The 72,089-nt window shown below is 40.5% G+C and overlaps 1 long non-coding RNA gene across 2 annotated transcripts; it reads right to left on the bottom strand.

Moving 5' to 3' along the window:
- Window positions 1-23,429: 23,429 nt before the first annotated feature.
- On the bottom strand, window positions 23,430-54,780 carry LOC138740339 (uncharacterized). 2 transcript variants are annotated; one of them, XR_011342871.1, is made up of 6 exons: window positions 54,627-54,780; window positions 53,840-53,953; window positions 53,516-53,608; window positions 33,264-33,388; window positions 31,884-32,010; window positions 23,430-23,599 (listed from the first exon to the last, which is right to left on the bottom strand). It is a non-coding gene; the product is annotated as an uncharacterized lncRNA (long non-coding RNA). The 2 variants fall into 2 exon arrangements; XR_011342859.1 differs by lacking the exons at window positions 23,430-23,599; window positions 31,884-32,010; window positions 33,264-33,388 and having other exon boundaries at window positions 52,934-53,608.
- Between the last annotated feature and the right edge of the window lie 17,309 nt (window positions 54,781-72,089).

Below are 72,089 nucleotides of genomic sequence, written 5' to 3' on the forward strand. Positions count from 1 at the left end.
TTTAACTCCATCTGCCATTTTTCAGCCCATTTTTCCATCTGGTCCAGATCCCTCTGCAAGCTTTGTAAACCTTATTTGCTGTCCACATCACCTCCAATCTTAGTGTCATCTGCAAACTTGCTGATCCAATTACCCACAATATCATCCAGATCATTGGTATAGATGACAAACAACAATGGTCATAGTACCAATCCCTGAGACACATCACAAGTCATAGGCTTCCAATGTGAGAATCAATCTTCCACCACTACTCTCTGGCTTCTTCCGTCCAGACATTGACAAATCCAGTTCACTAAGTCACCATGAATACCCAGTGTCTGAACCTTCCTGACTAATCTCCCATGCAGGACCTTGTCTAAGACCGTACTAAAGTCCATGTAGACAACATTCACAGCATTTCCTTTGCCAACTTTCCTGGTAACCTCCTCAAAAAACTTTATAAGATTGGTTAAACATGACCTACCATGCACAAAGTCATGTTGATTATCCCTAATCAGTTCCTGGCTATCCAAATAATTGTATATCCAATCTCTTAGAGCACCTTCCAATAATTTACCTACTAATGATGTCAGGCTCACCGGCCTATAATTTCCTGGATTACGTTTTGACCCTGTTTTAAACAACGCAACAGTTTGAGCTACCTTCCAATCCTCTGGTCATACATCTGTGGCTAAGGACATTTTAAATATTTCTGCTAGAGCCCCTGCAATTTCTGCACTAGCCATCCTCAAGGTCCGAGGGAATATCTTGTCAGGCCCTAGGGATCTATCCACACTTATTTGCTTTAGGACAGCAAGAACTTCCTCCTCTTTAGTCTGTATAGGTTCCATGACTTCTCTACTTGTTTTCCTTACTTCCCACAGCTCTGTAGCCATTTCCTGAGTAAATACTGATGTAAAACTAACATTCAAGTTCTCCCCCATCTCTTTTGGCTCCATAGAAAGCCGATCACTCTGATCTTCAAGGGGACCAAATTTATCCCTTATTATCTCTTTGCTCTTGACCTACCTGTTAGAAACCATAAGGATTTTCCTTCAAATTGTCTGCCAAGCAACCTCATGTCTTCTTTTAGCTTTCCTGAATTCTTTCTTGAGGTTTTTCTTTCCTTTTTTATACTCCTCAATTACCTCATTTGCTCCATGTTTTCTATACTTGGTATATACCTCTTTATTGTTCCAAACCAGATGCCCAATATCCCTTGAAATTCTAGGTTCCGTGTACCTTCCAACCTTGCTTTTGATCCTGACAGGAACATACAAACACTTTATTCTCAAAATTTCACTTTTGAAGGTCCTCCACTTATCTCGCACATCCTTGCCAGAAAACAACCTATCCCAATCATTACATTCTAGATCCCTTCTCTGTTTTTCCCCTGAAATTACCCTTTCTCCATTGTGGAATCTCAATCCGAGGCCCAGGCCTATCCTTCTCCATAAAAATTTACTTGAAACTAATGGTATTATAATCACTGGACTCAAAATGTTAACCTCCACATACTCTGTCACCTGTCCTGATTTAGAAAACTTTACTGAACACGTGACAAACTTCAAACCATCCAGCCATTTTACAGTATGTGATTCTAAGTCAATATGTGGAAAGTTAAAATCTCTTACTATCACAACCTTCTGTTTCCTGCAGTTGTCTGCTATCTCTCTACAGATTAGCTCCTCCAATTCTTGTTGACTATTGAGCGGTCAATAATACAACCCTATGAGTGTGGTCATATATTTCCTGTTCATTAGCTCCACCCATATAGCCTCAATAGACAATCTCTTTTGTTTGTCCTGCCTGAGCACAGGTGTGATATTTTCCCTGACAAGCAATCCCACTCCTTCCCCTTTCATCACTTCCCCATTCTATTGTGTCTAAAGCAATGGAAGCCCAGAACATTGAGCTGCCCTCCTGCCCCTCCTGCAACCAAGTTTCACTGATGGCCATGATGTCATAATTCCACATGCCAATCCATGCTCTCAGCTCACCTGCCTGAAATAGATGCACCTGACAACATTTCCACCACATTCAATCCGTTGACTTCAAATAGTGCATGCAATTTTAACATCATTTTTCCCTCCTCCACTCCCCTATATGCTCTAGTACTCTGGTTCCCTCTCACCCTGCAAATCTAGCTTAAACCCACTGGAGCAATACTAGCAAACCTGCCCGCAAGGATATTAGCCCCCCCACCCCCTCCAGTTCAGATGCAAACCATCCCATCAGAACAGGTCCCACCTTCCCTGGAAGAGAACCCAATGATCCATAAACCTGAAGCTCTCCCTCCTACACCATGTCTTCAGCTACTTGTTAAGTTGCATTATCCTCTTATTTCTAACCTCACCAGCACATGTCACGGGTAGCAATCCTGAGATCACTACCCTAGACATCCTGTCCTTTAACCTAGCGCATGACTCCCTTAAATCTCCTTGCGGGACTTCCTCACCCTTCCCCCCATGTAGATCAAGACATCTTGCTGCTCACCCTCCCTCTTGTTGTGAACTTGATCTGAGATATCTTGAACCCTGGCACCAAGGAGGCAACATAGCATCTGGAATACTTGATCTCCTCCACAGAACCTCTTATCTATCCCCCTAACTATGGAATTCCCTATCACTACATCTGAAATTGCACACATTAGTGGTGTGGTGAATCTCCACTGAAAATACAATCCATTCATTCAGGAAAGGCTCAGTATTCTTAGAAAGGAAATGAACCTGGGTTACATTTTACATTTAGATGCACAGCATGGTAACAGGCCTTACCTGCCATCAACCCATGCCCGCAAAATATACCGATGAACCTACCTACAATTCCTGTGCATTTATGAAGGATGGGAGGAAACCGGAGCATCTGAAGGAAACCCATGCAGACATGGAGAGAATGTGCAAACTCACTACACAAAGCAGCTGATTCGAACCCAGGTCACTGGTGCTGTAGTAGCATTCATGCTTCCCACTAAGCTAACTGTGCTAGAGATTTTAAAATTTAAACTGATGCTGCAAATGGAGTTAAATGCCTAGGTTCAATTATGAAGAAAATGTGGGTATTTTAAGAAAACTTTCATGATGGCAAAAGGAGAACTTCTGAGAACACATTTATAAAATGTAAGCCAGTTTTTAGAATGTATATTTTATTCTCGACACCAGATAGAATTTGGAACTAAGCAGAATGATATGAATTAATTAAGATCTACAGCTGCATGGCATTTGCTTTTAATTACTTTGCTCTCTAATTGAGAAGCAGCAGGCGAACTTTCTCATTTTTACCCTTTTTTAAGGAAAAAAAAATGAAATTCTGAATGAAGAGCTGTTAAATCATTCAAGTTTATTAGAACAGAAAATATTCTAATTTCCATTCAAACCACAATTTACTTATGGTTGCTAGAATAATGTGCAAGTTATTCACACCACTTAAATTATAGGAAGGAAAGATAGACACAAGGGTAATGCAAAATCTACAAAAATGGAAAATAGGCTTAAGATACAGAGTTTCTGTGTATAGGGACAATGGATCACCAAGTATGTCCGTTGCAAAATGTTCACCCATGCAGTTAACCTGCCTGTGCAGGTTCCATCAAGGACAAAGTAATATATAACTGCAGTTGAATTACAGCAGACATTACTGGGGTAATTGTTATTCACTCCTTGCATTTCTGATAAACTGATAAAGTTGGAAGAAGCTTCTGTACTTTATTTCAAAGGTTCTGTTTTCTCCATTTGTTTTCTGAATAACAACATTAAAAGATGGCACAGGGACTTGCCAAAGTTCTGCTGGCAGAGAGAAGGGAAACCCGTATATTAAGATATTAACATTTCAGATATTTATGTTCTATTCATCTGATGCATTTCTTGTCTTTTTAAATTTATTTAAGCTTAATAATTGTAGTTTTATTTACAAATACTTGTTCATCTGCAACATGCAAGAAATTTGATGCTTATGTACATTAAATATGACAATATTATCATCTTATCATCAACTGTATGATTAAAATTTTGTTGTGATCTCATCCCCATCTGAGCTCTTGGTCAACATAGACCTATCAGTCTACATTGATTAGTCTCTTTTGACCAATATGGGATGAGGATGCAAAAAAACCCAGATTTTACTGGACAGAAAGAATTCACAGTACAGTCAAATCCCCATTATCTGGCATCTACAGGGATTGTGAGTGTCAGATATGAGAATTTTCTGGTTCATTGACTAACAAATATGTCTGAATTAAGAATACACAGTTTAAAAGACAAAATAGATAGTGCAAATGCAAAAAGATATTAAAAAAAGATTTTAGATTTATTGTCAAAGTACATACATAAAATGTCATCACATAAAACCCTAAGATACTTATTCTGCGGTGAAGCAGAATTATCACTTATTGGTAGTGCAAGAATAAACTGAACATAGCATATACATGTGAACAATTAAAAAATTGTAAATAGATAATGAATATAAACAATGCAATACAGAGAGAATTTAAAAAAAAATCACTGTAAGTCCTGAAATGAGTCCCTGATTGAGTGTGTTTTTGAGGAGTCTGATGGTGGAGGAGTAGCAGCTGTTTGTGAACTTGGCAGTGTGAGTCTTGTGGCACCTATACCTCTTTCCAGATGGCAGCAGTGAGAACAGAGCATGTGCTGGGAGGTGTGGATCCTTGATGATTGCTGCTGCTCTCTGTTGGCAACATTTCCTATAGATTTTCTCAATAGTGCAAAGGGTTTTGCCTGTGATGTCCTTGGCTGTGTCCACTACATTTTGCAAGGCTTTAAACTCATGGCTATTGCTGTCCCCATACAGAACATGATACAACCAGTCAACACCCTTTCCATCACACATCTGTAGAAATTTGCCAGGGTTTCTGGTGTCATACCAAACCTCGGCAAACTCCTGAGGAAGTAGAGATGCTCATGTGGTTGATTCATCATGTCTTTAGTGTTTTTGGTATAGGAAATATCCTCAAGATATTGATTCCCAAGAACTTAAATTTGCTCACCCTCTCCACCTTTGATTCCCCCAATGATCACTGGATTGTGCATCCTGGCTTTCCCTTCCTGAAGTCAATAATCAGCTCCTTAGTTTTGGTTACTTTGAGTTCAAGGTTGTTGTTGGTGCACCATACAACCAAGTTTTCAATCTCCCTCCTGTCTGCTAACTCATCACCTTTCTTTATACAACCCATGACAGTGGTATCATCTGCAAATTTGTAGATGGTGTTATTGTCATACCGAGCCACACAGTTGTAGGTGTAAAGTGAGTACACAAGGGGTTAAGAACATTGCCCTGTTGTGTTCCGGTACTGATGGAGATTGAGAAGTAGATGTTCTGGCCAATCTTCACTGATTGTGGTCTGGAGGTGAGGAAATTTATGATCCAACTACACAGTGGTGTGTTAACTCTCAGGTCTTGGAGTTTGCTCATCAGCTTTGAGGGGACTGATCAGTTTTGAGGGAATGATTTGGTTAAATGACGAACTGTAGTCAATAAAGAGCATTCTGATGAATAAATCTTTACTGTCCAGGTGTTCCAGGGCTCATTGTGGAGCCAGTGAGGTGCCATCCACTGTAAATCTGTTGCTACAAAAGGCAAATTGGAACATATCCATGTCACTGCTCAGACAAGAGCTGATATATTTCAACACCATCCTTTCAAAACACTTTATTATTGTTGATGTAAATGCTACTGGCTGATAATAATTAAGGAAGTTTGCTACACTCTTCTTGGGAACCAGTATGATCGATGCCTGTTTGAAACTAGTGGGTACCACACCGTGCTGGAGTGAGATATATTGAAGATATCCGTGAACACATTGGTAAGATGGTTAGCACAGATTTTTAATATTTGGCCAGGTATTCTGTCCGGGATGGATTTTTTCCTCAGATTCACTCTGCTAAAGACAGCGCACACTTCGTCCTCAGATAAAGACATGCTGGGATCATTAGAGGAATTGGGACAGAAGGGTTGGTTCTTCGGTCTTACTGTCATCAAATCAGGCATAGAAGGGATTGAATTACTCTAGGAGAGAAGCTTTGCCGGTTGCTACTTTACCACATTTGGCTTTGTGCCAGGTTATGGCATAATTGAAAACAAATCAGTATTTTGGGATTTAATTATGTTGAGTTCACTTTAATTAGGTAATTCCTGTAACTTACAAAATTTAAATTCCAACCCCAGTGGCTGGCGCTGTAACAGTTGTACACTAGCCGCTATGCTAATTGTGTTACCGTCATAATTAACCTGCTCTCCACCAAGTTTACATATAAAGCCTTACTAATACACCCAATACGAATAAAGGTAAAAACTCTTACTAGGCAGGGATAGGGGGACACTTTGGGAGAATCAAGCCAACGGCGAGTAGCATCGGCTGGCTCTTCATCCTGGGTGATATCATTTTATTCAAACAGATGCTCCAGGTGGGGCATAACGAGGGCGCTCCGCTGGCCAAATGTTTGCTCCCATCTTCACCAAGGGATGGAGTGTTGCTTTGGAGAACATTGCTTCTACAATTTTAAACTTTTATCTGAACTTTTATTTTAAAATTTATTTATTTATTCATTTCATCTTTTTTGCCAGTTTTTGGGTTTCTGGTTTTATGGAACTCCATATAGCAGGGATTCTACTGTGTTTGATATTATATTATTAACTTATTGTACTTTTATCACAACAGCCATGTTTCAGAGATAACTCAGACAATCAGAACTTAATACGCACCCATTCTATATTTACTGCATCCAGTGCTCCCTTTGTGGCCTTTTCTACATTGGAGAGACCAGTCGCAGATTGGGAGATCACTTGCTGAGCACCTCTACTCTGTCTGCCACAACAGAGACCTCCCACTAACTAACCACTTCAATTCTGAGTCACTCACATACTCACATGTCTGTGCATGGCCTGATGTATTATCCCACAAAGACCACCAACAAATTGGAGGAACAACACCCTGCTTTTTTTTCCCCTGTCTGGGCACTCTCCAGCCAGATGATATTAAAATCAACTTCTCTATTTTCTGCTAGCCTGGTTGCCTTTTCTTTCCCCTCCCCCTTTCCAGTTTTTAGCAGTTCTCCCCTGCCTTCCCCTTCCACCCACCTCGCCACCCCTCCTCATCCTGCCATCCCTCCTCCCCCTTATTACTGCTGTCTCCTCCCTCCCTTCTTCACCTACCATCTTCTGACTTTGCCACAAACCCCCACTTTTACTCCCCTTTTCTTTATGTTTGGTCACCTGCCGACATTCCTCTCAAACCTTAATGAAGGGCTCAAGCCCAAAATGATGGTTATATTTAAAACGTTTTTTTTACCAACATAAAGGACACTGTTTAACCAGCTGAGTTTCTCCAGCATTTTGTCTTTTCACTTGAACGACTATGTCTGGAGATTTTGGATATAAACCTAGTCTATATCACCTTCCTGCCACTTCCCTAAAATTCAATTCACATACACAAAAATTGGAGTACAGAAGAGGTGAAATCTTTGCATTTCTCATCTTAGATGTTGTTGCTGTTTTCACATCCTCCCACTGTTCAGTTTAGAAGAAACATTGAACCATCCGCCTTCTCAGTCAGAGATCAAATGTGACATTTGAAGAGGAGGGCACAGAGAAATTCTGACAGTGTCCTGCCCAATGTTCAACCAACAACTAAAGTACAAAGGGAATAATTCCTGTTTGTTTGAGCTCAATGTGATCAAATTAAATGTTGCCTTTACTATGATACAAAGGTGATTGATGTATCTTAATCGGCACAAAAGAAAATAAAGGCTAACGAGAGTATTTCTTCGAATGTGCTGAGCTCACCAGTAAATCAATATAAACCTTAAAGATCAACCAGAATGACATCTAATAAAGATCAAAATAGTGTTGCAAGATAATCCCCCCCAAAAACAAAACAATTGGAGCAGGAGTCATCCAGCCGACCTCTCAACCCTGCCGCATCATTCAATATGATGTGGGTGATCTATTTTTTTTCTGGATTTAGTTCCTCTTCAGTGCTTGATCTCAGTAATCCCTAATTCAGTAATCTTGCAAATATTTTTTTTCTTCTTTCTTTGGCTTAGCATCGTGGATGAAGATTAATGGAGGGGTAATGTCCACGTCAGCTGCAGGCTCGTTTGTGGCTGACAAGTCCGATGCGGGACAGGCAGACACGGTTGCAGCGGTTGCAAGGGAAAATTGGTTGGTTGGGGTTGGGTGTTGGGTTTTTCCTCCATTGTCTTTTCTCAGTGAGGTGGGCTCTGCAGTCTTCTTCAAAGGAGGTTGCTGCACGCCAAACTGTGAGGCGCCAAGATGCACGGTTTGAGGCGATATCAGCCCACTGGCGGTGGTCAATGTGGCAGGTGCCAAGAGATTTCTTTAGGCAGTCCTTGTACCTCTTCTTTGGTGCACCTCTGTCTCGGTGGCCAGTGGAGAACTCGCCATATAACACGATCTTAGGAAGGCGATGGTCCTCCATTCTGGAGACATAACCTACCCAGCGCAGTTGGATATTCAGCAGCGTGGATTTGATGCTGTCGGCCTCTGCCATCTCGAGTACTTCAATGTTGGTGATGAAGTCGCTCCAATGAATGTTGAGGATGGAGCGGAGACAATGCTGGTGGAAGCATTCTAGGAGTCGTAGGTGATGCCGGTAGAGGACCCATGATTCGGAGCCGAACAGGAGTGTGGGTATGACAATGGCTCTGTATACGCTAATCTTTGTGAGGTTTTTCAGTTGGTTGTTTTTCCAGACTCTTTTGTGTAGTCTTCCAAAGGCACTATTTGCCTTGGCGAGTCTGTTGTCTATCTCGTTGTCGATCCTTGCATCCGATTAAATGGTGCAGCCGAGATAGGTAAACTGGTTGACCGTTTTGAGTTTTGTGTGCCCGATGGAGATGTGGGGGAGCTGATAGTCATGGTGGGGAGCTGGCTGATGGAGGATCTCAGTTTTCTTCAGGCTGACTTCCAGGCCAAACGTTTTGGCAGTTTCCGCAAAACAGGACGTCAAGCGCTGAAAATCTGGCTCAGAATGGGCAACTAAAGTGGCATCATCTGCAAAGAGTAGTTCACGGACAAGTTGCTCTTGTGTCTTGGTGTGAGCTTGCAGGCGCCTCAGATTGAAGAGACTGCCATCCGTGCGGTACCGGATGTAAACAGCATCTTCATCGTTGAGGTCTTTCATGGCTTGTTTCAGCATCATGCTGAAGAAGATTGAAAAGAGGGTTGGTGCGAGAACGCAGCCTTGCTTCACGCCATTGTTAATGGAGAAGGGTTCAGAGAGCTCATTGCTGTATCTGACACGACCTTGTTGGTTTTCGTGCAGTTGGATAACCATGTTGAGGAACTTTGGGGGGCATCCGAGGCACTCTAGTATTTGCCAAAGCCCTTTCCTACTCACGGTGTCGAAGGCTTTGGTGAGGTCAACAAAGGTGATGTAGAGTCCTTTGTTTTGTTCTCTACACTTTTCTTGGAGCTGTCTGAGGGCAAAGACCATGTCAGTAGTTCCTCTGTTTGCGCGAAATCCGCACTGTGATTCTGGGGGAACATTTTCGGCGACACTAGGTATTATTCTATTTAGGAGAATCCTAGCAAAGATTTTGCTTGCAATGGAGAGCAGTGTGATTCCCCTGTAGTTTGCGCAGTCTGATTTCTCGCCTTTGTTTTGTACAGGGTGATGATGGGGTGGGGGGATTCCATCCATACCTGCTGCTTTGCCACTTTTCAGTTGTTCAATTGCCTTATATGTCAAAATATGTCAAAATATCTCAAAAGATGCTCACAAACTCAAGCTAGCATGCTGGGACATCAGAACCATGCCAGACAAGGCTGACAGCCACCGACCTGAACGTTGGTCTGCCCTCATCGCACATGAAGTTCCTCAGACTTGACATCGACATTGCCGCTCTCAGTGAAGTCCGCCTTGCAGATGTAGGCAGCCTCCAAGAACGTGGCGCGGGCTACACACTCTACTGGTCTAGCAAGCCTATGGATGAACGATACCTATCTGGTGCAGGCTTCATGGTCAAGAACTCCATTGCCTCCAAACTCGAAAACCTCCCAACAGGCCACTCGGATTGGATCATGTCCATGCGATTCCCCCTTCAAAACAAGCGTCTCATCACCCTCATCAGTGTCTATGCTCCAACCCTCCGGGCAGAACCAGCAGAAAAGGACAAGTTCTACACTGATCTGCGAAACCTCATTCAATGCACCCCTACAGCCGACAAGGTTGTCATCCTTGGCGACTTCAACGCTCGCGTCAGCAAAGACTCAGAAACCTGGCCAGGAATCCTGGGCAAGCATGGTGTCAGCAAGTGCAACGACAACGGGCGCCTCCTGTTGGAGCTCTGAGCAGAACAGCGGCTTGTCATTACAAACACCATTTTTCGGCAGAGGGACAGCCAGAAGACCCGGGAATATTTATTTACCTCCATCTTAAATATGTTTAATGTTCTGACCTTCATCACCCTCAGAGAATTCCAGAGAACCCATGCTCACTGAAAGAAATAATATCTATGCACCTCAATTTAAAATGATGACCCTTTATTCTTTTACTTTGACAAAAGGCTCAGACCTGAAATGTATATATTTGCTTCTGATGGGCGCTGTGGGACCAGCTGAGTTTCTCTGCCAAGAATGTGTTTTTTCTACAATCTCTGTGACTGCACCCTTTCTTCTTTCACCCTTTACTGTATAGCTATATTCCCTTGTTTGTGACTCTCCCACCAATGAAATGGTTGCAACACTGGCTTGGTTAAGCCTCTGTCGTGTGGATTGTGGAGGATCATGTGATATCTCCACCTGAAACCTGGAAGAGTGTGGATTGTAAGGGGTCATTAGGATTTTCTGTCTGGAACCTGGTGGGAATGTGGCTTATGGTATTTCTTCTGAGATACTAATGGGAAATTGTAGGAGAAAATACGGCCAACAGGGTGCCCAGAAAGACAGGGAGATGGAATCTTTCCAGCATCACTCTTGCACTCTACATGAGGCAGTGCAGACTGCCCACGTGCAAGTGACTAACCTAGGCAAAGAGGCAGCTTGCAAGCTGATTAAAATGCAACAACTGCAAATAGTTCTACGTAGTAAAATTCTGAGCCATTGTCCAGCGGTGGGGAAAGGGGCCAACATGTGGTCTCAGGATGGGAATGTGAAAATGGAAGATGATGACAATGAGGGAACTAATCCCTACTACATTCGTCCTCTCCCCTGTGTACCCAAGTCTTTGCATGCCCAACCAATGATCATTCGGTCCCAGACCCACCACAAATACTCCAGAATGGGGAGGTGACAGAAAATAGGGGGACCTCAAGTGGGCACATATGTGGTCACGGTGACATTACAGAAATGCAGAATCACTCTGCCAAGTAGCTGAATGTACTGGGGAACTGATACTGCCAGGGACAGGTGAACATCTGTTCCTACAGAAATGGGACGAGGGGGCCTCCAATGTAAGCACCCTTGGAAGTCTGACTGAAGAACAGACAATTAATATAGCCTTGCAGGTGCTGATAGCATTACCCTATGGCACACGTGTCAAACTCTGGCCTGCGAGCCAAATTTGGCCCGCGATATAATTATATTTGGCCCGCAAGATCATATTAAATATATATTAGAGTTGGCCCGCTGGCCGCCGCGCCAGTATAGCGCGTGCACACTGAAGGTGAAAATGAAGACGCCGGAGGTGTGGAGGGATCTCAGAGTCCCGAATCCTGGAGATCGGAGCGCCGCACTCAGCCCACCCGGCTCCTGGACACACAGACGCGGCTGGAGTTGGGGACCATCCTCGCTGGGTCTGCGCTTCAGCGGCGACGCCGGACCAAACGTCTCGTTGGCGATGCCTTCCCCCTCGCTCCGTGCGCGGCGGACCCTGCCTCCCGCTCCTTTTGTTGGAGATGAGCCCGGCGCCGTGAGATTGCAGTTTAATCCCTCTCCAACCATGGGAGGGGGTTGGGAGCAACGCGCTCTTCTCAGCCAATTCCTCCACCGCCCCAGACGCCAGAGTTTCAACGGGGGGTTCGGGTGCCTTCGTCAGGCAACCGACCTGTTGGTCCAAGACAAGGGGAGAGCGTACAAACTCCACACAGACAGCACCTGAACTCGGGTGAACGTGGAGCTGCGACCCCATATTCCACATCAGGACAGTGTGTAAGATTTGGAGCAGTGAGACGGAATCTTATTTTGTTCCTGTGATTTAAGTCTTTCTTGGGGTGGGTCCTTCTCTGACCACTTGCCTAACAATTAACCTAATCAGATGTGGAGTTACCACAATACAACAGTTCTCAACCTTTTTCTTTCCACTCATGTCCCTGTGCCATTGGTGCTCTGTGATTAGTAAGGGATTGCTTAAGGTGGTCTGTGGGTAGGAAGCAAAAGTTTGAAGACCACTGCTTTAATCATCCCTCATTGTCTCGTCATGTGCATGGTTTCAGATGCTAAAGGAAATGGGCCAATGACAATGACAATGACAATGAAAGAGTTTATCCAAAACTATTATTAAACATTTATTTTAATAAGAAAAAGTTTAACATTACATATGTTGAAAGAAGAGAAAACATGCAGATGTTATTGAAAATTTTCAATAAATATTTATTTCGGCCCTCGACTTAGTCCAAATTTTTAATTTTGGCCCTCTGTGAATTTGAGTTTGACACCCCTGCCCTATGGGAACAGGTAGTAACTGCAGTGCGGGCAAGTTTCCCTATCCTTCTGGATTGGGACCTACATGGGCAACCTCAGTGGCATACTAATAGCAAGGGAACATATTTTTCAGGGAATGGACACTAATCATTGGCTTCTACGGGGGGAACTGCGATTGCCACTTCTCTGAGAACATAAGGGTGACTTGTGCCTCAGTGGGCTATTTAGTCACCACTGCACACCCCATCCATAGAGGGGTTGTCTTGCCCTCATGGCACCAGTGACAGGGAAAACTGGCTGGGAAGCCATTAACCTTCTGGAGGGGCCAGAGTATGTGGAGTGGGGATCACCTGCTCAAGCTTGCAGGGCTGAAACAAAGTTTAGCAATGCCACCCTGCCGGTCACTCACAGAGATGTATGCATAGCCATAGCATGCACCAACATGGATTGCGCCCACATTCATGGGATCCGCATGTCCACAAGCATGCTCTCTGGAAACAGCATTGTTGGAGAAAGCCTCATAAGGGTGAAACTTCCAATGCACATCTCACTCTGACTCAGACCAGCTCCTCCCCCACCAAAGGTGACCCCTGACTAATCTATCATGTCACCACACCAACCAACCCACCAGAGATGTGATTTATCCCGACAACCCTCCTCCCTCCCCCCCCCTCCATCACACCCCCCCCCTCCCCACCAGCTGCTCCTCTTCCAGCCTATGCTGATTGGTGCTGTGTGAGCCACAGCATGCTCTAGGAGGGTCTTCCACCTATGCCCACTCCACTCAACATCAGCTGCAGGAGACTTTAAACAACATATTTTGGTAATGACTGGGTACTTCCACTCCCCTCACCAATTAACTATCTAACTTCCAATCATCTTTGTTGGGGTGAGTGCTTCAGGAACAAATTTTTCCACAATACAATTTGACACACAAACAATCCTGACTCTCTGAGTGAGTCCACAAAGAGAGCATGCCTTGGCAATGTGATGCACTTAGTTCAGTCAGCACCAGTCCAAGCAATCATTGGCTTAGGGATCCTGGAATAAGGCGGCCTCAGCCCAGCAATAGGGTGCTCCTATGAGAATACAATCACTCCCTAGATGTGCAGCTGCTGTGGCTTCCCATGGGATGGCATGGCAGCAGACATCTGGGATGCGTACCTCCAAGCGATGGGGGAGCACCCAGATGAATAGCCACTGTGGTGGAAATGCTGACCAAAGAAAGGGCAGTGGTACTTCAGATTAAGGGAAAGCCGGATGACCTTGCACTATCTGCTCACAGACGAAGGTTGACCTGGTGCTGTTGTTGGTAAGACGCGCTGCACATACACTCAAGTCAAGTTGGTGAGACGACATATGAGAGTTAGTGACTGATATATATTTTTTTAAAATCCATAAAAGATAGGGGGGAAGTTTCTGCAACATGACTTTCCATGGGGAGAGGTCTGTGGGGATTTGGTAAGCTACTGTCATTTTCTAAATCAATACCTTCACCTTTCTGCTGTGCCTATTTTTTTATTCACCGGGCATATGGCTACAACAATGTATTTACCCTTTATAACAATGTATCAATCTATCTATTTATTTATTTATTTATTTCGAAACTTTATTTATTAATTTTAACATATGAAGAAAGTAAGTAATTCACGTACAGAAAAAATACAAAATAAAGTAATACAAGTACAAAGTAACATAGTTAATACAATACCAATCTCGGCATCTCCCCCTAACAACTAAAAACTAAGACTAAAAAAAACCTATTTTTAACCCCTAAATCCCCCCTCCCCACCCCCACGATAAAGAGTGAAGAATTAATACTATTAGTATAATTAAAAAAAATAAAAAATATATATATTAAAAAAAGATCGATATATATAAAAAAAACAAAAAAAAATATTAATTAAGTATTAATTATTAATCCAAATTTTTTTTATTATATAAGAATATATATGTAATTTATTTTTTCTGATAGTATTTTTACTTGTTTTTAAATGGTTGGTGAGTGGAATATAGTATGGATTGTGGAGGGGTCATGTGGCCTCTACGTTTAGTATCAAGTGGGAATGTGGATTGTGGAGGGTCACATGGCCTCTCCATCTGGAACCTAATTAGAAGTCGCAGCATCTGTCATTCAAGGTTGGACTCTGAGTACTCATTATTCACACCTGACCGTTGCCCCCTTTAAATACCTCGGGCCGGACCCTCTAGCTTGTATGTTCACCACATGCAGTAAATCTTCCACTTTGGTCCTGAGACAAAACTTCAGGTAGTGAACTGTGGACAATGCTGGAGGTGTTGTTGATAAGGTGTGCATCCTCTATACAGGGATTGCATTGGAGTTGTGCCCACATTAGACAAGTAACTTCGAGTAACTTATTGTAATCCTTGGTTGTTATAAGTCACGGCATCACTAGTATCAGTAGTATTAAGTCCGATATGACTAGGTTGTACTGTTTGTTTGAGTGTAAGCTGTTGATAGCATCAGTAGTGTTAACTCTAATGTGACTCATTATATTGAGTTTTGTGATTGAGAGTATAAATGTATGTTATCGCTGTTGCGATCCCCTTACACTGTTTTTAATAAAGATCCTCTCTGCATTCAGCCTGTGTCCAGACTCGTTGCTTTTTGAACCCACTGACATTGGTTTCACACAACAGGCCCATAGGATCTTATATGTTTTTATAAGCTCACCCTTCATTCTCCTAAATTCTAAAAAATACAGACCCGAAGTTTCTGCCTCTTTTCATTAATTAATTCAAGGGACAAGAGTTTCACAGGCTGAGCAAGCATTTAAATGTTCATCCCCATGTGTCCTTGAAAAGGTAGTGATGAGTTGCTTTCTTGAACCGCTGCATACCCGACAATGCTGTTAGGAAAGGAGCTTCAAGATTTTGATCCAGTGACAGATGGTGCAGGCAAAATAGAGATGAACATCGAGAACAGCGGGGGTGGGATGTATAGGGAGGTAACTTAGAGGGTATTATTGTTGTTTGTGTATGCTTGTATTTTGCAAAATTTTAAATAAACTTTAAAAAAAAGATCAAGAACAACTGGAGTAGCCTTTTTGATTAGAGGACATCACACCAGCCCTTAGAGATTATATTCTTTTGGCATCATTCAGTGAGACGAGGTGAGTGAAACTTGTGATTAAGAAGGGGATGATCACTTTGATCGAATTGCATTATTGACCCGTAGGAATTAGATGATCAAATATAGAGGGAGATCAAGATTCAAGATTCCTTTATTGTTGTGTAATAAAAACTGCAATATTACCTGGAATTTGCTTTCGTCCACCGTAAGGCAGACAGATTCACCATCAGCAGAAATTGCCTAGTGTCTCTTATAGTCAGAGACTATAAGAGTCCGAGTGTCTGTGCATTTGCCTCCAGCACTGCCGCAGCCCTCACAGCCGCAGAGTATTGTCTAAATCATCAGCTGTCCAAGCTCTAGATCCAAAACTCCAACTTGATCAGGAAACCTTCAATGCTCTCGGCACTGTCTCGCATCTCGGTTCCAATACCTAGTACCCCTACAGCCACTCTTGAGCCAGTCTCCAGCAGTCTGTTTCCTGGTGCGAATCCTTCAAACACAGTTGCCAGCACCCTGCAGCCTACACAGATTCCTCGCTCTAGTCACCAACACCCCTCCGCCTGTCTGTTCTTCAGCTGCAGAACCCCTCACTGGTCTGCCGCCATGGTCACCATGCCATTGGTCATCTCCTCTGCTTCTTCTTCTCAAACGGGGGTGGTGTTCTCCACATTTTATAGTACCCCATGCCAGTCCTCTGCTTCCCTAGATTCTGCAACCCCTTGAGGCTTCTGTTGATCATAAATGCCACAATTGCAGTTCTAAATAATACCACTGTCAACTCCATTAACAGGCCATTAAAAGCCTGTATGGAGCCAATGGCAATCGGACTGGACAGTTGGATCCTGTGAGAGCACTATGTCTCCATTCCCCACTCTCCACAGTACACACCAACAGCAGCGCTGCTGTTGCACCATCTCTGGCAGCTCCGCCATTTCTGCCCAGTAGGATCACAAATAGATCCTACTGCAGTAAAATCCCTTTGATCTGTAATTCAACCAAATGGCAGCCTCAAGCAACCGGCATATAAATTGTGAAAAATGCACAGGTAAAAAATATGAAAGTTTAAAATTGGCACTAATCACACAACACACAATCTCAAGCAACCAGAAAATGCACTTATCTGGCATTTATCAATCTTTATAGGTGATGGATACCAGGATCTATGGGGATTTATGTATTTATAATTGGGTTATAAAAGCAGGTGAATTCAACATTCCCCATATTGACTGGGAATACTAATGGCAGAATTTGTCAAATGTTTCCTGGAAAGTTTTCTCAAACAAAATGTAGACTGAGGTGCTGTGGTGGATCCTCTGTTAGGAAACGAGGGAGGACAAGTGACTCAAGTGTCAGTCGGGGAACAATTTAGGACCAACTTTATTAGTTTTAAATAGTTATGGAAGGGAGAGGAGAAAAACAGAAGAGAAACTTCTAAAATGGGTCATGCCTAATTTTGAAAACATTAGTCTAGCATCAGCAACACAGGTTCGAATCCAGCACTGTCTCTCTCTGTCTGCGTGTGTCTCTTCCATGTGCTCCAGTTTCATCCCACCCTTCAAACTGTACAGGATTGTAGGTTAATTCAAGTATTTGAGGGGCATGGGCTTGTGGGCTGGAAGTGCCTGTTACTGATCTGCATGTATAAATTTAAAACAAAATAATAATTTAAGGAAGTTAAAATTAAATTAAATGTAATATTAAAAAAAACTTGCAAAGATTGATTGATAGAGACCGATAACACGTAAAGGGACAAGTGCAAGGCTTTTAAATGTGGGATAGGGAGTGGTCAGGGGCAGTATGTTCCTGAGTGCAGGCCATAGCTGGGATGAAGGAAGCCTTGCTGATGAGGATATTTGGGCTCTGTTGGGAAACACAGGTGTGTGTCAGGTTTAGGCAGCTAGAATCAAGCAAATCCCTCGCAGAATGCAAAATAGAGGAAAAACAGCTCACCGGAGGACATGAGGAACCCTGGAAAATAAGGTTATGAATCCTAAGACATTCAACAATTTTCTTTCAGACAAAAGAATAACTAATGAGAGAATAAATCCCCTTAAGGATCAATGAAGTTATCTATATGTGGAGCCACTGGAGATCACAAGATTTTTATGAATATTTCTCATCTGGATCTTCTCTGGAGAAAGTCATCGAAGTTAAGGAATTAAAAGAAGTTAATACCATCTTGGAACCTATTTACATAACATAAGAAGAGGCAATAATTATTCAGGCAGTTAAAACCCTGAAGCCTGACAAAATGTAACCGTGGGCATTGTGAGAAGCTGAGGAAGAAATTGGTTGGTACATTCTCCCAGTGACATGCATGGGTTTTCTCTAGATGCTTCAGTTTCCTCCCACCATCAAAAATTTACATGGTTGATAGATTAATTGGTCTGGAAGGGACTTCTGACATGATGCATCATTAAAATTAAATTTAGACTTCCGGCCAGCTGTGATATGCTGAGATGCAATCAACAGGAGTTCCTGTCTACTCTATTCTTTTCACTTCTTACTTTTTATTTTACATCCCAAATGTTAATATTTTGCAACTTTCCCTTCTTTTACTCTTGCCTTCCTCAAAATGACTACAAGAAGTAGAAATTCTGGGGAAAAAGAAGAGACTGCTAGTTTAACAATAGAGGCTATTTCTACCCTACTGGATCGACAGATACAAGTGCTGGCCTGCTGACTTTAAAGCTTCTTTCAGCTTATTAGTTAAGGTTGATAAAATCCATTCATTAGTGGAGGAACATGGCCAGTGTTTCTCATCTTTGGAGCTTGCATTGCCAATGTGTTACTGAATTCAAAGATATCTTCTCCAGCCTATGTGTAAGTAACTCAAAGTTAACAACTAAAGTTGTTGACCTGGAAAGGCAGCGTAGACAGCAAAACCAGTGTATCTTGGCTTGGCAGAATATATCGAAGGAGGGCAAGCTACAAAAATCTTCTCTGATTTGTAATATGAGGTTTTTTAGAAGAAGTCACTCCCATCCCAGACTTTAGTCCATAAACTGGCTCCAGGACAGGACAGAAACCATGCTTGGTTATCATTTGTTTACATTGTTATCAAATAAAGGACACTCTGATCTGAGAGGCCCAATGGTAAAGGTATTTGGAATATTGTGGTTAGCAGATCCAAGTAGTAAAAGATTATACTTCCAAAGTTATGAATCAGTGAGCTGAGTACAGGGAAGTAATGCTGCAATTGTACATCTGAGGATTTAAGCTTTCCCTGCTATATCTTGCTTGACTCCGTATGCCTGTGTTCGGCCATTGAGGCTCGGACTTGTATAGACAGTCACTCTCCCACTTTGTGCCAATCATAAATGTTTCCTTGGTGACTGAAGCTTATTTGACTATTCTTATATTATTATATTATTATTATTGTTATTTTGAAGCTTTTGTCATGCAGTATTTAATGGTGAGAATTGTCTTGTCTTCTTTTGTTAATATTTTATAGGGTAATATACTCATTTTGGCTGTTGTTTTATGAGTTTTTTTTGCTTTAAATTCTGGGATTTTTTCAGTCAAGAACATTGGAGAAAATAAATCCAAAGGGTTTCTACAAATATGTAAATAGCAAAAGGAAAGTGAGAGACAAAATTGGTCCAATAGAGAATCAGAAAGGACAAATGTGTACGGAACCAAAAGAGATGGGGGAGGTCTTGAACAATTTCTTTTCCTCAGTGTTTACTGAGGAGAAGGATATTGAACTGTGCAGGGTAAAGAAAGCAAAGGGGATAAATACAGAGACTATAGTGTTTAAGAACGAGGTAGTACTGGAGCTTTTGAAATATATAAAGATGGATAAGTCTCCAAGCCCTGACAGGAATTTCCCCAGGACCTTAAGAGAAGTAAGTGAGGAAATAGCAGAGGCTCTGGCAGTGATTTTTCAAATGTCATTAGAGACGGGAATAGTGCCGGAGGATTGGCGTGTTGCACATGTGGTTCCTTTGTTTAAAAAGGGTTTGAGGAGCAAGCCTAGCAATTATCGGCCTGTAAGTTTGACATCTGTGGTAGGTAAATTGATGGAAACCTTTCTTAGAGATAGTATATATAAGTATATGGAGGGACAGGGTCTGATCAGGGACACTCAACACGGATTTGTGCATGGAAGGTCGTGTTTGACCAATCTTGTTGAATTTTTTGAAGAGGTAACTCGGAATGTTGATGAGGGTAGAGCAATGGATGTTGTCTATATGGACTTCAGTAAGGCCTTTAATAAGGTTCCACATGGGAGGTTAGTTAGGAAAGCGAAGTCCTTGGGTATTAATTTGGAGATAGTCAAATGGATTCAACAGTGGATGGAAGGAAGATGCCAGAGAGTAGTAGTAGATAATTGTTTGTCAGGATGGAGGCCAGTGATAAGCAGTGTACCTCAGGGTTCGGTATTGGGACCGTTGCTGTTGATCATATATATTAATGATCTGGAGGATGGGGCGGTAAATTGGATTAGTAAATATGCAGATGATACTAAAATAGGGGGAATTGTGGATGATGAAGAGTGTTTTCAAAGATTGCAGAGGGATTTAAACTGCTTAGAGGAATGGGCAGAAAGATGGCAGATGGAGTTTAATTCTGATAAGCGTGAGGTGCTTCATTTTGGAAAGAATAATCAAAGCAAGACATATGTGGTAAATGGGTGGGCATTGAAGAATGCAGTGAAGCAGAAAGATCTAGGAATAATAGTGCATTGTTCCCTGCAGGTAGGAGCACATGTGGATAGGGTGGTGAAGAAGGCCTTTAGTATGCTTGCCTATATAAATCAGTTCATAGAATATAGGAATTTGGAAGTAATGATGAAACTGTACAAGGCATTTCTACTGTATCTCATAATATACTTTTTAGAATTGTATAAGAAATTCTAAAAGTAGTTTTTTTTTATATATAAGGTTGTATTACCACCCATGTTACCTGTTGTTCTTAAAGGGTAGAGTTTAGTTTTAATAAGAATATTGTAGCCAAGATATTATTATGTGCAATAGGAAGGTTTTTTGGGGTAAAAAATATTTATTTTAATGAGCTTGCAGCTGGTTTTTTTCTACTGCTGGCAGCTGTCTGGTTTTTGGGTGGGAGGGAGGGAGGTGGGTCTTTTTAATGTTGTTATTGTGCTAGGAGACTACACAAGTTTTGACATTGTATGTTTTTTTTTAAATTTTAATATCTGTTGCATGTTCTGTTCTTGTATCAAGGGTGGCACCTGGAGTTTTGACAATATGTGTGTTTTTCAACCTACTTTAACTATGGATAATGGATAGATTTTTACATTTTGTTAATTGGAATGGTAAATGCTTGAATCATCCTCTTAAATGAAAGAAAGTCCTTTCTCATCTTAAACAACTTCAAACAGCAATTGTTTTATTAAATCAAACACATATTCATAGCTCTGATAGTTTATGTCTCATGGCAAGGTGGAGGGAGGAGCATTTTCACTCCAATTTTCTGGCAAAAGCCAGGGGATGACAACTCAATTCTTATTAACTAAAATACTCTTTTTGTTAATCACATTGTATTATCAGATATGAATGGCTGTTATATTATTGTTTCAGGGAAATTTTATAATAAATTGGTGGTCCTTGCTAATGTTTATGTCCCTAATGTTGATAATGTGGGTTTTTCAAACTTTTTTTTCTTCCTTACTTGATCTGGACTCGTACTCTCTTGTGCTTGGTGGAGATTTCAACTGTTGGTTTGATCCTGTGTTGGACTGATCTTCTCCCAACTCTGCAATAGTGAGTAAGTCTGCCTCATTTATTCAATACTTCCTATCAGATTATGATATTTTTTCTGTATGAAATTTTCTTTATCAAAATAGCAGAGAGTATTGTATCTTTTCACATATTCATCATACTTTTTCTATGATTGATTATTTTTATTGACACACTTGTGATTACTGATACTGATATCATGCTCATATTGTACTATCTATGACCTTTTCCATCCTTCCTAAAATAAATAGACACTGGCATTTCAATTTGTCTTTACTATCTAATATTGATTTTGAGAAAATTATGGAGGAATAGGTAACCTTTTTCTTAAGTACAAATACTTTTTAGCCTGATTGTCTGGGATGCATTGAAACCTACCTTAAGGGGAAACCTATCTCTTAGAAAGAAGGGGTAATAACATTTGGAAATAGTTAATCAAATTAAAGAAATAGACCATCAATACACTCAAGTTAGAAATCCAGAATTATATATAAAGCAAGTGGAACTTCAAACTAAATTTGATCTCCTTTCAACACATACAATTGAATGCCAAATTTGAAATGTAAGAGTCTGTTCTATTTCCATGGTGATAAATCTGGTAAATTGTTAGCAAATTAATTGAGAGGATTTGAAGCAAGATGGCAAATTACAAAAATTAAAATGTGGGTTGGTAATGTTACTCCGGATCACTCCAAGATTAATGACACATTCAGGAATTTTTATTCCTGACTTTATTCTTCTGAATTTCAAAAGGGTAATATAGTTCAATGGAGAAAAAATTAAATCTTTTTAACATTCCCATGCTTTCTCCCGATAACAAAATGAGAAAAAAGGAATTTGTATCACAAATACAGATAACTATGGCTATCTCTTCTTTGCAATCTGGAAAATCACTGGGTCCCAATGGGTATCCTCTGGATTTGTTTGAAATGATTTTGTTCTTTGCTCTCACCTTATTTAAGTTCTGCATTGTCTGACTTGTTTAAGGAAGGTAAGCTTCCAGCATCATTCATTGAGTCTAGTATTACTCTTATTGCAAAGAAAGGTAAAGATTCTATAGCATCCTCCTCCTCCTACAGGCCAATTTCTTTATTAAATGTTGATGTTAAAATTTTGGCTAAAGTTTTGGCCCATAGATTGGATAATATTTTACCATCAATTATATCCAAGGATCAAATTGGCTTTATTAAAAAATCACTACTCTTATTTCAATGTATATTGCTTATTTGACTTTTCATATTCACCCTTGGGTGAAGTCCCTGAATATGTCCTTTCTTTGGATGTGGAGAAGGCATTTGACCATGTGGAGTGCAGGTATTTATTTGAAATTTTAGAAAAATTTAATTTTGGTCCAAGTTTTATTACATGAATAAGAAAGTTAGTGAACTTTCAACAGTCACAACTCTTTAATCTCCAATTTGGAACCCATCAAGGGTGTCCTCTTAGTCCATTAGTTTTGGATTTGGCCATAGAGACATTAGCAATTGCATTTTAAAGCTGCAAGAATATCTAAGGGATCTGGAGGAAGAGAGTGCAACATAAAGTTTCCATTTATGCAGATGATCTTTTGCTTTTCATTTCAAGCTCTGATACCTCCCTACCTTCTATGTTTTCCTTACTCAATTTAGTCAATTTTCAGGGTACAAACTAAATTTGCATAAAAGCAAACTCTTCTCTGTTAATTTACTTACATCAGTGTATACTAACTTTCATTTTTGGGTTGTGAAAGATCAATTTACTTATTTAGGAAACATAAGTATCTTTTTAAAGAACATTTCCTTATCTTGTTAAAACATGTGAAACATCTCTTAACACAGTGGTCACGCTTGTCTACATCTTTGGTGGGCTGAATTAACTCAAGCAAAATGAATATTTTCCCTAAATTCTGATATCTTTTTCAGACTATACCAACTTTTATTCCTAGTTTTTTTTTTACTCATTAGATTCTATTATATTATCATATTTATGGATGATATAATAGATTAAGTAAAAGTCACCTTCAGAAATCTAAAAGAAATTGAGGTTTAGCACTGCCTAATTTTTGATTTTATTACTGGGCGGGCAATATATGCAATTTTACATTTTGGGTATACTTTCATAATCAACTTGACTGTTCATCGTGGGTAGCATTGGAATTGCATTCTGTTAAAAATATCAAAATTCCAGCTTTTCTTGGATCTTCACTTCCTTTTTTTTCTTTCGATGAATCCTGTTGTTAAGCATAAGAAAAAAAAAATTGGATTTTATCATTTCTCTCTTTCAAGTCCAATTCTATCCATCCATTTATTCCAAGCTTCTTTACATGATTCTGCATTTCAAGAATGGCATAGATGGGTATTAAGTGTTTTAAAGATATTTTTTGTTAATAAGTGCTTTGCACCATTTGAACAATTTACTGAAAAGTTCATTTTACCAAATAGTCATTTTTTTCAGATTTTTGCAAATCAATTTTTTTTTCCATTGTCAGATATGTAACTTTCCTACTGTACCTGATATGCACATTGTTGATGTTTTTTTTTAATTTACAACCCACTCTTAAAAAGTTAATATCTATTATTTATGATAAGAAGGCAGGTTTAAGATCTGCCTCTCTGATAAAATTAAATCTGCCTGGGAACAGGATTTAGGCCTTTCATTGTCAGTTTAGGTTTGCGATTTAATCATTAAGTTGGTTAACTCCACATCCCTCTATGCCCATCATTGTTTGTTGCAATTTAAAGTTGTGCATCAGGCTCATATGCCCAAGGCTAAATGTTATCATATTTATCCAGATGCAAATTCTTGTTGTGATCAATCTAAGAGAGATGAAGCCTCTCTTAGTCATATGTTCTGGATGAGCCTTATCCTTGAAAAATACTAGAGAGATGTTTTCCAGACCTTATCTTTAATCATTATTTAAAATCTTGAACCTAACAGTCTGGTTTCCCTAGTTGGTACCACTGGAGAATATGATGTTCATTTGATTCCAATTAAATCTCAGGTTCTATCTTTTGCCTCTTTTTGGGCCAGACATGTGATATTACTAAGATGGAGGGATGCTGCCCCACCCATCCATGCTCAGTGGCTGAGGGATATTATGTCCTGTTTAAATCTAGTAACGATTAATTATTCTGTTAGTAGCTTAGATATAAGCATGCAAAACTTAAGGGGACCCTTCCTGAACTACTTTCAGAGCCTCTAGTTTTATTATAAAACCTGTATTCCAACACTATTATATTACTCCAGCTATAAGGTAAACTCTTCAGCGCTTGACGTCCTGCTTTGCGGAAACTGCCAAAATGTTTGGCCTGGAAGTCAGCCTGAAGAAAACTGAGGTCCTCCATCAGCCAGCTCCCCACCATGACTACCAGCCCCCCCACATCTCCATCGGGCACACAAAACTCAAAACGGTCAACCAGTTTACCTATCTCGGCTGCACCATTTCATCAGATGCAAGGATCGACAATGAGATAGACAACAGACTCTCCAAGGCAAATAGTGCCTTTGGAAGACTACACAAAAGAGTCTGGAAAAACAACCAACTGAAAAACCTCACAAAGATAAGCGTATACAGAGCCGTTGTCATACCCACACTCCTGTTCGGCTCCGAATCATGGGTCCTCTACCGGCACCACCTACGGCTCCTAGAACGCTTCCACCAGCGTTGTCTCCGCTCCATCCTCAACATCCATTGGAGCGCTTACACCCCTAACGTCGAAGTACTCGAGATGGCAGAGGTCGACAGCATCGAGTCCACGCTGCTGAAGATCCAGCTGCGCTGGATGGGTCACGTCTCCAGAATGGAGGACCATCGCCTTCCCAAGATCGTGTTATATGGCGAGCTCTCCACTGGCCACCGTGACAGAGGTGCACCAAAGAAAAGGTACAAGGACTGCCTAAAGAAATCTCTTGGTGCCTGCCACATTGACCACCGCCAGTGGGCTGATAACGCCTCAAACCGTGCATCTTGGCGCCTCACAGTTTGGCGGGCAGCAACCTCCTTTGAAGAAGACCGCAGAGCCCACCTCACTGACAAAAGGCAAAGGAGGAAAAACCCAACACCCAACCCCAACCAACCAATTTTCCCTTGCAACCGCTGCAATCATGTCTGCCTGTTCCGCATCGGACTTGTCAGCCACAAACGAGCCTGCAGCTGACGTGGACTTTTTACCCCCTCCATAAATCTTCGTCCGCGAAGCCAAGCCAAAGAAGAAGAAGGTAAACTTTAATTTTAGAACTTCAGCTTTGTAACAGGCTCAAGAGATGGGAGAGAAAATTCTATGATATTCTGTTACCTTATAGAAGTACTTTATAAATTAGACAACTGTTGATTTCTGTATATTTGGCATCTCTGTTGTTTATTTTATGAATTTTCTGTATATATCTGTTTACTTATATATAACAATAAAATATATTTAGAAAAGAGAATTAAATTTAATATTACAACAAAAGTCAGGGAACAACAGGCTTTTGAGCCTAACATCAGTGGTGGGAACATTACACGAGAGCCTAACATCAGTGGTGGGAACATTACACGAGAGAATACTGAGAGAGAAATTTTACATGCATTTGGAAATGTATGACTGATTGCGAATAGTCATGATGGATTTCAGTGTGTGAATTCATGTTTCAAGAATTTAATGAAGATGATTGATGAGTCCAGAGCAGTAGATGAAATCTACATCAGCCATTCTCACTGGGGGCCCATAGCCACACTGGGGGCCACAGACTAGTGTCTATTGTGTCATCATTTCAGTGGAGTAAAGGTAATTACAGTTGCATGAGTGGAACTGGCCAAAGTCAATTGGAAAAGAACACTATTGTGGAACACAGCAGAGATCAGCAATGGCTGCTGAGAAATGAGAATGTGGGAATGCAGGATGTGGGAAATCTGGGGAAGCACAATTGTCTCTGATAACTACATGGTGCATCCAGCTGCAGCTCCTGACAGACTGAGTTAAGGAACAGGAGCTGGAGCTGGATGAACTCAGAATCATTTGGGATGAACTTAGAATCACTCGGGATGAACTCGGAATAATTTAGGAGGCAGAATTTGCTGAGGAAGGCAATGAGGCAGCATACAGGAGGGAGATTGAAAACTTGGATAAATGGTGCACCAACAACAACCTTGTACTCAATGTGTCACCAAAACTAAGGAGCAGATTGTTGACTTCAGGAATGAAAACTAGAGGTGTACAATCCAGTGATCTTTAGGGTATCAGAGGCGAAGAGGGTGAGCAAATTTAAGTTCTTGGGAGTTACTATCTCATAGGATCTTTCTTGGACCCAACACACTAATGGCATTATGAAGAATGCATGTCAGGGCCTCTTCTTCCTCAGGACTTTATGGAGGTTAGGTATGACACCAGTAACTCTGGCAAATTTCTACAGATGTGTGCTAACCATTTGCATCATGGTGGGGTATAGGGACATCAATACCCCTGAACATAAATCCTTGCAAAAGGTTATGGACACAGCTCAGGACACATAGGCAAAACCCTTTTGAGCATGGAGTACATTTACAGGAAATACTGCTGATGGAGAGCAGCTGCAATCATTTCTGTTCTTGCTGCTGTTATCATGAGTGGGGTGGTGGGGGGTGCTGAAACATAAGGGGCATTAAAGAGGCACAGGAATGAATGAGAGGAAAATAGAGGATTATGTCATAATATAGTATATTTTTTGGTCAGAATATATAGGTCAGCACAACCTTGATGACTGTACTGTGCTGCAATGTTCTGTATTCTATGGGAAGAAAATTGAGTACAGTCAAGATCATAAGAGAGAAGGTACATGGAAAGTTAAATGGTCTGAGGCTAGATAAGTCTCACAGACTGAATGGAATGCACTCTTAAATTCTGAAGGAGGTAACTGTAGAGATTATGGAGGCATTGGTAGTAATATCTTGCTAATAATCAATGGATTCCAGCATGGTTCTGGTGGATAGGAGGATCGTGAATGTCACTTTGCTGTTTAATAAGGGAGGAAGGAAGCAGAAAAGGAAATTGTTAACCTGACATCAGTGTTGGAAAACTGTTGGAGTTGATTGTCAAGGATAATATTATGGAGTACCTAGAGACAAACACACAACAAGGTAGGACCAAATCAGCATGGTTTCCTTAAAGGAAAATCATGTCTGACAAAACTACTTCAATTTCTGGAAGAGATCACAAGTAGAATAGACAGAGGAGATACAGTGGATGTTGTGCATCTGGACTTTCTAAAGTCCTTTGACAAGATGCCACACATGAGGCTACTTCTCAAGAGCCCATAGAATTACAAAAGGGATGCCAGCATGGGTGGAACATTGTCTGATCAGCAAGAAACAAAGAGATCCTTTTCTGGTTGGCTTCCGGTTACCCGTGGAGTTCCACAAGGGTCGGTGTTGAGCCCGCTTCTTTTTTTTTTACATTGAACACAAATTATTTGGATTATGGAATAGATGACTTTGTGGCTAAATTTGCAGATGATACCAAAATAAGTTGCAGGACAGATGGTGCTGAGGATACAAAATAAAGCTGCAGAGAGATTTGGATATACTAGGAGAATGGGCAAAGAGGAGGCAGATAAAATACAATGACAGAAATTGTATGGTCATACACTTTGGTAGAAGGAATAGATGGGTAGAGTATTCTCTAGATGGGGAAAAAAAAAATCAAAATTCTGAGTTACAAAAGGACTTGGGAGTCCTCGTGCAGTATAGCTTAAAGGTTAACCTTCAGGTTGAGTTGGTGGTGAAGAAGGCAAGTACATTGTTGACATTTATTTCTAAGGAACATGTACGAGTAGGGATGTAATACTGAAACTTTCTAAAGCAATGGTGATTGGAGAACTGTGTACAGTTTTGGGTGCCTCATTTGAAAAAAAGAGGTGCTGGCATTCGGAAGATTTACAAAAACAATACCAGGAATAAAACGATTTGCATATGATGGACATTTGTCAACTTTTGAACTGTATTGTTAGAATACAGAAGAATGAGGAGGGAGCTCATAGAAAAATGCTGAAAGACCTGGACAGAGTAGATGTGGCAGGGTTATTCCCCACAGTAGGGGAGTTCAGGACCAGACGGCAGAATTTCAGGATAAAAAGACATCAATTTAAAGCAGAGATGTGAAAAACTTACTTTAGCCAGAGGGTTGTGAGTCTGTGGAACTTGTTACAACAAGCAGCTGTTGAAATGAGTTCATTGGGTATATTTAGGCAGAGTTTGACATGTATTTGATTTGTCAGGGCGTTAAGAGTTACAGGGAGAAGGCAGAGAATTGGAGTTGCTTGGGAGGATAGATCAGCTCATAGTAGAATGGCAGAGGAGACTCAATGGGCCGATTGGCCTCCTTCTGCTCTGATATATTTACTACATTGACTCACATGCATGGAAATAAACCCTTAAGACCACTGGGTTTGTGTCGGCTATCCAATACATATTTATTCTGATCTCATGTTATGAGACCATAAGACATAGAAGTAGAAATAGGCTATTCAGCCCATTGAGTCATCTCCTCCATTTAATCATGAGCTGATCTACTTTCCCATTCAGCTCCATTGCCTGGGTGTTTCTGAATAACCATTGATGCCCTAGCTAATCTAGAAGCTTCCAATCTCTACTTTAAATACACCCAATGAACTGGCCTTCACACCTGCCCGCAACAACAAATTCCATAGATTTGCCAATCTTTGGCAAAAGAATTTCCTACTCTTCTCTGTTCTAAGTAGATGGCCCTCTTGTCCTAGATTATCCCACCATGGGATGAAACCTCTCTACATCTACTGTCCATGCCTTTCAACATTTGAAATGTTTCAATGCGACCCCACCTCATTCTCCTAAATTCCAATGAATTAAAGCCAAGAGCTGTCAAATGCTCCTCCTATGATAACCCTTTCATTCCCAGAATCATCCTTGTGAACCTCATTTGAACCCTTTCCAATGCCAACATATCTTTTTCTAAATTAAGAGCCCAAAAATCCAGCTTGGATGGAATACCTGGCTGGGTATTTGTAATGGAAGATTTAAATTGTGTTTTTTTACTTTTGCAGCCTTTGCTTCTGGAAGGCTGAGAACCTGCTTGAATTTTGAATCAGCAGACATAAGCTAAATTCCACCGAGGGGCCAGAGATGCAGTTATCTGACGAAAGGACATCTGTGTACCAAGAACATTTAATCTTCCTGCTTGTTTTGGTCACAGACTGTTAGAGGTCTAGTCTTGATGCAAAATAAACCATTGTATTCAAAGTGATAAGCTGAAAATTGTGTTATTCGATTGAAGCCTAGCATGCTAGCTTGCTCGCTTATCTTTCTTGCTGTGCTGGGAATAGGTGCTTGGGTAAGCAGTTTTTGGGTAATATAAGCCATGGTCCCGCTGCTGGGACCTCTCCGAGAGGTGAGTCAGCAAGAAGAAGAAGAACATCTAGAGTCCAGCCAACATCCCGGTCTGGGGAGGTGGAGAAGCTGCTACCGGCGCCCTGACAACCTACTACATGTGTGCAGTCGTTGCCTCGCTTTGGCAGTTGGGACCAGTCCAAGCATTGATAACTATAGTTGGGAAGGGCTTGCATATTGTAGTGTGAAATCAGCTTTTGAATTTGTAATAAACATTTGTATAAACTGAACTGCTCTCGGTGTGTGTGTCTATTTTCTTTCGGTAGCCCAAACACTGTGACCAATCTAAAATGAACAAAATGAGAGGTATAAGTTTACCCAAGACAGTATTAAAAGTCTGTGCTGACCAATTTACCAATCTATTCACGGATGTCTTCAATATCTCACTTCAGCAGGGCATGGAAAACACCTGTTTCAAATAGGCATCAATCATATTGGTGCCCAAGAAGAGGGTAGCAACCTGCCTTAATTACTATCGATAAGAAGCACTTACATCAACAACGTTTTGAAAGGCTGGTGTTGAAGTATATCAGCCTCTGATATGGATACGTTCCAGTTCATCTAACATAGTAACAGGTCTGCGGCAGATGCCATCTCACAGGCTCTACATAAAGCCCTGATATACCTGGATAGTAAAGATGTATTTATCAGGATGCTTCTTATCGACAACAGTTCAGCATTTAACACCATCATTCCCTCAAAACTGATCAGCAAACTACAATATCTCAGACCCAATGCACCACTGTGTAATTGGATCATGGATTTCCTCACCTTTAGACCACAATCAGTAACAACATCTCCTCCATAAACTCCATCAATACCGGAGCACCACAGGGATGTGTTCTTAGCCATCTTCTCTACTCACTTTACACCTAATACAGTGTGACTCAGTACAACAATAGTAATGGCCTTTATTGTCATACAGTTCCATCAGATTTGGCACCATGATGGTAGAGAGACCCCCACGGCATCCACTCTGACCCCACCATCTGCTGCAGGGTCCCGCACTCTGAGATGGAACAGCCTCCCGAATCTCCATAACAATGATACCATGGTAGTGGGTTATATAAAGAAAGGCGAGGAGTCAGCATACAGGATGGTGATTGAAAACTTTGCTGAATGGTTCACCAACAGCAACTTTGCATTCAGTGTCACCAAAACTAAGGAGCCGATTGTTGACTTCAGGAAGGGAAATCCAGAGGTCTACCATCCAGTGATCATTGGAGGTTCAGAAGTAGAGGGTGAACAAATTTAAGTTCTTGGGAGTATCTATCTCAGAGGATCTTTCCTGCACCCAACATACTAATGGCATCATGAAGAAAGCACGCCAGCGACAGGGGTACAGTGCTAATTTTTTAGGTGCCGGAGCTCACCATAAACGGTGACAAGGAGGTGTTGGAGCTGCCCTATGAGGTGCCTAGAGTGGTCTCTTGAGGTTCTGGAGCAGACCCCTGAGGTGCTGGAGTTGAACTCCGGTGAGCTCCGGCAGCACTGCACCTGTACTTCCTCAGGAATTGGCAAAGGTTTGGTATGACACCAAAAACCCTGCAACTGTTCTACAGATGTGTCGTGGAAAGTGTACTGACTGGCTGTATCATAGTCTAGTATGCAGACACCAATACTCCTGAGTGTAAAGCCCTGCAAAAGGTAGCGGACACAGCCCAAGACATAACAGGCAAAACCCTCGGCACCATCAAGAACATCTATACAAAATGCTGGTGGTGGAGAGCAGCTACAATCATCAAGGTTCCACATCACCCAGCACATACACTTTTCTCAATTCGACCATCAGGAAAGAAGTACAAATCCCTCAAGACTCACCCCCACCAGATTCAGACACAGCTGCTACCCCTCCACCATCACAATGACACAATCAAGGACTCATTTAAGGATTCTTACATTTGCATTTTTTGAATTTTTTTCTGTTTACATTCAGTTTGTTTACATTTCTTTATTTGTTCATATGTATAAGAATCTTCATGATTACAGTTTTTTTTACGCTACTAATAAGTGGCAATTCTGCCCCGCCCACAGGAAAAAATAATCACATGTATGTGATGTCATGTATGTCATTCATTCAGGTGCCTTGCTGTTTGGCGTGAGCAATCATGTATCTCCATCTATCACGATCTCTCACCCTCCAGACTGTAGTTGTTGTCTCCTCTGTAGTCCTTTGGTGAAGGCTCTCTCTTTTGGTCAAAGCTCTCTCCTTCGGTGAAGGCTCTGTCTTTAAGCTGAGACCATAGTCAATGTTGAGTTTGTAACTATATAAAGGAAAAATACAGAAGTGGTTTCCTGTTGCCTTCATCAGTTGCAGGATCCATAATGGACAGGTAACCCTGGCCATTGATTAGCAGATTCATCCACCCAGCATTTTTAGATTCACAACCATAAATTCCAATTTGTAGAATCTGCTTGTAAAAATCATCCACCATCTGCAATCCATGTCTTCACATGACCCTTATTGGGAGGCTAAAAATATACTACACCTTGCCCAAGGGTGACTTGTAGGACAATCGATAATAGGAGCACCTTACACCTTTTTTTTCTGAGCAAATGCAGAGCACCAACACTAAAAGTATGGACACTGATAATAAATCTGAAATCTGAAAGTATGTTGAAGGCCTTCATCTGAGTCTGCCAAATTTGAACAAAGGGGCTTTGCTGAAATGTTAACTGTTCTTTTTCCCATAGATATTGCGTAGTCTGATGAATTGAACATTTTCCATTTTACTGTTTTTATTTTCAGCATTTACAGTTTGCTTTATCGTTTTCATCAACACCAGAAATTTGCCTGTGCAGAGCTGCCATAACCAATATTTGGCTCCTTTCAACCAATGCCTAATCCCTGAGTCATGGGCAAATTGTAACTGTTCCTTTTTGAGAGACCCACTCTTTAATCTGGGTCAGAAGAACAGAAAATATGCTTGTGGACATGAGTTTTATACGGTCATATTTTTGACCATGGTGAATACCTGTGTCGTTCAAGTCATTAGGAACTCAGATGGCCGGGACCTGGTGGTAAGTCCATGTTCGGGGCCTCGGGTGCTCGAATTGGTGGGCAGCTGGGGTCCAGGAGAGAGACTGTGGTGGGGCATTGAAGCTCGGTTGGGCAGGCGACCGGCGTGAGGATCTGCGGACCAGTGGGTGGGCAGCCGAGTTGAGGAAGCATGTTCAGCAGTCGGGGCAGTCAAGGCTAAAAAAGGTGGTGGAGGGGTCAACTTTTACATGGGTCATACAAAAACGCACCATTTTCAAGTCAAAAAGTGGGAAGAGGGGTGTCAACTATTACATGGTATTGATGATTACATGAATATATACGGTAATTCCCTTCAGCTCTGCAGCATTTCCTCTTTGACCCTCCTGCATTTTGTCAAGGATTTAGCTTTAGTCAAGGTTTAAAAGACACAAGATATTTCATGGTATATTTTGGAAATGTTACTGTAATTCCAGTAAATCTAATAAAAGGTTTTTGTCAGCTGCAAACAAACTCTCTTTAGACTCTTTCCCCTCTTACCTTAAACTAGCCATTTTCAGCTTTTTGTTTTTGGCTGTGTTCCCTCTTTGCTCAAAGTTTATGGGTCCCCTTCCCTATGAAGCAGTCAAGTTTTGGTTTCTTCGGTACTTCTCTCCCATTGCTGACTTAAAAAACATAAAAACATTCTGTAAGGTGAGGTTAAAAGAAAACAAATAATTTACTTAAATGTGCAGAGGCTCTGGGAGAGGGGGAGGTGGGCGGTGAGGTGGGGTCGGGGGAAGTTTAGGGAGGAGGGTAGTGCCCCTGTAGATCAGCCACTACATTCATATTGTTTACATGTAGCAGAGTGCTTTCTGATGTTTCTCACCTTGTATGGTTGTCATTTCAGTTACTGAATGGACCCAGATATACAGGATATTAATACAGTGACTGATCTACACCCCCCATTGGAACAGCTGCCTTAAACTTTTGTCTTCCAGTTTTACATCTCCCATACTATCATGGGAAAACAAGTAACATGATTCATCATATCCATTCCCTCACAATATTATATACCTCTGCAAGGTCACCTCTCATCCTTTTACATTCTGTACACAGAAGTCCAAGACTTTCCTTATGACTCAACACCTACAGTTTCAGTTACATCCTTTTGAATGTTTTCTGCAACTTTCTCAATTTAATGAGATCATTCATCTACCTGGGGAACCAGAACTGCACACAGTACTCCATTGTTCTGTTTCAAGAGTGTCCTGTATAGCTCCAACATAATCAATAGATTCTGACATGTTTTAAGAGGACTGCAAAAAAATGCAAATTGTCGCCCCACTATTCAAGAAAGAGATTTGATAGAGGTTTATAAAGTTATGAAAGCTATAGACAGAGTAAATGTGAGTAGGCTCTTTCTACTTAGATTAGTAGAGATAAATACAAGAGGACTTGGCTTTAGAGTGAAAGTGGAAAGGTTTAGGGGAAACATTATGGGGAACATCTTCACTCACAGGAGTGTGGAATGAGCCGCCATCTGACGTGGTCAATAAGGGCTCACTCTTAAGCTTTAAGAAAAAAATTGTATAGATACATGGATGGGAGAGATCTGGAGGATTATGGAAGGAAAGTGGGACTAGTGGAATAATGTTTTGGCACAGACTAGAAGGGTGGAATGGCCTGATTTCAGTTCCGCAGTGTTTTATGGTTCTGTGGCTAAGGCAGAGAGGCAGCAGAAAGGAAATTATAGGACAAGATTATGGAGTGCTGGGAGGCATGACAGCAAAGGCCAAAGCCAGCATGGTTTCCTGAATTCCAATCCCAGTCAGAATCAATGTTGAAACCAAACCAATGGGGTTCATAATACATTTGGCAGAAAGTTGTGTGTGGAATTTCAAAAGGATTGATAAAATGAAAGTCAACTAAAAATTACTAGAGGAACTCAGCAGGTCAGGCGATAAAACATTTTGGATGTGAACCCTTGATCAAGGCAAATAAAGACATGGTGGCTGGTAGCCTTGCCTGTTTTTTTTTTTGTAGTTCAAAGCTGGGCAGTAATAATTGCTTTAAAAATGATCAGACGATTAGGGATTGTGTTTTTTTCATGGTTATTGCTCTCCAGTGGTTAAGCACATTTTCATGTTTCTACAATATATGGTCTGAACTGGGCTCATTATCATTGCTGTCTCTATAAACCCTGGTTTCTCCTTTTGGTAATAATTAGGCAAGAGTGGAGTGCCAGTTATCCCGCTCCTCACTACACAGGTCATTTATTATTTTCTTCCGTGTGAAGCAAATGACAGCAGCTTTTCACGTGCACTAAATTATCGCACATGGAAACTTTCCTGAAGACTAGATGAATTATTAATGGTTAGCCTGCTGGAAACAGATTTGTGCTGTGTACTAAAAAGGATTTTCAGCAAACAAATTTATAAATCATGGGCCAGGACCTCAATAAATTGCACTGTAAAAAAAAAATCCTCTGATGCAGTAACTTCAGATCTGGTTCTACTTTTCCTTGAACTTGGCTTGAAAGCTTACAACAAATCAAATCACCGGCTTGCTTGTTACTTTCCTCACATTAACACACAAGTAAACATTTTTCACTGCTCTATTTGCTTGCAATAAATATTTAACTACTTTTATAAATATTTTTGCCAAAATCCTTTGTTTAAGTCGGGAGCAGAATAATGATTCCATTAATCTATGCTGGCCAGAGAAATAGAAGCACCATTAGAGAAAGAAAGAAAGGACGATACATATATCTATTGCTGTTGTGAGATACACACTTGCTTTTGATCATCAGTCTCATAGGATATTCCAGTCATGACCAAATGAAAGCACTGTTAACAGAGAGATGGCATGGTTAGCCTAGCAATTAGCACAATGCTATCATAAGGCACTTTTAAACTGCCACACCTGGGCAGCCCTCCTGGGGCCCAGGTGCATTTAATGGGTTGAAGGTGCTCCCAGCACTTTTAACCTGCAAGAGGATCACCCCATTAAATTGCCAACCTGGGGGATCCCGCTCCCCCAATGATGCAGTGAATGACGCGCCACGCACTCATCGGATGAAATGAAGTAAAACATTTTAATCTTGCTCTTCCTGGGAAGCACATTTAAGCTACATTATACTATCCCCTTCCTGACCTGCACTGTTGAGTTCCTCCTCGACATTTGAACTTGGTGCCAACATGCTGCCCAGTGACACACACACGCAAGTGCTGATATCACCCGATTAATTGGGTCAGACATTTTTGTTTTCAAGCCGCCGGTGGACAAGACCTAAGTAAGTTTAATTGGGTTTCCTGATGACCTCTGAGGTCGTTGATTTAGGAGCATGCTCTCCAGGTCAGATCCTTTTAAGCTGCCTTGTGAGTTGAGCACTAACTGGGCCATTTTACAAGGCAGCTTGAAAGCGCCTGTAGTGTCAGTGACTCAGGTTCAAATCTAGCACTTTTACCAAGGTGTTTGTATGTTCTTCCTGTTTCCGTGCAGGTTTTCTCCGGTGGCTCTGATTCCCTCCCATGTCTCAATGATGTATGGGTTGAGTTGGTTGCTTATTCATATGGGTGTGTTTAGGTGGTGTGGGATCATGGGCTGGAAGGACCTGTTGCCATGCTGCTCCTCAGAATTAAATAAAACTCCCTTTCTTTGGCTAAAGCAGGGTTCTGCTTTCTAACAATCTCTATGACTTTTTCTACTTTCAAAATATTTTCACAAATGACCAACATCAAAATTGGTACTTCGGAGAAAAAGAAACTAAGTGGCTGGTAATCAAGAAGCAGAAAGTTGCATTTAAGCTCTGACGAAGGTAGCATTCCATTGGAGTCATGGCAAAGACATTTATGTAAATGATTTAGGCTCCAGGATCAAAACTACAATTCTAATATTTGCATCAAACATCAAATTGTGGGTGCAGTTAGCATGAATTGAGAAAATATGAAAATATGTCAATAAATGCAGAATACGTAAAAAGATGATGGATATCCCTGCAAGGAAGCTTGAGCTGTAAGTTGTTGGGGGACCAAAAAAAAACCCATATATATCTTGTAGAATAAAGTGGAGAGTCAAATTTAAAGATAGAACATAAAATCTCTCATCATTTATCTTACCTTCTGTTGCAAAGTAAAAACTAACTTGAAAAGAAGCTTGGATAAATTGTTACCATTATTCCAATCACAATACAACAAGACAATCAATACACTTGGAAAGGTGCAGAACAAAATATCCACATTAGTTATATGACACTCTGTTGTTATAACACTGGACTGTCTGCATGAGACATAATTAGGGAGGATTGCACATTCATATTTTACATTTTATACTCTTCAAAAACTGAACAATATGTTTAGCTCAGACCTCTTCTAGGCTTCCTGTGGTACTGGTTAATAATGTCTGCAAAAAGGCCTTTGTCATAAAAATCCTTCAATTACCATGTTGGTGTTATACACTTTCTTTTCTTTGGCTTGGCTTCGCGGACGAAGATTTATGGAGGGGGTAAATGTCCACGTCAGCTGCAGGCTCGTTGGTGGCTGACAAGTCCGATGCGGGACAGGCAGACACGGTTGCAGCGGCTGCAGGGTAAAATTGGTTGGTTGGGGTTGGGTGTTGGGTTTTTCCTCCTTTGCCTTTTGTCAGTGAGGTGGGCTCTGCGGTCTTCTTCAAAGGAGGTTGCTGCCCGCCAAACTGTGAGGCGCCAAGATGCACAGTTTGAGGCGATATCAGCCCACTGGCGGTGGTCAATGTGGCAGACACCAAGAGATTTCTTTAGGCAGTCCTTGTACCTTCTCTTTGGTGCACCTCTGTCACGGTGGCCAGTGGAGAGCTCGCCATATGACACGATCTTGGGAAGGCGATGGTCCTCCATTCTGGAGACGTGACCCACCCAGCGCAGCTGGATCTTCAGCAGCGTGGACTCGATGCTGTCGACCTCTGCCATCTCGAGTACTTCGACGTTAGGGATGAAAGCGCTCCAATGGATGTTGAGGATGGAGCGGAGACAACGCTGGTGGAAGCGTTCTAGGAGCCGTAGGTGATGCCGGTAGAGGACCCATGATTCGGAGCCGAACAGGAGTGTGGGTATGACAACGGCTCTGTATACGCTTATCTTTGTGAGGTTTTTCAGTTGGTTGTTTTTCCAGACTCTTTTGTGTAGTCTTCCAAAGGCGCTATTTGCCTTGGCGAGTCTGTTGTCTATCTCATTGTCGATCCTTGCATCTGATGAAATGGTGCAGCCGAGATAGGTAAACTGGTTGACCGTTTTGAGTTTTGTGTGCCCGATGGAGATGTGGGGGGGCTGGTAGTCATGGTGGGGAGCTGGCTGATGGAGGACCTCAGTTTTCTTCAGGCTGACTTCCAGGCCAAACACTTTGGCAGTTTCCGCAAAGCAGGACGTCAAGCGCTGAAGAGCTGGCTCTGAATGGGCAACTAAAGCGGCATCGTCTGCAAAGAGTAGTTCACGGACAAGTTTCTCTTGTGTCTTGGTGTGAGCTTGCAGGCCAATCCACAGACTGAATCCCACAGAATATGTCTTTTTTTTTAAACTATGGATTATTGCACTTCCTGTTATCAACACAGAATCTGACTACTTGTTTTCTTCACACAAACCTGCTGGAGAAACTCGGCAGATCACACAGTGTTCAATCTACTTGATGAAGCGCCCAAGCCTGATATATTGTTAACTGTTTACTTCCTGTGGATATTATGTGACCTGCTGAGTTTCTCCTGCATATTTGTGTATTTTACTCAAATAGTCCCAACAATATCCCTCAGTTGGCTTATTTTAACACTGATTTTGAATTGAGTCAACTCTTCCAATCAGCAATATTCCATTGTATGAATTCTGGGTTTTTTTGCCTAATTTAAAATAAACAAAAAAAAAAAGAAAATGATGGAAATGCTCAAGTGATCAGGCCATTCAGTGAGAAGAGAAACCGAGTTAACATTTCAGTTCTGACACCGATCTTCAGGTAATTAGAGAAAATGCCACAAATTGAAATTGCAGTTTTTTTGGCTTCAATTTTCATTCATATTGAACAATACACCAATGAAGCTTAACAGACAAGAAGGACATTCTAGGAACTATGAAGATCCATCAACAATATTGTGCGATTACCTCAACTTGGCTGTTTTAAAAAGTTCTTAAAATTTGGTAGTCTTAGTCCACCGTTATCAAATTTCCACATTAATTTTTCTAAACTAATTCTCAACATCTTATCTTTCCAAAGAAACTCATGTATAATTTTATTCAAATTTTGAAAAAAATGGATTGTGGTACATGAATGGGCAATGATTGAAACAAATATTGCATTCTTCTAAAAATATTCATTTTAATACAATTCACTCATCCTATTAATGTTATTGGTAAATCTTTCCATTTTTTCAGACTCTCTTCCAATTTTAAAAAAAAGGTAAATAACTTAACTTTAAAAAAATTTTAAATATTTCTATTAATTTTGTTTCCTAAATATTTAATTGCTCCATTTTGCCATTTAAATGTTATCAATATCTTTCATTGAGAGCAATCCATGTCCATCATGGGCATTATTTCACTTTTATCAACATTAACATTTTATAACCTGATACTAACCAATATATTTTTTTAATCTCTCATTCAACTTATTTAAAGATATTTCTGGTCTTGTTAAATATACTATAACATTATCAGTAAAGAAACTAATTTTATGTTCCTTATTACTGACTTAAAATCCTTTAATTTCATTGTCAGTTCCGATTACTTTTGCCAATGGCTCAATTGATAATGCAATTAAAAAGGGTGATAATGCATAACTTTGTCTAGAAGATCTTTCGTTCAAAAAGGGTTGGGAGATTTAATTATTTGTAATCACTTTTCCTTTTTCTTGACCTTATAACACCTTTATCCAATTTATAAATGTATTTGAAATATCAAAAGCATTGTGTCTCAAATAAAAAATCCTATTCTGATCGATCAAATGCTTTCTCTGCATCTAATGCTACCACTGACGCGGGAGTCTTCCTAGTTTGTTCTATATTTATCAAACTTAAACTTTTAACTATATTAACTGCTGCTTTTCTATTTTTAATAAAACCAGTTTAATCTAAATTTATTAATTTTGGCAAAAATTCCACTAATCTATTAGCTAACAATTTTGATACAATTTTATAGATTGTATTCAATAATGATATAGGTCTATATGAGGATGGCTGTAAACAATATTTCCTTTTTTTGGAATTACAGTTATCAATTCTTTTTTTTTAATCTGATAAATCATGAACCTCTTTCAATTGATCTAATAACTTCATTAATAGAGGTATTAATAGCTCCTTAAACTCTATAAAATTCAGGTGGAAAACCATCTTCACCTAGTGCATTATTATTCTGTAAAGACATTAGGGTCTCATAAACTTCTGTTCCTGAAAAAAAATTCTCAGACAATCTTAACTTTTCATCCTCCTTTAACAGAGGTAATTTTACTTGTCTCAAATAATCTCTTATTTTATTATTATCTTTCATTTATTCAGAAGGATAAAGTTTGCCATAAAAATCTTTAAAATTATCATTTATTTCCTGCATTTTATAAGTTATCTGTCCTGATAATTTCTTAGTTGCAATTATTGTTCTAGAAATTTGTTCCGTTTTTAATTGCCATGCTAAAACTTTATAAGCCATTTAACCCAACTCAGAATAGTTTTATCATGATCTTATTATATCTCTCTCTACTCTATAAGTCTGCACAACATTAAGTCTTAATTTATTCAACAATTTTCTCTTCTCATCTTTATGTACTTGAATTTCCTTCTCCAATTACATTATTTCTTCATCTAATTGAAGTACTTCTTTCATATATTCTTTCTTTATTTTTGTATTTTAAATGGAAGGTGTTTCCTTCTTTTCTTTCTTTTTTCTTACTTTTGGGTGGGAGGGGGGTTGGGAAGAAAAATATAAAAGTTTTTTGTATAATTGGATATGGATATCTGATTAATGTACTATTCATTGTTTTTTTTTTCTGTAATAATACAAAGAATTTTTTTTTTAATTTCAAAAAAAACTATACCGTGCGATTGAAACTTGTTCCTCCATCTGTGTTCATCTACTATTCTGAATGAAACACTAAAGTCTGCAAATACTGTGATTATAGTAAAAACACACCAAAATGATGAAGCAACCTATTTGGTCTTTTCAGCTCCTTGAGCAAAGATATATTGCTGACGTTTCAGGCCTGAGCCCTTCTTCAAGGAAAAAGTAGAATAAGACAGAAGCAGTATATATCAGAAAGTTTCAATTCAAACAATGGTGGATGAATCCAGACCAACAAAAGGTTTTGATTTGATATAATAAGGGGCTAGGTAAGAATTTATCATTTGTGTGAAAGTAGATGGAATGGAGAGGCAGAAATATGGAAAGGTGATGGGGAGACAGAGGTAGAAGTTTAATGAAAGGCAGGTTGGAGGGTGCCTAGTCAGATGATGAGGTGCTGTTCTTAGTATTGAAATGCTATTGCTATTGCAGTGGACAGACCTGAGGAGCTCAACAAAATGATCTCTCAGTCTGCATCCAGTCTCTCCAATGTAGAGGAGACCACAATGGGAGCACCGGATGAAGTAGATAACCCATGCAGATTCAGAAATGAAAAGTTGGATCACTTGGAAGGTCTGTTTGGGGCCCAGAATTATGGTGAGGGAGGAGATGCAGGTGCAAGTGGAGCATCTCCTGTGGTCACAAGGGTAGGTTCCAAGAGGATGATTGGTGGGGAGGGAGGAATGGACAAGGAAGTCACAGAGAGATTGGTCCCTGCAGAAGGAGGAGAAATGAATAGTATCTAGTGGTGGGATCACACAGTAAGTGGCAGAAATGTTGGAGGAGGATGTGTTAGACATGGAGGCTGGTTGGATGGTAGGTGTGGACAAGAGGAATCCTGTATTTGTTGTGCATGGAAGTGGAGGGGTTCAGGGCAGATGTGTGGATAATGGAGTATATGCAGGTGAGCATCAAGTTCATAGTGGCAGATGGAAAGGTATGTTGCTTGAAGAAGCAGGACATCTCTAATGATCTGGCATGAAAATTCTCATTTGAAAGACTACACAGAGTACACAACTACAAAAAGTCTACACAGGCAAGGACCCTCTACTCTTCCTCTGCTACATCAATGATTACTTTCGTGTTACCTCATGTTCTCTTGATGAGCTCATTGACTTTATCTACTTTGCTGCCAATTTCGACCTTGAGCTCAAATTCACGGTCCATCTCTAGCAACACTCTCACTTTCCTTGATCTCTTTGTCTCTATCTCTGGAAACAACTCTCAATAGCCACCTTTTATAAACCCACCAACTCTCCATAGTTACCTTGATGACACCTCTTCCCACCCTATCCCCTGCAAGGATTCCATTCCATTCTCTTAATTCCTCCATCTCCATTGCATCTGCATCCAGGATGAGGATTTCCAAACAGGTCATCGGAGATATCCTCCTTCTTCTACCAACATGGCTTTCCCTCTACTACTATCAACTCGGCACTCACCCACATATCCTCCATTACCTGCACATCTGCCCTGTCCCACAACCCCACGTACAACAAGGTCAGAAGTCCTCTTGTTGTTTCCTACTATATCACCAGCCTCTGCTTCCAACACATCCTCCTCCACCATTTCCATCACCTACTATGTGATCCCACCACTAGATGCATATTCCCCTCTCCTCTCCTCTCTGCTTTACATATGGGCCACTACCTCTGTGACTCCCTTGTCTACTCCTCTCTCCCCTTGGGACCTACCCCTGTGACCACAGATGGTACTCCATTTCCACCCACACCTCTTCCCTCACCACAATTCAGGGCATCAAACAGTCCTTCCTTGAGAATCAACATTTCACTTGTGAATTTGCATGGGTCATCTACTTCATCCAGTGCTCCCATTGTAGTCTCATCTATATCAGAGAGACTGGACACAGACTGAGAGATCGTTTTGATGAACACCTCAGCTCTGTCCACTACAATAGCATGGATCTCTCAGTGGACACCATTTTAATTGTCCATCACATTCCCTTGCTGATATGCCTGTCCATGATCTAATGCACTGCCAGACTGAGACCACCCATCTTCTGACTGGATACCCTCAAACCAGATGGCATTAATATTGACTTCTGGCTTTCATTCATCTTTCCCTATCTCTGTCTCTTCATTCCACCTCCTTTCGCACAAGCTTGTCCTAGCTTGTCCATGATTGTTATTGTTGGTGTGGGTTTGAATTCTGAGACTTTCTGATATATCCTGCTTCTGTTTGTTCTACTTTTCCTTGCAGAAGGGCTCAGGCCCAAAATGTCAGCAATTTATCTTTGTCTCGAGGAGACCAGCTGAGTTCCTCTAGCATTTTGGTATGTTTTTCACCCACTGTTCTGCCTTTGATCTCAACTAAATTAATGAAGATTCTGTCAGTTATGTCAATAGTACATGAACAGCATTGACCCAATTGCTGATGGTATAATTCTTCATTCTTTTTCTGCAATTCAAAGTCACACAAAGGCAACACATATGGCAGCAACTAAACACCAGGAAGCCTGCACTAAGTACAATGAGTGGAAAACCTCTTCAAAATATGGTCACCTAAATTGGAGAAACTGTCATTCAAAGTTCACCAGGAAGCAGCTACATGGCACCTTAATACCAAAATGCAAACAGTTGAACATAAGGGAAGGCTATTTAAATGTAATTACACTTTGTAGTTGAGTTTGAGGGCTCAGTTTTCATCTGCCTACTTTTATTGTGTGCATAGATTTCATTCTTCCAAACAAAGAGGGCAGTAATTGGATGGCAGCACATAATCCCAATGGAAATGCAACTACAGATAAAAAAAAGCTCATCAGTATGACTAATTAAAGCTGTCACAAAATGGAAAGGAAAAGGGAATCAGATGGTATAAAATGATACTCAGAAGACATTAAAATAACCTAAAGATTATTGAGCACATTCGGAATTAAGTTGGTGTTGAAAGTTGGGTGTGATTGAATTGTTTCCATTCTTGACAGTCTCTGAAGTAGTTTAGACAAAGCACACCAAAATGCTGAAGCAACTTAGCCAGTCTTTTTTTGCTCGATAGAAGTGAAAGATATATAGCTGAGTTCTTTTTTTAAGGAATAGACCAGAAGCAGGAAATCTCAGAAAGTCTCAGATTAAAACCTATTCCAACCTTTCAAAACATACTGGGGCTTGTAGGTTAATTGGATGTAAATGGGCAGCATGGACACATGGGCCAAAATGGCCTGTTACCATGCTGTATGTCTAAATTTAAATTTTAAATTCCAACAATGCTGGGTGCGGGAGGAATCCGGACCAACAAAAGGTGTTAATTGGATATAATAACAGATGAGGTAGGAATTTATCATATTTGTGTGAAAGGAGATGGAATGGAAAGACAGATAGTGAAAGGCGATGTGAGAAGGGGGCTTAATAAAAGCTAGATAAACTAATGCTAATGCCATCCAGTTGGAGGGTGCCCAGTCACAAGATGAGGTGTTGTTCCTCTAGTTTGCAGGTGGTCTCAGTCTGGCAATGCATGAGACCATGGAAAAGAATGTCAGCAAGGGAATGGGATGGAGAATTGAAATGGGTGTCCACTGGTAGATCCACACTATTGTGGCGAACAGACCCAAGGTGCTCAACAAAGCGATATCCCAGTCTGTATCTAGTCACTCCAATGTTGAGGAGAACACAACAGGAGTATTGGATGCAGTAGATGACCCATGCAGATTAACAAGGGAAATGTAGCTTCACTGGAAGGACTGTTTGGGGTCCCACATGATAGTAAGTGAGGAAGTGTGGGAGTAAGTGCAGCATCTCCTGCAGTCACAAAGTTAGGTCCTGAGGGAACGATTGGTGGGGAGGGAGGACTGAACAAGAATGTCACTAAGGGAGTGATCCTTGAGGAAGGTGGAGAGGGGAGGAGAGAGGAATACGTGTCTAGTGAAGAGATCTTGTAGTACGTGGCAGAAATGGAAGAGGATGTGTTGGATGTGGAGGCTGGTGAAGTGGTAGCTAGAACAGCAGGAGTCATGTCCTTGTTGCACATAGTGGCGGAGAGGGCCAGGGCAGATCTGCGGATAATGGAAGATATGCAGGTGAGTGCCAAGTTGATTGCGGTTGAGGGAAACGCATGTTGTTTGAAGAAGGAGGACATCTCTGATGATCTAGTACGGAAGTCCACATCCTAGGTACAGGTATGATGGAGATGCAGGAATTGAGAGAATGAAATTGAATCCTTACAGGGGATAGAGTGGGAAGGGGTGTAGTCGAGGTAGCTGTGGGAGTTGGATGGTTTATTGAAGATGCCTGTCAAGAGTTTTTGTCCCGAAATGAAGACAGAGAAATTGAGGAAAGGGAGAGTGTTGTTAGAGATGAACCAAGCAAATTTGAATTCAGGGTGGAAATTGGGAGCAAAGTGGATGAAATCAATGAGCTTGTCATGGTCACATGAGGCAACATCAAATTAGTCATTGATTTAGCAGAGGAAAAGTTGAGGGGCCTTGCCTGTGTAGGCTTGTAGTGTCGATTGTTCCATATAGCCAACAAAAAGGCAGGCATAGCTGGGGCCCATGTGGGTATCCATGGCTACCCCTTTAACCTTGAGGAAGTGGGGTAAGTCAAAGGAGAATCTTTTGAGGATGACAGGTTCTGCCAGCCAGAGGAGGTTGGTGATGAGAGGGACAGGTTGGTTTTATTATCCAGAGAGAAACAAAGGGCTTTGAGGCCTTCAGTATGGGGGATGGTGGTGCATAGTGATTGGATATCCATGGTAAACACTTACATCTGGCAGTATGGTATCCATTGTTTCACTCTGAAGTAGTTTAGATTAAGGCTACCTCATAATCTCACAAATAGCAAAAATGTATTATGTTGGTTGAATATCATAACATCACATCTCTCCTTGCAGATGAGTGATTGTCTTTTATGTGAAATAAATCAAAATGTACTCTCCAGATTCCTAGTGCCAATCGCGTGTGATAAGAAGTATATATTATGCATAGATTGTCAACACAAAGGGTCACCTTATGACACCTTGTTATTTAAAGTCAATGAGAGAAGAGCCACTTGATGGTAGGATTTTGTTTTTTGACAGAAAAGATGTGTTCTCTCTGTCTGCTGTGACTAATCATGCTTACACCTGATTTCTCTTTGGGAAAATGAAGTCATCAATCATTGTTCCAAATTGCTAACAAATAAGAATCCAACCCCACCTATCCTTGGCCCAAGAGTTATGATATAGCAGGCTTTTTTTAGAACAGTTTAGTTCAAATTCACCAGCAATATGAATGATCTGGAATTGATATAACTATTGTTATATTGCAATCCTCAATGTCCCTGAGGTTGTTAAAAAGTCAGTAGAACACAGTAAAACAATGTTTAGGGTATAAAAGCTCTCCATGTGCTTTTGGTTGAACACATGTAATGAAATGGGAATAGCTTGTTCAGCATGGACATATTGGGTTGAACGGCCTATTTCAAATGCAATAGAACTCAATAACTTGAATGAGCATCTATACAAAATGTTCACAAGGGGAATATTTACTAGATAACAGAAATGTCCCTATATTTTTCTGATTATCTTGCCTTTTTCCCCACAACTAGGTTTTACATAATGCCTTTTCTCCTTCTTAAATTGATTTTTTTTTCTGTATTTCCTGATGCTATGAACCACACATGTCAAACTCTGGCCCGCAGGCCAAATTTGGCCCGCGATATAATTATATTTGGCCCGCAAGATCATATTTAATATATATTAGAGTTGGCCCGCTGGCCGCCGCGCCAGTATAGCGCATGCACACTGAAGGTGAAAATGAAGATGCCGGAGGTGGGGAGGGATCTCAGAGTCCCGAATCCTGGGGATCGGAGCGCCGCACTCAGCCCGTCCGGCACACAGACGCGGCTGGAGTTGGGGACCATCCTCATTGGGTCTCCGCTTCAGCGGCGACGCCGGACCGAACGACTCGTTGGCGATGCCTTCCCCCTCGCTCCGTGTGTGGCGGACCCTGCCTCCCGCTCCTTTTGTTGGAGACGTGCCCGGCGCCGTGAGATCGCAGTTTAATCCCTCTCCAACCATGGGAGGGGGGTGGGAGCAACACGCTCTTCTCAGCCAATTCCTCCACCGCCCCGGATGCCGGCGTTTCAACAGGGGGGTTCGGGTGCCTTCGTCAGGCGACCGACCTGTTGGTCCAAGACAAGGGGAGAACGTACAAACTCCACACAGACAGCACCTGAACTCGGGTGAACGTGGAGCTGCGATCCCACATTCCACATCAGGACTGTGTGTAAGATTGGGAGCAGTGAGACGGAAGCTTATTTTGTTCCTGTGATTTAAGCCTTTCTTGGGGTGGTGGGGGGTCCTTCTCTGACCACTTGCCTAACAATTAACCTAATCAGATGTGGAGTTACCACAAACCAACAGTTCTCAACCTTTTTCTTTCCACTCGCGTCCCTGTGCCATTGGTGCTCTGTGATTAGTAAGGGATTGCTTAAGGAGGTCTGTGGGTGGAAAGAAAAAGTTTGAAGACCACTGCTTTAATCATCCCTCATTGACTCGTCATGTGCACAGTTTCAGACGCTAAAGGAAATGGGCCAATGACAATGAAAAAGTTTATCCAAAACTATTATTAAACATTTATTTTAATAAGAAAAAGTTTAACATTACATATGTTGAAAGAAGAGAAAACATGCAGAAGTTGCTGAAAATTTTCAATAAATATTTAGTTCGGCCCTCGACTTAGTCCAAGTTTTTAATTTTGGCCCTCCGTGAATTTGAGTTTGACACCCCTGCTATAAACGGTGGTCAGTTACTCATTTATCAGGTTCCTCAGAGCAATCCAATCAATCTTTTCCCCACTTACCTCTGAAGGAGATACAGAATCTCAAGACAGAACAAATGATGTAAAGCAGAGCAAGATGTGGCGTCTGTGGTAAACCACTGTATGTTGTTATCTGTTTGGTATACCCATTGGCCAATGGTGCTTGTGGCTCTTCCCACAGGCTCCAGAATGTTCTACAGCCTCTGCCCGGTGAAGAACAGTCAAGCAGTATGGATGTACTTGTGTTATAAAGCTAATAAAAACTTATCTGTTCGTTCATCTTCAGTCTTTTGGTGTTATTGATGGTGCATCAATTTTATTAGCTTTAGTTTTATAATGGAGCAGATCCTGAAGCCAGAAAAGCTGGAAATTGACCCTCAATTCCCTAAGGCCTCTATCAATTTGAAAATCTGGCTACACTGTTTCACAGTATCTTCAGCCATCATGCAATCAGAGACCATCAAATTACAGGTTGATGACCCAGGGCCAGTTCTACTCCTGAAACATGAGAGGAGCCATAAGTCTGACCCTCTAGTCAAAAGGCTCCACCTCATTCATGCCAACCCCTAATACATCTACATGGCATACCCTGATGGGCATGAGGACACTGTCTCCATTAGGGATTTGGCACCCTCAGGGGCCCTGAGGCTCCACACCCCCCTCACACCTAGCCACCCACATAGCACATTACCTTACCCCTAACACAGAGCAGGCCCACCAGACTTGTTACCACACACCCACCAGCCCAACGCCAACAATTGCACACAGGCACCCTAGACTGCCTAGTTCCCTGCCACTGCAATGCAATCGCAGCCCAAATTACAACAGTCACAGCAACAAAAAAAAATCCACTGATAGATTTAATTTGTAGCTGTATCATTACCACTTCACTCTGCTGGACTAAAAAAAAATACAAGTGGTGAATGTGGTAAACCACAGAATGTATATCTGTTTGGGCTCACCCATTGGCCGACTGTGCCTGTGGCTCCTCGCACAGACTCCAGAATGTTCCACAGCCCCTGCCCAGTGCAGAACACTCAAGCAGCATGGATATGCTTTTGTTCTAAAGCTAATAAAAGTCTTTTAGTTCATTCAACTTCAGTCTTTGGTGTTATTGTTGGTGCATCAGGGTCCTTCTTTTTTGGCTTGGCTTCACGGATGAAGATTTATGGAGGGGGTAAAAGTCCACGTCAGCTGCAGGCTCGTTTGTGGCTGACAAGTCCGATGCGGGACTGGTAGACATGGTTGCAGCGGCTGCAGGGGAAAATTGGTTGGTTGGGTTTGGGTGTTGGGTTTTTCCTCCTTTGCCTTTTGTCAGTGAGGTCGTCCTTAGCATCAGGGTCCTTAGCTAATGAGAAAAGCCTCCCTTTCAGTCTGAACTAACTAATCAAGACCCACATTGGCTGTTTGCTGCATCTTGCACCTGGCTTTGAAGCTGTCCTTGTTCTTTATTGGCTAGCTTGCGGGGGGCTTGTCTGGACACCTGATCATTATAATAATTAGGTGTCCAATGGCCTCTGGTGAGTCACCAGAGGAGACAGGCTTTATGCAAAACACATGTATGCGTGAGGCCAAGATTCCTCCCGATAACTTCATAAAGTGCCCAGAATGGTAAAGACTAAAGGTAAGATTTACTCCCATCAAAAAAAATATGGAAATAAAAGGATATTTTAAAAGCTAGAATCCTATCTGCTATACAACTTGAATTTTGTCATATTGCAATGTACAAAACTGAAATGCAAATTCAACTGCGGATCATAAAGTCAACCAGGTGTTTTAATTTTGTGCAGTTTATTGAAGAGATGTTAAACCTCGTCCCCTTTTGCTATTTTGTGATTAAAAGATCCCAGGACTCTATTTTCAGATTTCAGATTTATTGTCTGTGTACATACATGATATCACATACAAACCTGAGATTCCTTTCTCTTGCAGGTAAGGCAGAATTACTATTTATTACTTGTGCAAAAAAAAACTGTACACAACATACCCATGTAAACCAATAAAGAAATGTAAACAACTGACTGTTCAATACAGAGAGAAAAAAAAAACAATAAAATGCAAAAATAAGTCCTTAAATGAGTCCCTGATTGAGTTTGTTCTTGAGGAGTCCGATGCTAGCACCTATACTTTTTTCCTAATAGGTAGCAATGAGAACAGAGCGTGTGCTGGGTGATGTGGATCCTTGATAATTGCTGCTGCTCTCCCACAGCAGCGCTCTCTGCAAATTTTCTCGATAGTGGGGAGGGTTTCTCATGTGATGTTGTGCACTGTGTTCCCTACCTTTTGCAGTGCTTTCCACTCAGGGGTATTGGTGTCCCCTTACCAGACCATGATACAGCCGGTCAGCACATTTTTCACTAGAAATTTGCCAGGGTTTCTGATATCATTACCAAACTTCTGCAAGCTTCTGTTGAAGAGAGCAGAGTTTCCTCCAACATCTTGGCCAGAAATGGTTGTCATGTAGCATTCATTGCTCAGATGTTGCCACATTGCAGCTTATGGGAGCTGGAATGTGTGAAATTGACAAACTATCATATGGCAAGGAGTGTGTCAGCCACTGGCCAATGGGTGCTCTGTTTTTCAGTGGGATACATGGGAATGCACAAGGCCTCCTGCCAGTTAGCCTTACATGTGGAAAGGCCATTTCATTCTGTTCTTCAACAGTGCTTGGTGGAAATTAAAATGTTGGTCTAGAAAATTGAGAATAGAAGGGATAGAGACAGGGGATTTGGTTCCAGCTGATTATTTAGTCAAATGGTCAGAGTAATTGTTGACTGCTCTGGGATTGCTGTGGATAGGGAGAGGTGAGCTCATAGAATGCTGAAGGGGTAGGGAGTGATGGGTGGGTGGGGGGTGGGAAGAAGGGTTGCTGGTCAAGGATACCAACTAGTCATCATGAATATGATGTTTGCAGATACTGTGACTGTAGTGCAATACACAAAAGTGCTGGAGAAATCAGCAGGTCATAGAGCATCCATAGGAAGCAAATGATTATAACCAATGTTTCGGCCCAAGCCCTTTGTCAAGGATTAAGTAAAAAGCAATCAAAAGGTGGGGAGAGGAGAGGATAGAAAGATTAAAAAAAGGCAGGGGAAAGTGCACAGGGTTTAGCTCTCTGAAGCCCCTTTCATATTTGCCAGTGATCCCAGGAATCGAACGCAAATCGACCTTTAAAGTTGCAAGTGTGAAAGCAAAATCTTCTCAACGCCAGCATCAGATAATGTCATCTAATATCGGGGATTACTGGCCTCGACCCGTAGTACAATCCCTGGTATCTGCAGACATTGGTGTTGAGATCAGGCAAGTGTGATACCGGCAATTGCATTGCAGGCACTTCCTATTAAAGGTAGAACAGACCAAATGCTGGGGATAAAGTCTTGCAAATGTGAAAGCATTCAGTGTCCCAGTTAGAAGTGGTCTAGTGTGAAAGACCAAACCCCCATTCCTATCCCAAGACACTGAGTGGCCAATTTACTGGGATACAAGTGTGAAAGGGGTTTTTGTTTCCTCTGAATGGACAGAGGGAAAAAAAAACTGGAGAGGTGATACAAAGGGAGTGATTGGTGTTAATTATCCGAAACCTTTAATTGTCTTACAGAGAGACAATCAAATCCAAAGCTCTCATTTTTTTAAAACTCCAAACCATTTTTTCACTGGGAGTTTTCATTGGAAATAGCTTTCACCAATGATAGAGAAGATACATTTCTCATGAATATTAATATGCTTCACACAATATAAATCCATGTTAAAAGCCTAGCTAATAGGAAATGTCTGCATTCAGCGTGTAAAAAAAAAAAGTTATTTCCCCTATTCCAGCTTCTGAAGGATGTTGTCCATTTGTTAATGGAATACAAACCAAAGTATTGTAAAATTTCCAGCTTCGGTGGATTAACACTCAAAGTAGTAACTGAAGCTAGAGATAGGACAAAATTGTGAATGAACGCTATGAAAGGTATAAAACAGACCCTCGCATTTGAAGAAACAACAACAGCAGTAAAAAATCCCAGCAGCTCAGTGTACAGATGCACCCTGAATTTGGGCTTTGTTACACAACACAAACAGAGCTTCACAGTTCATTTTATTCAGGCTGGTACATGAACTGGATTAGCGTCAATGCTGACACCACAAATGAAATGTTCTATTCTAAGCCCACACAGGAAATGAATTTTGACGAACATTAAAGAAAGCAATTATTTGTCTGAAAGCTGTCAATTCAGTTGCATTAATACCATTGTTATAGATTGTTTGCTTGAGACTGATTCTCTTTCCTGAATCTTCCCTATCTAAATCTTTTTTGTGTCACAGGCTAGTGGTATTAAAAGTGATATTAGATTCCAGATTATGAAATAGACCGATGATCCATTAATTCTTTGAAGATTGAGTACTTTTAGAGGGAATGCCTTCCAGTTGGTTCTCAGCAGCAGACTTGATCCGTCAGTCTAAGGAATGCACATCACTTTTATACATGTGATCAGTCCAACAGTACTTGGATATCCCAGAGCCTCCTTATTGCAGCATAACCTTGAATAAAATAGTCAGAGATTCATGACCATCTGCCACTTTTCTGCCCAACTCTGGGTGTGCCCTTTTGTAACCTATGACAACCTTCAAAACTAACCACAACTCCTCCAACCTTCATATAATTGGGAAACTTACTGTCTCTCCTTCTGCTTCTTCATTTAGGTGATTTATAATATCACAAAAAGCAAGGGTCCTAGAACATATCCCTGCAGGATTTCACTAGTCACTGACCTCCAGGCAGAAAACATACAATCCGCTACTACTCTCTGCTTTCTACATGCAAGCCAATTCTGAATCCATAGAGCCAAGGTTCCATGGATCCCACGCCTCATGACTCCCTGAATGTCTTTTTTGGGAGATCTTGTTAAATGCCTTACTAAAATCCTTAAACACCACAATGACAAATGACAGATATTGTGCAAAGTGCACATTGTAACAGTGGAATTCAAAGGGGAGGAGGTGAGGAAGGCCATTATAATGGAGGAGATAAGATGGCTATGTAACCATATCACAAGATCAAATATGACTCCAATATTGCCCAGTTTGGTTACAGGAACTGCCAAGATATAGGATGGAGTTATGGAGTCATAGCGTCATACCCACAGAAACATTGAGACCATACCAATGATCAAGCACTCATTTATCCCCATCTCTTTATTCTACTCATGTTGCCATCAGTTCTGCATAGATTCTATAACTCATCAATACATTACAGATGATTGAAGCAACCAGTCCATTTTTAAAAATGTATTTGGGAGTTATGGATGGGGGAGATTTTTTAGCAGGGGCAGAAGGTAGCAAGTTCAGTCTTCCCTTTGTTTATTTGGAATAAATTCCTACTTAATCACAGCTGGATGTGAAACAATCTATAGGTCGAACAAGGGTCAAAATACTGGTTTCATCATTGTTCATTTGGAAGACTGAATGATGAGGATGGATGGACTATTCCAATCATGGTTGCCAGGCTATCATTAGTTACTTTATAGTTCTAGGTTTTGATCTGTGATTCAATTAAAAATCTTACTGGAGGAAGGGATGGACATGGTTATGGGAGATAACAGCATGTTCAACATTTTCCGTGGCAAAAGGGAGGTTGACAATGATGTATATAAATGGTAAATTCTCAGCAAGTCAGACTGCACCATAGAAAAAAGGAATAGAGGAGGGTTTTCTCTGATAGGATGAGGTCTGGATGGATTGAAAGTGAGCAAGAGAGGAAGAGAGATTTCAGATTTCTAGCATCTGTAGTTTTTTTAATGACTTTCATTTGCTGAACATGCAATTTTTAATTTGCAAGAAGGGATGTAAGGCTGCTCACCAAAAAAAATCCATATCAAACAACAATTTAGGGGCAATTCAGTGGATACAATACTTTAAAAATATTAACTTGCGATAACATGAAATACAGATTTTAAATTTGAAAATTTTTAATTGAAAGTTTTGGTGATCAACAGGATATTCTTCCCATACCCAGACCTCAATGGAGTGAGCCACAGTCCCAGATAATCCACACAGTATGATAAAAAATCATCTGTCAGCAGTCTTCCAAATATGTAAAAGCTTCTGCAGAAAACAAAGAGAAAAGGATTATTGGAGAACTTGACTCTCAAGCAATAATATTTTAAATCTATGTGGCTAATAAATATTGAATCCATTGAAAATGGTTATGAAATTTCAGTGACTTTTGCTTCAAAACCTGAAAGATTAGATTACATTTAGTTTTCTTCCTGGATGTATTAAGATGTCACATGAATCCGAATATGAACTATTTCATGTTGATAATATAAAACTTACTCATAAAACGTCAAAGCAAAGGAAAAGATTAAACTTTCAAAGGGAATCAGACTGACTAGTTGAAGATTCAAGCCTCTTCTTATGGTAATGGTTCAGGAGGTTTTAAAGGTTCTGCTGAAGAAAAATAACATTAAAACCAATTTCAATCTATTGCAAAGTCTGCTGCTTCTCTTATATTAATATTTGATCTATGTTATTGCTTCATAAACCACCTTAGCATTGAAATGAAATTAGTTTCACATTTAAAGCTAGAAATTGCAAATTTTCTGGAAAATATACAAGATGTTTGAAAAATCAACATAAAATTTCAACAGACCAAAATAAGAAAATTCATTGTTGATTGCTTTTGTTTCCCTCCTTCTTTCAGTTATCTAAGAATTATTGATTTGCATTATAAAAGGGAAAGCTTGCATTATTCCGTACAACACTAGATGTGTGTGAAAGTATTGATTGCTACTGTGGTTACATATGACACCCAAGTCTATTAATGCAGTAGAACTAAATGTACACAAGTGATTAGAACCAGCAACCAATAACTTACTCCTGTGAGTATGACTCCAGTGCTGGGGCTGCTATTAGATTTATTGGTCTGTTAAGAACTCTTGCAGCTTCAATAAAGCAACCCTTCTTTATGAATTAGATCAGAAAATATAAACAGAAGTTGACCGTTCAGTTCCTCAAACCTGCCCTGCCATTCAATATGATCATGAATGATCTATCCCAGGTCTTATCTTCTATCCAGCTCCCCTCTGCCTTCAGTTCCTTGATCCCACAAAAAAAAAATCACCTTAAAATACCCTGATCTCCATTACCCTTTGGTTAGAGAATACTTGGTTTGCCATTGCTCTGCAAGAAGTTCCTATGCAACTCATTGTTGAGAAAATGATGAGACGTAGTCAAGTCAAAGTTCAGTAAAAGTCATTTTACTCAGTTACATGCAGCTTTTTAAAACCTCACACGTACGAAATGACATCATTGTATTGTGACATCATGATGTCACTTGGAACCTCCTGAGCCAGTATGATTAAGCCTCTGATAAGCAGATATGTGAACCCCCCCCCCCCCCACCCTCCACTCCCAGAATCAGCGATAGGAGGCTAAACCTCTGGTGCCATTACTGTCCACTGCTCTTGGGGGGTCGTCTGCACCTTTGGATCGGGGGTCGTGGCAAGGGCAAGGTCAAGATGAGTGGGATTGGGGGGCGTGGCCAGATGGCGTAAGGATCAGACGTGCCTTCCAGTCCTCTCCTGACTCTATCTTATTGTTTTGTCTAGAAATGCCCGTTAAAATTCTTTAAAAGTTTAGATAATTTCAGTGCTGTTAATTTAACTTATGATGGTAGAATTGGTGGAAAAGAGCAAAAAAAAATGACAACAGATCATCAAAAAACTACATTTTCCAAAAATTCAAGTTTTGAAGCCTACCTACAGGAAAGACACCGGGACACAGCGTGAAATGGATCCCAGGAGAGAGGTACAGTGTTCGGATGTAGAGCTCTATGTTACATCGGTAGAGCCCCCTAAAGAGGGCGCCAAACAGCCTTTAGACCAAAGAGTTACTCAAAGGCATTTGTCAACTGTAGAGGTGGCGCTGCAAACTGCATCTCTTGAGATACAAGAACCTATACAACTTGATGTACTGGGAGAATTTAATACATTATGGACTGGGGAAAACCCCGGCCAGCGTCCTCCAGTCATTGCTGGAGAGGCTGTGGCTGGGGTTTCCACACGCAGTCATACTACAAGGAAGACAACCAGAATGAAGGAAGGAATAGAAGATCCTTTGGAGAAGAAGCAGGAATCTATTGAGCCAAAATCTCTTCCAATTGAAAAGATTTTTGTGAATCTTGAATCTAAATGATCTTATACAATGCAGGGATTATCCAAGATTATGACTGAACTTGGTACTAGGTTTAATTCTTTGGTGAAAATACATTCTCAACAGATGGCTGAGTTTGGAGCTTTTAAGCTTGAAGTGAGAGATAAATTTAATTCGTGTGAAGAAGATATAGATGAAATATGGGATCAAGTTTTTGATGTGACCAAAATAGTCGAAGACTTACAAACTCAAAATAAAAATTTGGTGAAAAAGATTGATTATTTGGAAAACCAATCCAGACGGAACAATATAAAGATTATTGGTTTGCCGGAAGGTATGGAGGGACCAGACCCAAGAAATTTTTTTCTGAATGGATTCCGCAGATGTTGGGTCAAGAACATTTCCCGGAAGGTATAATACTGGAACGTGCTCACAGAGCCTTGCGTAGAAGACCTATTTCAGGTCAAAGTCCAAGACCTGTTTTGGTTCGTTGCTTGAATTATTACGACAGAGAAATAATTTTACCAGTGGCTATTAGAAATGCACAACAGAGAAAATCACCCTTGATGATTCAAAATAATCGAGTTTTCTTCTATGCGGATTTGAGTCAAGAAGTTATGTTCCAACGACAGGAATTCAATCCTGCTAAAGAGTTTTTGTGGAAGAAAGGTTACAAGGCAACCTTTAGATATCCAGCTGTTTTAAAGGTTTTTCAAGATGGTTGCCAACCAAAGTTCTTTGATTCTCCAAAGGAAGCTATAGCATTTGCTCAAGAGCTGCCAATTACTCAGTTTCAACAGAGACATAGTCCGCCGCGATCTCTAAGAAGACAAGAGATGGAATAAAAGAGCCGTGCTCCAAGAAGGAATGGTTGTAATGGTGACTCGGCAGTTGGAACTGATTAAAAGAAGAGTTGTCCTTTTTTTTTCTATTTTTTTTTAAAAAGGGATATTAAATAATGATGATAGTTTAAGATGAAGTGAGAGTTGGGGAAGAGAACTGGATAGGCACTATTTCCTGAAAGTCATCTGCTACGTGTGAGTTATCTCACACTCATTTTTTTTGGGAGTTACCGCATTGCGCGGTTTAGACGGGAGGGGGTATTTTTAACCTCCTACCCGTTTTTTTTTTTCCTTTTTTTTTGTATTATTAGATTAAAGAGTGAAGGGTTTTTTTTTGTTTAAATATATAAAAAAATGTATAAGAAAGTATTTGATTGTTTAAAAAACTAAAAATTGATTTGGTTTTTTTTGTAAAGTTTATTCAGTAGATAAAGAATATCTGAAATTTAAATGTGAATGGGATGGATATGTTTTTTTTATATTTTTTCTTTAACTTTAAGGTGAAAGGAGTGGTAATTCTGGTGTATATTATTTTGCTATTTTAGTTATAGAACCAAGGGAATAATGGTGAAAGTTATAAATTGAATTGTACAATTCTTAATGAGGCTTGAATTTTGTTTGTGGTTTATGCTCCATTTGTTGAAGATATAGATTTTGTTGTAGATGTGTTTTTATTATTTGGATATCTGAATTTTAACGTAATGATTGGGGATATTTAAATGTGGTATTGGAGCTTTTATTGGATAACTATTCAAGAGTAAAAGGGAAAAATGGTGGAAGAGTACTAAAATTGAATTGTACAATGCTTAATGAGGTTTGAATTTTGTTTTAAGATGGTGGTTAATGTGACTAATATGATGATAGATGTGAAGTTAGTTGATATTTGGTGAAGGTTTATCTCTATAGAGAAAGTTTTTTTTTCATCTTTGATTTTCATGCTACAATTTTTAAGAATTGATTATTGTTTAAGAATTTTTGATAGATAATGTTATTAACTTTACTAATTTTTTATATTAAGTTTGAGTTAAATATATGTTTCATCTTAACTCCGTTTGTTAAATATATGCATTTAAGTTTGATTAAAATATGTTTTTTAAGTCTGATATCTTAGTATTAATTACTTTTCTTTTTGTTAGTATTTTAATCGTTAATGATTTTTTTTGTAAGTGGTTTTTTTTTCTCACATATATTATTAACTTTATTAATTCTTCACTCTTTATTTTGGGGGGGAAGGGGGGTTTGGACTAATTTGAGTTGGGTTATTAATGTGTAATAATTATTGGGGACGGTATAGTTTATTTAGATTACTGATATTGTATTGTAATTTTATTATTTTATTCTTAATTTTTTAAAATGTATCCTATATGTTATTCATGTTATAAAATCTTAAATAAAGTTTAAAAAAAAGATGAGTGGGATTTAGTCGGTCAAACGTAAATATTTCTGATTCCCCCCAATGTCCAGTGGCCCATCTCCAGCTCTACACACAAACACAATCTCATAATCCCAAAGTTCCTTTGGGATGAAGGGCATTATTGTTCCATGCCTTGACATGGGAACTGGGGCAAGTTTCCAAGCCACTGCCACAGTCTGCCCAAGACTTCAGTCAGGAGCATCTTCTGTCAGCATGCAGCGGACACAAACTCCCCAGGTATAATGAGCGGGACTACATAAACTAATTCAGCTAATGAAGAGTTGAGATACCCAAGCAGAAATAAAAGCTCTGGTGCATGAATTGGTCAATGAGTCTGTCATAGGAATCTCTTCTGGCCACCTCATGAATCTGTTGATGACTGTTATCAAGTAACTAGTCCCTCGAGACACCAGAAGCGGGCCGACAATGTCGACATGCACGTGGTTGAATCTGTGCTGCGGTGAAAGGAATGGCTGAAATGGCACCTTCACGTGCCTTTGGACTTTTGCAGCTTGGCAGTCCATGCACATGTTTGCCCAGTACGTGACCTGTGTTTTGAGTCCAAGCCATAAACCTTGTCGGCTAACCGGTGGACCATTGCTTCAATGGAGGGGTGGGACAGTCCATGAATGGCATCGAAAATGCAATGTCTCTACGCAGCAGGGATGCTGACCTGTGGAAACGTAGCACACGAGAGTGGTACCTTGTGGTCCAAAAGCTACATCCTTGAGTTGCAGGCTCATGACAACAGTTCTATAAGCTGGGAATTTGTCACCCTGGTGGTGAGTTTGGCAAGCACCATCTAGTCTACACGTGGAGAGATGGCACTTACCTTTGGAACGGAGGAGCAGGACAGGGCATCGGCCACCACATTACTCTTACCTGAGATATGTTTAATCCTGATTAAAAACTCAGATATGTAAGATAGATGGCATTGCTGGCAGGCTGACCAGGGATCTGATGCCTTTGCAAAGGTGAAAGTTAGCAGTTTGTGGTCAGTAAAAACTGTGAAGTCCCTGCCTTCTAAAATATAGCAAAGTGTCTTGACTATTAGATACAGCACCACCATTTCCCTATCGAATGTGCTGTATTTCATTTCCGGAGGATGGGAGTGCCCTAAAAAATGCTAGAGGCTTCTATTGTCCATTCTTGTACTGCTCCAAGACCCCGCCTACTACTGCATTGAACCCATCTATCCTCAAGGCGGTTCGTACATCCATTTGTGGATGGACCAGCAATGTGGCCTTTGCCAGGGCGTCTTTGGTCTGCTGGAATGGTACCATCATTTCCTTTGTCCACGTGAGCTCTTTGGCGCTGTTGGACATGAGGTCAAAAAGGGTAGAAAACGGAGATAAAAATTTACCATCCACACAAATTCCTGTAGTCCTTTAATTGTATTAGGCCTCACGAATTTGAGGATGATTTCCACCTTGCTAGGGTATCACTTTGACACCTGGCTGCTGATCTGATGTCCCAAGAACTTGATAGAGAACTGCCGGAATTTGCACTTGGCTTTGTTCACAGTTAGCCTGAACTCCTGTAGGTGGCAGCAGAGTAAATGCAGATGCTGCAGGTGCTCTTTGTAGGAGTGGCTGGCGATTAATATGTTATCGAAGTATACAAAAGGAAGTCCATGCCACATCCCAGTGCATTCACCAGTCGCTGGAATGTTTGTGCAGCAATTTTGAGCCCAAAAGGCATTCTCAAAAATTCAGAGCCTTGGGCACATACTCTAGGTTTACAGGTATTTGGTGAGGCACTAAGTCAATTTTAGAAAATATCCTGGCCTAATGAAGATTAGCTGTAAAGTCCTGTATATGGAACACAGAGTAGTGGTCTGCAGTGGTAGCATCCTTGAGATGCCTGTAATCCCCACAAGGTCTCCAGCCTCGCATGGCTTTTGGCACCACATGTAGCAGGGAAGCCCATGGGCTATCAGACCTGTGAATGATTCCAAGTTCCTCCATTTTGTGGAACTCTTGTTTTGCAAGTCACAACTTGTTGGGTGGCAAGCATCCGACTTGGGCATGTAGAGGAGGTATTTGGGTGAGGATGTGTGCAATGCCATGTTTGGCAGTGGGAGTGGAGAACTGGGGAGTAACAATGTCCAGAAACTCCACAAGAAGTTTGGCGAACTTGTTGTTTAAGTACGTCACAGTGCCTAGGTGCAGAGTGGGTAGCTTGGCTTTCCCAAGGTGGAAAGTCTGGAATGTTGTGGTGTTCACCAACTAGCTCCTTTTAAATCCACCATCAGTTGGAAGTTGGCACCCAGCAATGGCCAGGACACAGCAGCAAGAATGGACTTCCATGTGAACTTATTGTCGCTGAACTTCAGGGGTATAGTCCATGTGCCATACATACGAATCAAATTGTTATTCACCACAGTGAGTGCTGGACCTGTACTCCTGGTATGGGTGTCAAAGCCCGAAGGAGGAAGGACACTAACCTCTTCACCTGTGTCGACTAGAAATTTGCACTGGAAGAGTTCGTCCCAGGCATAGAGTAGGCTGTTACAGTGGCCAGCCACCATAGAAATGCAATGACTGGCCATGGTGTTTCCCAGAAAAGTGCAAGGGGGTCAGCAGTGACAAGTTCCAGGACCCTAATGATGATGGTAAAAATACCAGGTGGTTGCTAGGTAGTCATGGGCCTTGTGGCTGTTTCACACACCACACAATATCTGCACAGGCGGCCACTGTTCGAGGGTTATCAAAGTCCTCGTCAACCAACATAAGGCAGATGTCTTCTCTAAAAACAGCTGTTCAAAGAGCAAGCAAGGCTTATGGCCATTTGCCAGTGCCAACATGTCATTCATTAACTCTGAAGGGGTGCAGTCCCCCAGCCCATCTATATGGAGGAGCTGTGTAGATGGCTCACACCACGAGAGACCGTAAATCTGGAGAAGGAGAGCTTATAGGGCTTTGTACTTGCTGAGAGCTGGTGGGTCCTGAAGGAAATCCACTACTCGACTGACCTTGTCCTGGTCAAAAGTGCTTACCACATGCTAGTACTTAGTGGTATCCACTTCTATCTTGCGAATGTGGAACCACGCCTCAGCCTGCCTAAAGCAAACTTCAGGATGAGTGGTCCCAAAGACAGGCAGTTTGAGTGAAACTGCTGCATTGTCCATTGTTGGGCCCAAAATCTGTTTGGGCCCGTCAGGGTCACCAATGTAACAACTGTGTCGCAGTGTGAATTGAAGAACAAGAAAATGATCAGACTTAGTCGAGTCGAAGTTCAGTAAATGTCATTCACTCAAACAGTCACATGCAGCATTAGAAAACCCCATGCGTTTCAAATGATGTCATCGCATTGTGACATCACGATGTCACTCGGAACCACCTGAGCTGGTTCGATTAAGCCTCTGGTGAGCTGCTACAGTACCCTAATATTGTAACTCCTTGTTCCATGCTCTCCCACCAGAGGAACCATCATGATCTCTACTCTTTCATGTCTTCTTACGATCCTCTATGTTTAATTTCTATAGATTTAATTTATTTTATCACCAGTGATGGGACAGTTCTCTCACATCAGGAATTAGCATCATGAATCACTTCTGGTCTGCCTCCAATGAGGCACCAAATCTTGGGATAGCTTCACCAACAACTGGTGCAATTGTAACAATAATTCCCAATATCCTTTCTGCATTGAAGACCAATTTGTCATGTTATTTGACCTTAAGCTTCAATAATTTTGCAATCAAGGTCATGATGTTACATGCTTTATGTTTTGATCTTGGTGACATATGGGATTGTTAAAATTACAAATGTTCAAATGGATTTATATTCCTTAGAATGCAGCCCATTTATATAAAAAAAATACCAGAACTATTTTTGGCAAAAGTTGCTGCTTTATTTAATATATACTTTTCCATTCAAATTTGGAATGATAATTTAAATTATCCCAATTCTAATTATCTTCTGTTTCTGTGACATTTCAATCATGTTCAGACTACCCCCCTAAGAGTTTGTTTTAAAGGTTGACAATAAATTTAATCATCAATCTTTTTGGCAATTATGGCAATCTGATGGAGGGAAAGATTGAAAGAATATGAAAGCAAATAAAAATATAGAAAAGTGCAAATAAGCAGTAGATGGTTTACAAAAATAAAGCAAAATTATAGATCAAGATAAAGGCTTATCCTCGTGTTTACAATGTTTTGACAGACCTCAGTGAGAGCTTATACATCCAGTGGATGTCCTCGGTTGCATGGTCATACAAAAAAATAATTTAGTTAGTATTTTGTGAATAAATAATCAAATTCACAACTCTCTCAAAAAGTTCATTGTCAGCTCTGTCCTGAATATATTTGTTTGGAAGCATTTTTGGGTGCGCTCAAAGACATGACTGGAATTCTGATCCCTTGAGCGCTTAAGGACATTGATCTGGGAACACAATTGGAAGAAACTAGTTAATTTATCACCCTTAAAGAAGAACTGGATCAATTTATATGTTGGAAAGTGGACGTTTTGGGATATGTGAGAGAGAGTGGGAAAGTGTGGGTGGTACAAAGATTTTAATCAGTTTCTTGTAGATAGATAAAGCTGCAAAAAATATCAGGAAGGATTTATGCAGAAGCATTTGACATGATTAAAACATTTTATTCGTGAATTTAACACAAATCAACTTGAATGGTCAATTTTTTTTTTAATGGGAAACAATAAATCAGTTGAATAAACATGGAATGAAAGTTTGGAATTAAGAGTTCCTGAGTGCTTAGAATAGTGTGTTTTCAATTAAATTAGGTTTAATAGAGACTTGATGGAAAAATATCATGAGCAAAGAGACTTCTTTGTCTGAAGACTTCCACTATTCATATGCCTTGTTAATTATTTTATTTTGAAATCTGAAATCATCCAATATCCTTGTTTTGACACTGAGTTTTACAATTTTCTATTAAAATTAAATCAGTACGACAGATCTAGGTGAAGTGTAATCTATGCTCTCACATGTACCTATCTATCATCTCTCTTTGGACTCTTCTACCACTCGCCAATTGTTTTCCCCTGTCACCAATCGACCTACCTGCACATCAATGCAAGAGGAAACTGGAGCACACAGGTGAAACCCATGTGTCCACTGGAGAATGTGGAAACTTCACCTTGACAGCACCCATGGTCAGGATCAAAGTCAGGTCACTGGAGTTTGTTAGCTGCAGTACTTTTTACTGCAGCTCCTCATAGCCAGACACTATTGATCTGTGATGACCCAATATCTAGTAATTCATCTCTGGCCAGTAACCTCAATCAGCAATGAGCAATGGCATCAAATGGGGAAAGCAGAGTAGAAAGTGCCTCTTCAGTTATTTGTCATGTTTAATACAATTCACCAGGGATGAACAGTTAGCCCAATATCATCATGGTATTCGTAATTCAATATTTATTAACTACATATTTTTTTTTTGACAGTAGTTACTATCTATTTTGTTTTAATGTATGCTTTAATCCATAATGTACTTCTTTGGCTACAGCACGTAAGAATTTTGGTGCATATGAACATTGTACAATGTGCAGCAAAATCCCCAGGATCCAGCACCTAGAGGGATTGCAGTTACTGGACATGGGAATTTTCCTGTTGCCTGAGACACAAACTTACAATGCCCAATTAATACACCAGCATTAAGAATAAACAGTTTAAAAGACAAATGACAAAGCAAAATATAAAGTAATCTGAAAAAAAATCAATATTTGTAGTCCCTAATTATGTAAAGTTCTCTTTAATCAGTTAATTCGTGTAACTTACAATATCTAATTTTAAATTTGAACCCCGGTTGATGGCACTGTAACAACGCTGTGCTGACCGCTATTATACTATGCCAAAGTCATAATTAACCCTCTGTCTCCCATGTTTAGAAATGAGATATTACTTATATGCTTAATAATATATTGGTAAATAGAAAGACGATTACAAGGGAAGGGATAGGGAGACATTTTGGAAGAGTGTGACAGTGGGGAATGGTATCGGCTGGCTCTTCAACTTGGGCAGTGCCGTTTTATTCAATCTTTAATCAAAATGCTGCTGCGGGTGGGGCATGACCGGGACATTCTACTGGCTGAATGTTTGCTCCCATCTTCACTGAGGGGTTGTGTGGTGCTTTGGAGAACATTTTGTTTTTCAATTTTAAACTTTTATTCAAATTTTAAAATTTATTCTTATTTATGTTCTCCCAATTTATTTAATTAGTTTGCCAGTTGCTTATTTATTGACCTATTGATCTCTCTATCTATTTATTTATTTATACATAGAGCACGATAATAGGCCATTTCGGCCCATGCGTCCGTGGTGCCCAATTTATCCCCCCAAATTAACCTACACACCAGTACATTTTTGAAGGGTGTTAGGAAACTGGAGGCCCCAGAGAAAACCCACCCTGACACAAGGAGAATGTACAAACCTTACAGACCATGTGGGATTTGAATCCAGCCTCGTCCTGATCACTGGCACTGTAAAGGCATTGTGCTAACCATTATGACAAGCATGCCGATGTGGCCAGTTGTTTAAATTACAGATACCCTAGATTTTACTGTATCTGATAATAAACTCATTATCATTATCAACATTATTTCACTCAATATATTGTTTATTTTTGATACTGCCTCCCATCTTCCTGCAGCTTTATGAAGGCACTCTCACACATACCTAACATACTTGAAGAACTACTTAGAGACAAGTGTCCCAGTTTATCTGCCAGGATCTTCTTTAAAAACCATAATTGTGCCTGTATTCATGATGGTTGATATTTAACAGCTTCTTTCTAAGGGCCTGGAAATTATTGCATTGCACAGTATTAGATATAGATTGTAAAAGTGCATTTTATAACATTATAACTAAAGGAGAGTACTTAATTTGGTGCAGACCAGAAGGGCCAAAATGGCCTGTTTCTCTGCTTTCATTGTTATATAGTTTTATGGTTATATGGTAATGTTACAAATATTTAAACAAATAATTATAAATCAATGTCAAAAGGACCAAGCTTAATTTATGCTCAATAGCCAGAACATTCATTGTTTCAGGCCATTATGCTCTCAGTGTCATGTTCAAGAGTAACCTTTGAAATATACTCTAATCTTCTTTCAATCTGTTCACAATTACTTAGTCCCATATTTTCATTTTCAAGAACACTTTACCTTGTTTCTTTCTTAAAACTGATTTGGAAAAGAGTTATTTTTGCTGCTTCTTTTTTGCAAGCAGTCCAAATTTTAATTTTAGTTCATAAATGTAGAAAAAAATCTTCTGGCTTTGTAGACTAGAGTGAGGCAAATGTGTCAAATATTTTGCTATAGAAACAAATTAAGATAGAACAATAGAACCATAAAACATTACAGCACAGAGGATCATGCCCTTCAGCCCTTCTAGTCTGTACCAAACTATTTTTCTGCCTAGTCCCATTGACCTGCACCCAGTCCATAGACCTCTACATGTCTCCTGTCCATGTACTTGTCCAAATTCTATTAAAATGTTAAAATTGAGTCCGCTTTCTCCAATTCAGCTGGCAGCTTGTTTCACGTCTTTGTGTGAAGAAGTTCTCCCTCATGTTCTTCCTAAGCTTTTCCCCTTTCATACTTAAACCCTGTTCTCTGGTTTGTATCTCACCTACCCTCAGTGGAAGAAACCCTACCTAGATTTACTCTGTCTGTACTCCTCATAATTTTAAATAACTCCATCAAATCTCCCCTCATTCATCTACACTCTTGTTTACCTTTCCTTGTAACTCAATTCCTGAAGTCTGGGCAACATCCTAGGAAATCATCTCTACACTCTTTAAACCTTATTGATATCTTTCTTGTAACATTAACTGCACACAATACTTCAAATTTGGCCTCATCTGTTCTTATACAATTTTGCCATAACTTCCCAACTCCTATATTCAGTACTTTGATATATGATGGCCAATATTCCAAAAGCTGTCTTTAAAACCTTATCTACCTGTGATGCCACTTTCAGAAAATGATGTATTTGTATTCCCAAATCTCTCTGTCCTGCCACGCTCCTCAGTGCCCTACCATTTACTGTGTATGTCCTTTCATGGTTTATCCCTTAGGATTTCCATTCTCATTGTCTGCCAAAGCAACTTCATGCCTTCTTTTAGCCTTCCTGATTTATTTCTTGTGTTTTTTTTCTTGCATTTTTTATACTCCTCAAGTACATAATTTGCCTTGTGTTGCCACTACCTGCTATAAATTATTCTCTTCTTCCAAACCAGATTCTAGTATCCTTCAAAAACCAAAGTTCATGTGCCTGTTAAGATCATTGGACCCCAAATTTTCCCCTTAACCTTCTTCTCTCACCTGTCATGTCTTGTTCCCTAATAGGAGATTCAGTATTGCATTCTCTCTCATTGGAACCTCGATATATTGATTTGGAAATCTTTCCTGAACGTATTTGACAAACTCTAAGCCATCCTGCCCTTTTACAGAATAGGAGTCCCAGTCAATTAGTGGAAACTTAATATCTCTTCCTATCCCAACTCTATGTTTCCTGCAGCTGTCCTCTATCTCTCCACAGATTAGCTTTCCAATTCTTCCTGATTATTGGGAAGATACAACCCCATGAGTGTGTTCATACCTTTCCTATTTATCAGCTCCGATGATGCATCCTCAATGGACGAGCCCTTTGGTTTGTTCTGCCTGAGTACAGCTGTGATATTCCCCCTGATGAGTAATGGCACTCATCCCCCTTTCATCCCCCCCAGTTCTATTGAATCTGAAACAAGAGAAGACAGATCATTCAGTTGCCAGTACTGCTGCTCTTGCAACCAAGTTTCACTAATGTCACAATGTCATAATTCCACATGCCTCTTCACACGCTAAACTCGTCTGCCTTTCCTACAATAATTCTTGCAATGTAATAGATGCACCTGAGAACATTTCCACCACATACAACCTCTTGACTTCCAATGTTATATTAAATTTTCACTTTTTTTTTCCTTCCTCCACTTCCCTGTCTGCTCATTCTCACTGGTTCCCATAACCCCTGGCAATCTAGTTTAACCATATAACCATATAACCACTTACAGCACAGAACAGGCCAGTTCGGCCCTACTAGTCCATGCCGTAGCAAATCCCCACCCTCCTAGTCCCACTGACCAGCACCCGGTCCATACCCCTCTAGTCCCCTCCTATCCATGTAACGATCCAGTCTTTCCTTAAATGTAACCAATGATCCCGCCTCGACCACATCTGCCGGAAGCTCATTCCACATCTCCACCGTCCTCTGCGTAAAGAAATTTCCCCTCATGTTCCCCTTATAATTTTCCCCCTTCAATCTTAAACCATGTCCTCTAGTTTGAATCTCCCCCTTTCTTAATTGAAAAAGCCTATCCACATTTATTCTGTCTGTCCCTTTTAAAATCTTAACTATAGATTTCCGATTTCAGATTTATTGTCAGAGTACATACATGACATCACATATAACCCTGAGATTCATTTTTATCTGCAGGCACGCAAGAAATACCATTAATTGTTTGTGAAAAGAAAGCTGTACACAGTGTAAACATGTAAACAAACAGGAAAATAAATAAAGTGCATAAGTAAGAGTCACTAAATGAGTCTCATTAAACCCCTATCACCTCCCCCACTCCCAGAACAGCACCAGCAAACCTTCCCACAAAGATATTACTCCCCCTCCAGTTCAGGTGCAAACTGACCCATTGGAAACAGGTCCCACCTTCCTTGAAAGAGTGCCCAATGATCCAGAAACCTGAAATCATCCCTTCTGTACCGTCTTTATTTCTGACCTTATAAGCTCATGGCACAGTTAGCAATTCTGAGAACACAACCCTATAAGTCCATCAACTTTGCTCCAAACTCACTGAACTCTATTTGTAGGACCTCATCACCCTTCCTACTCACATACCTAAGATACATCAAAAATATGCTATTTTTAGAAATATTGGGAATACATTGGAAATAAGCTAGATTTTAAATTTTAGTATTTGGAATCAACCAAAAGTTTTCTAATATTTGATCATTTATTTTCAAGTGTGGAATTACTTGTGAATGGGAGCAAAGTTGTACAGAGAGACCTGGGAGAGTTTGTGCATGAATCATAAAGAGTTGGTCTGTAGGTATAGCAGGCAATCAAGAAAGCAAATGCACAGTTCTCTTTCGTTGCTAGGGGGATTTAATTAAAGAGCAGCTATGTTCTGTTGCAACTGTATCGCGTACTGGTGAGACAGCACTTGGAGTATTGCAGTACAGGCCTCCTTCATTGAGGAAATATTATACTGGCTTTGGAGGCAGTTGAGAGGAAGTTCACGGGTAGGTTTCAGAAAAGAAGGGGTTATGTTATGAGGAGAAAATAAGTAGCCTGGAACTATAGATTTCCGATTTCAGATTTATTGTCAGAGTACATACATGACATCACATGCAACCCTGAGATTCATTTTTATCTGCAGGCATGCAAGAAATACCATTCATTGTTTGTGCAAAGAAAGCTGTACACAGTGTAAATATGTAAACAAAAAAAGAACTCCGAGCCGATAACTGAATAAAAAGGAAAATAAATAAAGTGCATAAGTAAGAGTCACTAAATGAGTCTCAAATTGAGTTTATTGTTGAGGAGAGGTAGCTACTTTTCCTGAACCTGATGGTGCAAGTTTTGTGGCTCCTATACCTCTTTTTTGATGGCAGCAGTGAGAATTTAGCATGTGCTGGCTGGTGTGGATCCTTGATGATTGATGTTGTTTTCTGATGGCAATGTTCCCCGTGGATGAACTCAGTAGTGGGGAGGGTTTTTCCTGTGATGTCCATTACCTTTTGGAGGGCTTTACGCTCAGGAATATTGGTGTCCCCATACCAGACCATGATGTAGCCGGTCAGCACAGCTTCCACCACACCTCTGTAGAAATTTTCAAAGGTTTCTGGTGTCATACCAAACCTCCGCAAACTCCAGAGGAAGTAGAGGAGCTCACAATATGTTGGGTCCAGGAGAGATTCTCCAATATAGTGACTCCCAAGAATTTAAATTTGCTCACCCTCTCCACCTCTGATCCCCCAATGATCACTGGATTGTGTACTACTGGCTTTCATTTCCTGAAGTCAACAATCAGCTCCTTAGTTTAGGTGACATTGAATGCAATGTGTTGTTGGTGCACCGTTCAACCAAGTTTTCAATCTCCAGCTTGTAGGTCGATTCATCATCTTTCTTTCTACTCCCCACTACCTTGGTATCGATGACAAATTTGCAGATGGCTTTATTGTCATACGGAACCATACATTTGTAAATGCAAAGTGAGTAAAACAGGGGGCTAAAAACACAGGCCTGTGGTGCTCCAGTAATGTTGGAGATTATGGAGGAGATGTTCTTTCCAATCTTCAGTGATTGTGGTCTGGAGATGTCAAAATCTAAAAACGATACAAAATGGAGTTTAATAACAGAGAAAATTATGAAAGGAATATACAAGATACAAGCAGAGAGATTGTGATAATGTTGTATGGGTGGAAACCAGATTGAATGGATTCAAGTATGGACTTCTGGAAAAGACAGACATGGAGTTAAGAAGCAATGCACATTCAAGGATCTTCAAGGATTCTGGGAAGAAGCAAATCAAAGATAAAACATAATCAAGGGTTAATTATTGAGGAGAGAGGGAGGTGATGGCAGAATTGATGAGGAAATCACCACTGGAGGAGAGAGAGAAGAACCATTAGCACTGCCTCTGAACACAAAAGCCAGCCAGAGGAATCTAAAAGTAGTGGGCATCAATTTAAAGTGAGATGGAAAGGATTGAAAGGGACTTAAGGAGTATCGTTATCACATAGAGGGTGGTGGATATATGGAATGAGCTGCTAAAGGAAATAGTAGATGTGTGGAAGGTGTGGACAATTATAATATTTTAATGACTTTTAGACTTGTACAAGGATAGCAAAAGTTTAGAGGAATATGGGCTGAATGCAGGAAATTAGGACTACTTTGGTCAGAATGGATAAGTTGTGCGAAAGGGTTTGTGTAATAGCGCTCTATGAGGGATTGAAGAAATAAAATTAAACAAAAAGAAGTGTTCGGGTGAAGGTGACAGAGCGTCAGAGATTGGATGAAGAAGGTTATGCAAAGAAAAACAGGGCAGATTCAGCTGACCAAGTGTTCTCTAGTTCCAAGTCAAATTCAACAAGATTCTTTCAGTACCTGTTGAAGGTGAGAGTGGAGTAAACAGGTGAAAGGGGCTGATGATTTGCCATGAATTAAAATGGACAAATTGACCAGCTTTGATAAATATATAAACAATCAAATTGTGCATTTGGTTCTGCATTGAAGGCTGTGGTTAGTGGCTGAGACACTATGCAGCCATTTCTGTCAAGGCTGCATCTCCTGAACTTAATTGTAAGTGGCCATGATGAGAGAGTACAATTTTAGTTGTGTGTTCCTGGGTCATCATGGGATGGAGTGAGGTTGTGTCTGAGTGGTTGCACCAGCAATGAAAGGCTAAAAGTTGGACAGTTGTTATCACCAGAGACCTGTACATCTAATCCTTGGGAGCTTTGAGTAATGGTTTTAATCATTGACCAAACTGCAATGGATCATCATTTCACTTCACTTGTGAATCTGTGGGCGTCATCTACTACATCCTGTGCTCCTGTTCTCTTTCAAAGATACTGGACACAGTATGGGAGATCACTTCACTGAACAACTTCGCTCTATCCACTTCAATGACAGAAATCTCCAAGTGGCCTACCATTTTAATTCTACATCCCACTCATATGTTGTCATGTCTTTTCATGGCCTCATGTACTGTCAAACAAAAGCCATCCATAAATTGGAGGAGCTATGCCTAATATTCTGTTTGACCACTCTCCAAACGGATGGCATTAATATCAACTTCTCCAGTTACGTCTAGCCTACTCTCCACTCTCCCTTTCCTTCCTATCCCTCTGTCTTATTTCCTCTAGCTCTCTACCCCCTTTCCTCTTCTTTCACACAGTCATCCCCCTTCTCCTTGTTTGTTGGCATGCTCTCCCTTCCTTATCCACCTTAACCTGCCTGTGGATCTGTGCACTTCCCCCTACCTCTCCCACCCCCACCAATTTGTTTGTCATTTGCCCACACTTTGCTGATACCTTGATGAAGGGCTCAAGGCCAAAACATTGATTATGTACCATTAACTTTGGTATGAAAAATTTGATCTGTTAAGTTTCTTCAGCATTGTGTTCTTACTTCAATCACAGTGTACACAACTTTGGTGTTTTATTCATGTGGATTTACATTTACACACTGTTCTTCAGCACAAGGTTGGATGCTTGAGCATTGTACATTTCTGCTGCTGTATGTAGCTGTCATTCTATTTAAATGTCATATGTATTTGAATAGATCTGGAAACTAAACTGTTCACATTTGGATAGCCTTGATTTATCCTTGAAGATCCATTTAAAGATCCATACAATTGTTGCAATTTCAGTGCAACAAAATGTATTATCCACACTTCTTTCAAATCATCTGCATACAGAAATAAATTCTCGGAACATTTCTAAAATTTATCCTCAGTGAAACATTTGTCTCAAAAAATGTTGGTTATATATCTTTACCTCCTATGGATGCTGAAAGATCTGTTGAGTTCTTCCAGCATTCCTGGGTTTTTAGTTCAATCACAGCATCTGCAGACTTTCATGTTTCACTCTTTAAAATGGTGCATGCATTGGCAAATCTTTTCCTTGTCCACTCTCTGAAACATTACTCTCAATTGTATTTGTTGTAAGACTGGTTCTGGTGTGCCATGACTCGATTTTTAATAATCTCCCTAAAGCATCTTGTGGTAAGAGTTTACATTTTAATTTCAGGACAGCCTTTTTGATTGGATTAATATGAAATTATATAATATAATTAAAAATGCATTAACATTGTGAATCTTATTTATATTCTGAATCACATTATAGAAACCAATAAAGTCAAGTCAGGTCAAGTTCTATCAAGTTTATTGTCTTGTGATTGTACAACTACAACTCAACGAAACAGTGTTCTCTGGTCCTTGGTGTAAAACATGCAAACACACAACCAGACATATTGTAACATACACACACATTGTCGAATCCAGTTTATTACTTCATCATGAATAACGAGCATCTGAACCACATCCCATGTGGGTCCTTGTTAAAGGCCTTACTAATGGACAACATCGACAGCCTTTCCATCATCAACTTTATTTTATAGATGAAATACTGCAGTCTGCTTTGACTGGCCCATG

This window comes from Narcine bancroftii, chromosome 1 (assembly GCF_036971445.1).
Source record: "Narcine bancroftii isolate sNarBan1 chromosome 1, sNarBan1.hap1, whole genome shotgun sequence".
Lineage (NCBI taxonomy): Eukaryota > Metazoa > Chordata > Chondrichthyes > Torpediniformes > Narcinidae > Narcine > Narcine bancroftii.